The following is a 60,948-nucleotide window of genomic DNA, read 5'->3' on the forward strand; positions in this document are numbered from 1 at the left end:
ACCCGGATGGCGAGAGCTCTCCTGATGGCGAACACCACCAAGGTGACAATACTTATCCAGAAGATACTACAAGAAAAGAAAATGTTAATGGCAGTGTCACTGAAAGCAACAGACATGAGAAAAATACAAATGGTATTTTATTTTTATTAACTAAATTACTAAAGCTGAAATAAAGTTGGTATCATTTTAATGTAGCCGGTGTAGCATGGGAAACATTAGGTCCATTCTCGTCGTCCAGGAAAAGCTTGTCCGCTCAATATTACAAGAATGCCTTCACATTCATTCCTCAATTTTTATGGTGGCATTAGTACTGGACAGTTGGTAACCATCTATATTTTGAGATCACAGTGATCTTTGAATGCAAAAGCTATTCCGCGCAATAAATTGCGAACGCAATTACTCATGATTCTCAATCTATGTGCGGACATTGATACTAGGCAGTAGCTGTATCAGCCATACTGATACAAAGGCCAATGTCACAGACACCTTTGAACGAAAAATATTGTACGCTCAATATAATTGAGAATAGCTCTGCCACCACTTCCGAGCTTCAATCTTCGTCTTGAGATGTGAAACCAAAATTTGTAGTCCTGTTTGGCGCCATGTAACCTATACTGTGTTGGTGCGCCGTAAAACCCAAATAAAAAAAAAACAACTTGTCTATGTTTTGGAAATTTTAAGTTTACGAACTCATTTTATTGTTTGGGGTCACAGAAACCTTTTAACGAAACAACTGGTATTTTCAATAGCTTCTAAATGGCTGTACTTGAAATCCTCGAAGAGTGTGTTGGCAATGGCACTAGACAGTTATTTTGGGGGGTAAGTGTATCAAGGTCAAAGTCAAATAATCACGCGATAAATGAACTTGGCCATGATAAAGATGATCTGGTTTATACAGTGGATTTGTGTTTCTTTGAGAAATGTACATAGCACAATTGAGTCTATGCATGCATGCATAAAATCACTGCCAACACAACAACAGCGATGACTTGTTTGAAACCAGAAGAAGCAAGTGTCACTCAATTACCTTTGAAAGAAAAACAGTTTACCCCTACATTGTTTTAAATTTTAAGTTTATCTTAAGTTAGTACACTGCCCGCTGTCTCGAAACAAATCAGCATATTGTACAGTCAGTAGGTGTAAATGATAACAGGGATTTTGGATTTTGGAATTTGAACAAGTTCTTGCGCTGACTATTATCTATAACACTGCAGAGCAAACATAAATTTTATGAAGTTATCTTTTTTTTTGAAATTGGTGTGTGCTTCTCTATCTATGTTCACTTTGAAATGTTTCGCTCTGACCCCTTATTATGAAGACCATGCATGCAAGAGCTGCAGAAATGGTTTTATTTGCGGGTGGTCTTTAAATACCCCGAAGGTATGATGTACAGTTTGAGTTCTTTAACCTGCTGGCGGCAATTGATTCTGCCTTTGCGACCATGCAGGCTGATCATGGTCTGCACTGTTTGCTATTTAGTCAGTAAATGTTCAGTGAACACCCCTTTGAATGATAAGTGATACGGCCCAAATTGAATGATGGACCAGTCCGTTTTAGAAATTTAGCAGGGTAAAGGTTTAAATTTTCTGTTGTATTCACATGTTAGGATGTACATTATATAGGCTGTAAATTGTCGCATGGGTTTGTAAAAGCCAGCGTTTATAAGATATAAGAATTTATACTCGATGCGACTAATCTATGTATAAAGTACATTTGTATTTAATAAAACAGAAAACGTTATAAAATCTTACATGAGCAAAAAATATTTGAAATTGCAGTTTAAATTTGTTTGTGCACTAAAGATTATTTCCGTATTTCTAGATATGAGTTCAACCATAGAAACACTGGAGATGATGCTGGTCATTATTGGGATAGTGATCTTACTCCTAGTCGGCTTGTTTGTGTGCATTATGTGGAAAGGGTAAGACGCTTAAAAATTGTTTTGTATTGTTCTTGCTGCTGGTTATCTTGTTTGTCTGAATTTGTGGAGATTCTTGTGTGTAACTGAAAAAGGGTAAGATACTTCAGCAATTTCGTACTGTTCTCGCTCCAAGCCGTCGTATAAATATGTATTTTGTGAAAAGGGCAAGTCACCCCGACAGGCGTGCGTTTACTTTAACAGCTGTGTATCTCTGCGAAAAAAAAAGGAACTCTCACAAACCAGTACACTTTTACTGCCAGTAATGTCATGAGAATCAGTTGCAATGTTTGTTGTGACCTTGCTGCCTATTATGAAACATGTTCACGCTGCTTATATCGGGATTTCACTTTGCACTGGTCACGTTTTCCTATATATTTTTATTTTTGCTGATTTAGGACATTTCGTTATGTCGCGTTGGCGTGAGCGCGATTTATGTGCCACATTTCGTAGCGTAATTATGGCGCGCGCTCTAACGCGCCATAACGAAATTATGACGACAAAACGAAAATAACAACGCGACAGAACGAAAAATAGGACGCGACAGAACGAAAAATAGGACGCGACAGAACAAAACATTTAATTTTCTGTTGATGCGCGCTCTCTTTCAGTTAGAAATACAAGTACCTCTCATTAACTCCTGGATGGGTCTTCATCAAATATTGTTTGGAGCAACATTATAAGGTCATTTACCATGTTTGTTCAGGTGGGGGCAATTGACCCCTTTTAGGGGCCACTAGAGCTAAAAATAGAAATACCATAAAAGTTCTTCACAAAATTTCTTGTTAACGCGTACGCGCACGAAACAAAATTGTTGTCAATGGCGCGTGCGCCTGTACGAAATAAAATATTTCGTTCTGTCGAATCCAGTGTTTCGTTGTGGCGCGTTGATTTATTTATTTTGTCACGTTGACATGCGCACCAAGATGACACTATGAAATTTTCAAAATTTCATTATTGGATGTTGACGCACGCAACAAAATGTTTTTACATCAATCGAGCGCACGCCAATGTGACATATCAAAAAGCCACCATACTTTTTTTTGTTGATAATTTTACTTACAAGTTGAACGTTAATATTTCTTACATGTAAACTACGTGCTGAAGAATGAGCTGTTAGTTTTACATTTTATTTCAGGAAATCGCGCCATGGCAAGCTAAAATTTGGAAAGAATATTCGTGAATTCTTTGTTGCGGCAGCTCCAGTACAGTTCAAACAGACCGATCAATTTCAGTCGGCTCCAGTCGGAAAGTCTCACCCGTCAGACGAGTTCATCATATAAGATTTTGTTTATGTTTTATAAATTTTTAACATGGGGAAAATTGAACAATTAATATCTTAGAACGCATTGTTATTGCTCGGCTTAAACATTCTGCTGTTTTCTTTATTTCAGTTTTTACAGGCACAATACTATTTGTTTTTTGTTTTAATCGTATGTCATGTTATTAAAAGAAAGATTCATACTATACATATTTATTCAAATATTGTAAGTTTATGCCAATTTATTTTAGCTTAAGGGAGCTTATCTGAATCAATTTCGAGTGCTAGTGTCCCGTATGTGGAGGCACAATCTTGACCTCCATTGATTTCGAGCCAGGGAGTTCTGATCTATACGGCAAACGCTATAAGCACGTGCATTTCCGGATGCTCTAGATGCAGCTTTAACGATATCAATAGTTAATCAGATATGACATTCGGAACTAGTATGACCAAAACCCTAGTGCATGTGTCAACACGACATACCCATATATTTGTCTAATTACTAATCAGAAATGAAACATATATTGTTTTTACGTTATTGCAACTGTCAGAAAACATTGTATTGCAATATTTTATTTTGTAATTCGTACGCATTTGTTATTTAATTCGAGTATGTGAGAATGTTGCCATGTATGATACTCGTATGCTGTGTTTCATTCATTCTACTTACTGATGCACGTGATTACTTTTGGTTGAGATGGACACTATGCTTGATTTCTCGAAGGTTTCCATCTAATAAAGTAGGTCAGAATTATGTAACCGGTATTTCTTCCTTACTAACTCCGACCAAAATGAAAGAATATAGCTTCAACGTTGTCCGTCTGTCCGTCCATCCATGGTCCATATCTTCTCTTGACGGATATCTATGAAACTAGGTTAAAATCTTATCAAGACAGCGTGCAGAGCCCATGTTCTAACTGCTCAGATCCAAGATTAAAATCGCAACTGCTTGAACTCTGTATTTAGTTTCTAGTCTGGATTAATTAAGGGATATTTATGAAACTAGTAGTAAGAATATTTTACTCAAAACCCATGATTACATTTTGTCGGCACAATTCTGAATCTTATAATACTAGCTGACTTTTCTACTCATCAAGACGGCTTGCAGAATTCATGTAAAAACTGTGGCAATGTAAGCACAATGTCACAATTAATCAACTTAACATTAACGAATTTTCTTGTTTTCAACCGGAAAATTATTAAAATTGTTACCAACTGCTGTAAGGCAAGATTTTTTTAAAACTTGATTTCACATATGAGCCGCACCATGAGAAAACCAACATAGTGTTTTTGCGATCAGCATGGATCCAGACCAGCCTGTGCGTCAGGAACCATACTGTTCGCTTTCAAACCCCATTGCAATTAGAAAAAAACCGTTAGCGAACAGTATAGATCCTGACCAGACTGCGCGGGTGCGCATGCTGGTCTAGATCCATGCTGGTCGCAAATGCACTTTGTTGGTTTTCTCGTGGTGCGGTTCATTTACAAAATCAGTGTATGCCTTTTGATAGTGTATACAAGACATTCGCTAAAGACGGTCTGTAGGTTTGTCCAAAAAGTAGCCTCTACCGCTTTATTTCAAATGCAATTTACTATTTCTTCTGACAGATGTGAGATCAATTAAAGGTGACACAACGAAACAAGGCAATACCTTCATCTAACAGACAAAAACAGAATATCTAATATTTGCAATGTTGCTCTAGTTTGGAATGTCCAATGTCGTTCTTAGTTTGAATGTCCACTGTCCTTCTGGGTTTGAATGTCTAATGTCGTTTTGTTTCGAATGTCCAATGTCGAATACTGTACCTCTCGCCAATTTCACGCTTTGGATGTCCAAATGTCGTTCTCTATTCCAATGTCCAATGCCGGATGTCAAACTTCTCGCCAACTTCACACACTTATATAAAACCTAAATCTATATATAGACCTGGTATAGGCATGAACAAATTTAAAGCTAGAATAAAGACAAAACCAGTAAGGTGTCTGATAAAGGTATGACCAGTGTGATCACATTAAGGACTGGTGTCTGTTAAAGGCATGGACGAATACAGCGTGGGGGGGGGGGGGGGGGGGGGGGGGGGGGGGGACGAATTTCAAAGTTAATGGTGAAAACTTTTAAAGCTGCACTCTCACAAAGTTAATGGTGAAAACTTTTAAAGCTGCACTCTCACAGTTGAACAAACAGTGCAAAACCCATATTATAACTTGCTGCGGCACCGCGAATCTAAACATAACTTGCTGTGTATCGTAAATTCAATTTAAGGATATGACAATGACCTTGTCTAGAACGGTACATCCCTATATGTAACGGTGATTTAAAATGGCAATACATGATCTATATTGTATTTTTAATAACCCTTTAGAAGTCGAAGAGTAATTGGCAGGGGGCTTAAACTTACTGAAGGCCAATAATGAATTTTTCATGCTCGTTCATCCGTAACCCCACTATGCTCGTTTTCATATCATGTGAAAATATTTTAAATAATTATTAGATTTTTAATTTTCGAAGTGACGGATACATTTTTTGATAGGATTCAGATACTTGGCTTTTTTACTCTGAAACGCTCGAAATTCGCTCTCCTTTGACCCCGAGAAACAAAAATTTTCCGGGGAAGGCCGCTTATCCCCCACCAGCAGGAAGGGTATGCCCCCTCCCGCACCAACCCCCATCTTGACCCCGACCCCCGCTGGGAAAATTCCTGGATCCGCCTCTGAAAGGTATGACCAGTGTGATCACGTTAAGGGCTGGTGTCTGATAAAGGTATGACCAGTGTGATCACGTTAAGGACTGGTGTCTGTTTATGAACCTGTGATCAAAAGTAGCCCCGCCCTTGGATCACCAGTACATAGACTTGTCTGGAAAACAAACGTTTACAAAACATGACACTGAGTGTGTGTGTGTGTGGGGGGGGGGGGGGGGGGGGGGGGGGTCAGAGTTGGACCTACTTCCTGCAATACATAGATTTATACAGGAAGAACTTTAAAAGTCATCTTCCCTGAAAGCTGGAACTTAGACATTTGGTATTAACTAATGGATCGGTATCAATTCATTGCCCTTCAGGCAAGTACCAAGTGACCAGTTAAGATATATTTAGGCTAGAGAACCTTTTGTTTATACTTTACCGTATCTTATAACAGCTATACATAGAGAATATTAGGTTACTGTCTGATAAATTTCAATTTATTAGTGGAGTTGAAGAAAACATATTAGGCGAGGCTCTGCCTAGCCTTATATTTTTTTCGTAGACGAGCCTAATAAATTTTTGCTACTTCATATCTTTTTTGAATTATGACAAAACATTCGCGAAGAAAAGAAAGCGACAAGTACAGTATGCATGACCTTAATAAGTGTATGTGTGTGCGTCACGAAGACGCTTATTTTCGACCCTTGATGACGATATAACTTGTATAAAGTGATAAGAAAGTTCGCACCATTAAGGAAATTTTTTATCAATTTATTAAAATGAAATATTCTGACGTTAAATCAAATATATAAGAACATTCTTTGGTAGCACAGAACTCAAAAAGCAAAAGTAATATCAGATTCTTTCTGACCGAGAGGTAATGGAAAGTGCAAGTCCGCTCGCACCCCTAGCACCGGCTGAAATAACTACATTATAAAATGCATCATACAGAAGGACCATATAATATGACAGTATGAAGTCAAAGAACAGAGAGACATTAGCAGCACTTAAAGACTGCTGTTGTCATAGTAAATAAAACGTGTAAGAAAATTCTTTTGAAGCGTAGACCGGCAACAAATTTTTAAAAATTTTCACTGCCCGAAATGATTTAAGAAGGCATAGCTGTCAGAATGAACATAAAAGCAACGTTACGTTTCTTTTTTAATTGTTTAATATGCAAGTAGCCATTACCTATCTCCGCGTTTTATGTCTATGAATGTGTGCTTGTCTTGTGCAAGTCCGCGTGCTGCGGGTTTGGCCTTTAAGAGGCCGCGTTTTTGAAAAGTGGATTTAGCTGTTGGATATTCATCCTCGTTTTTTTCAATTAGAAAGTGTGAACTTTCAAACAAAGAGTGCGAACAATGTTGTTCGTGTGGAGGCTCGACCACATGGTAAAGATATGGATCAAAACACCGAAACTGAGCAGGTGTCGAGGCTTACGCACTGACATGTCAAATCTGTGAGGTCAAAATAATCACGATAACCTGACAGATGACAACGAAATTGCCCTACTTCTTTCCTTTAAATAAGCAAATCACAGCGGCCCAATCATTGTCTGGGATTGAATACACATGATGGCATATCTACAAATCTTCGTTCTGGCTGTAGTGACAGGTAGGTTTTTGGAGTTTACTTGCTTTTCATAATGCTAATGCATGAATGCTTGAATTGTTTGGTTTAACGTCGCACCGACACAATTATAGGTCAAATGGCGACTTTCTAGCTTTGATAGTGGAGGAAGACCCCAGGTGCCCCTCCGTTCATCATTTCATCACGAGCGGGCACTAGGGCAGAACCACCGACCTTCTGTAAGCCAGCCGGATATTCATTGTTAGGTTTATCATTTCAAAACATTTGGGACAATTTCACTGAATTTTCATTCAGTGTTACATCAAAGAATTAATTTCAGGCAAATATTGTAGATTTTTTTGAAGTATAAAATACCAAATATCCCTGAATGCAATTTTTCGTTTTTCCACTAAAGAATGTCGGAACTTATTTTAGTTGCGTAATTCATTTTTTTTTTTTTTTTTTTTTTTTTTTGCTCATCAATTTAAGGTGCTAGAGGGTACTGACAGTATATGACTTAATATATATATCACCAGTTGCCAATGGTGTTCTACAGTAACTGATTTATTTCCCGGTATTATTTGACGGCAATGTCATGATTACAGATGTATTTCCACAGTAAAAAAAGATTGCATTGACTTTGGCAGTAGGTGCAGATAGGAATAGTCGGTTCCAAGGGAACTGTTTAGGTAGTAAAAAGGCTCTGTCGAAATACAGAGTAAATAGATAAATAAAATCAATCGAATGGCTTTTTACAGCTGTATTTACTTATAATAGCGCATTTAAACAAAGAGCAGGAAAACCACTGTGGAACTTTTGACCCTGCCCCCAACCCCGAGCCCAAACTACTACGTTCCTGTATAACCTTTTTTCATCATCATTGTATATCTCTATGGACAGATAGATTGTTAGAACAGATGTTGTTTGGAGCACTGGGACATTGATGCAAATACACCGGAATGAAGATATATTTTAACTGTTGTAACGGTTAACCCCATATTTTGAGAAAAAAATCTAACAACACCAAATCATAGAAAGAAAGGGTTGTTTTATATGAAAATTGAACAGCATATAAAACATGTATATTACTCTACAAAGCAATTGTCAGTATACTGATATATACTTTGAGTTCCGGAATAGGACTGCATAAAGGGGTCACACTTTCGGACAATTCAACGCCTTTAAAAACTCATTTTCAAAGAACTGTTATATATCTTCAGTTTATACAGTAAAGATTTTTATATAACCGCTGAACAAAATTCTTTGTTTTCAGTTGCTGTTTTGGCACAAGATTGTGACCCGGCCAACTGCCCATCATGTCCCAATGGAGAAGCCTTTTGTGATCATCATGGAGGCTGTCACTGCCACCATCACGTAGGTATGTTAATGTTTGAATGCAGTTTATCGACTCTGATATTCTTAATTATATAATAACGAACTGTTGATAAAATGTCCATTGATGCTGCGAAAATTATTTGACTAACTGATTCCACATCGGCGTTGTTTATCGTTTTAATTTCAAATACACATAATGACAAAACCATCCGCTACTTGCATTTGAACAACGAACTGTCTTACGTGTTCTTAACGCACGTGCTTTCAAATCCTATGGCGATGTTACGTATGCATAGACCTTTCTTTCTTTTTCTGTGTCAATATAAAAGTTTAATTGTTGCTATAGTATACTCTTATTGAAATACCAAAACTATTTGCCCAAGTTCCGAAGGACCGTAAACCGACATGCCATTCATTAAGTGTCTTATTACATGACATAAAAAACTAATTTCCAAGCTCCTTGCGTATTGACTTTAACACGGAAAACTTGTGTTGAGCTATAGACCGGTCCATAGAATTCACACGCAATATAAAGAGTCATTTTATAAATTATAATTTTATTATTCAGATGATTTCACATTGACCTTATAGTTTTTGTCCGAGGATGGTTGTCTTTGCCCCAATAAAGATGACCTATCAAAACGCTTAATTCCGTATTGGCCCTGATTTGTTTAAATTGGCTCAGCTGAGTTCCGTATTGGATCAATCTATTTTATATGATATGCACAACTGATCTGAGATTGTGCCTGATATTGTACAGTTAAATAATAAAGAGATGCTTTTTAAATTTGAATATTTGTTAGTGAACCATTTTGCAGAAAATTATTTGAAACGAAACAAAGTTGCATTTTTACTGTGTTATGATCTTCTGATTGAAAGTAGTACCACATGCATATATAATATTATGGATTATATATACAGGCATAATTATTGTAGTTCTAGAATAAACACGAAATGAGAATTTTGGAAATGACAACGATTATTTATGTTTTTTTTTATATTGCGATTAATTAAAGGCGTACGCTAGAATTCCCTGTATATGAGATGGGCGAAAATTTTCCCAATAACAGAATTTCTTTAAACTTTGCATATTGAAGGACAATCATCTAAGAAACAAAAAAATGCAATAAAAATCATAGGTCACCGGATTCGAAAAAGAGTTATCTGCCCTTGAAAACGTCATTTTTGGGGGAAATGCCGTTTTCAAGGGCAGATAACTTTTTTCGATACCGGTGACCTATGATTTTTATTGCATTTTTTTGTTTCTTAGATGATTGTCCTTCAATATCCAAAGTTTGAAGAAAATCTGTTATTGAGAAAATTTTCGCACCAAATTCTAGCATACGTCCTTAAGTCAGTTTGAAATTTTTTCTTTATTAGCACGTGCTGCTTCACACTGCACTACAGACAGTGACTGCTCTGGGACAACGTGCGGACATGGTGAGAAAGCCATTTGTGAGACTCTACATGGGTCAGGTGGAGGCAGTGGAGAAAATGGTTGTAAATGTGTACACCACAAACGATTAGGTTAGTTATCCTTGATGGAGTAACTCGTGTTGGCCAGTTTATACTTTCTGACCCTCGTGTAGTCATCGCGGCGTGACATTTCGAGTCTGAACATATAAAATATTTTGTGTCTTGTTTTCTGAAATCTTTTATGAAAATTAAGAAAAAATGGTACTACTGAAAACGCATTTCATACAAGTTTAAATGATATAACATAAAAATAGGTGAGCGATCCAGGCCCTCTGGAAGTAATTTGTATTAATTAAGATTTCAAGTTAATTCTGGAATCAAAGTAAACATCAGTGTCCGTGTAATTTACATGGTGTTTCTGTTGTGTTTTGTTTTCATTGCAGGAATGTCCATGTCCTATATAAATAAAATGACTGTGATGTGATTTTGCTCAATTCCATTTAATCCAGATACTTAATTTTCACTGACTTTTCCCTTTTGCAGTTACTGTTACAGAAATCTGCACAACGGCCACAGATTGTTCTCAGTGGGGATCTAGTAACTGTGCAAAGAATGAAAAGGTTGCTTGTGAAATGGCACATGGCACAGGTGTTGGAGGCGGAGAAATGAACTGTGTCTGTAAATCATCACACAAAAGAGCCGCCACAGGTAATCATAGTGACCATTATGTTTTATGATTTACATAATTTTTTCAAACTAAGAAATTACTTCCATAGATTAGAAATCTTAAGTATCAGTTAAAACAATGAGATTTAGTACTAGATGGTGTTTATTCAAAGCCACCTGTGAGTCTCGTGAATGTGTGCACGTTAGTCACGGAAGGGATAAATATGATGTAAAATCGATGGGATTTTACAATAATGGCTACGATACGCTGGTTCCCGGACTTTGTAGAACAATAATTCTAGGGGAGATATCCAGAATAGACTACGTGAGTGTGCAAAAACATACGAGAACCCATTTTCAATGGTACGGGAATTTAACTAATTCCTTGTGTTAATTCCTTCCTTATATTGTAATAAGGTCATTACATGGAAATTAAATTCTCAATAGACTGTTATTACTTTTCATGCGAATAGTCATATATTAGACATTTGAGTTCTATAGATTTAAAGCCTTCGAAGTAAGCTGTTGAAAAGTATTGTTCATGGAATGATTATATCGCGAGTTTATACAGTAAAGATTAGTTTCTGCCTTTTTAAATTTTTGTTTTATTGCATTCGAAGATTGGACCGAATGCCCATCTGTCAATGAGAAGCTTTTGTGATCATCATGGAGGCTGTCACTGCCACATACGTAGGTTGTTAATGTTTGAATGCAGTTTATCGATCTGAATTTAATTATATAATAACGAACTGTTGATAAAAGCCCATTGATACTGCGAAAATTATTGACTAACGATTCCAATCGGCGTTGTTATCGTTTAATTTCAAAACACATAATGACAAAACAATCGTCTACTTGCATTTGAACAACGAACTTCTTACGTGTTCTACGCACGTGCTTCAAATCCTATGGATTTAGTATGCATAAACTTTTTCTTTTTTGTGTCATATAAATTTAATTGTTGCTATAGTATACTCTTATTGAAATACAAACTATTTGCCAAGTCCGAAGGACTAACCGACATGCCATTCATTAAGTGTCTTATTACATGACAAAAATACTAATTTCAAGCTCTTGTATTGATTTAACACGGAAAACTTGTGTTGAGCTATAGACGGTCTGAATTCACACGCAATATAAAGAGTCTTTTATAAATTATAATTTTATATTCAATGATTTCACATTGACTATATTTTTGTCCGAGGATGGTTGTCTTTGCCCCAATAAAGATGACCTATCAAAACGCTTAATCGTATTGCCTGATTTGTTTAAATTGGCTCAGTGAGTTCCGTATTGATCAATCTATTTTATATGATATGACACTGATCTGAGTTGTGCTGATATTGTCAGTTAAATAATAAAAGATGCTTTTAAATTTGAATATTGTTAGTGAACCATTTGCAGAAATATTTGAAACGAAACAAAGTCATTTTACTGTGTTATGACTTCTGATTGAAAGTAGTACCACATGCTATATAAATTCTTATATATCTGGATTATATATAGGACTAATTATTGTAGTTTAGAATAAACACGAATGAATTTGGAAATGACAACGATTATTATGTTTTTTTTTTATGCGATTAATTAAAGGCGTACGCTAGAATTCCGTAATGAAGGGCGAAATTTTCCCATAAGAATTCTTTAAACTTTGCATATTGAAGAACAATATCTAGAAACAAAAAATGCAAAAAATCATAGGTCAGGATTCAAAAGAGTATCTGCCCTTGAAAACGTCATTTTTGGGGGAAATGCCGTTTTCAAGGGCAGATAACTTTTTTCGATACCGTGAGCTATATTTTTATTGCATTTTTTGTTCTTGATGATTGTCTTCTATCAAATTTGAGAAAATCTGTTATTGAGAAAATTTTCGCACCAAATTCTAATACGTCTAAGTCATTTGAAATTTTTCTTTATTAGCACGTGCTGCTCACACTGCACTACAGACAGTGACTGCTCGGGACAAGTGCGGACATGGTGAAAAGCCATTTGTGAGACTTCTGGGTCAGGTGGAGCAGTGGAAAATGTTGTAAATGTGTACACCAAAACGATTAGGTTATTTATCCTTGATGAGAACTCGTGTTGGCAGTTTACTTTCTGACCTCGTGAGTCATCGCGGGCGTGACATTTCGAGTCTGAACATATAAAATATTTTGTGTCTTGTTTTCTGAATCTTTTATGAAAATTAAGATAAAATGGTACTACTGAAAACGCATTTCATACAAGTTTAAATGATTAACTAAATATAGTGTACGATCCAGGCCCTCTGGAAGTAATGTATAATTAAATTTCAGTTAATTCTGAAAAGTAAACATCAGTGTCGTGTAATTATAGGTGTTTCTGTGTGTTTTGTTTTCATTCAGGAATGTCATGCCTATATAAATAAATGACTGTGAGTGATTTTGCTCAATTCCATTAATCCAGATATTAATTTTCACTGACTTTTCTTTGCATTAGTTACAGAAATCTCAAACGGACACAGATGTCTCAGTGGTGATCTGTAACTTGCAAAGAATAAAAGGTTGCTTGTGAAATGCACATGGACACGGTGTGGAGGAGAAATGAACTGTGTCTGTAAATCAACACAAAGAGCCGCCACATAATAAGTGACCATATGTTTATGATAATATTTTTCAAACTAAGAATTACTTCCATAGATTAGAATCTTAAGTATAGTTAAAACAATGAGATTTAGTACTAGATGGTGTTTATTTCAAAACACCTGTGAAGTCTCGTGAATGTGTGCACGTTAGTCACGGAAGGGATAAATCATGATGTAAAACGATGGGATTTTACAATAATGTGCTATACGATACGCCTGGTTCCCGGCACTTTGTAGAACAAAATTCTAGGGGGAGATAATCCAGAATAAGACTACAGTGCAGTGTGACAAAAACACTACAAAACGCCATTTTCAAGGCTACTGGGAATTTAACTTAATTCCTTGTGTTAATTCCTTGCCGTTTATATTTTAATGTAATCCACATCCACACTTGCGAAATTTAATATTTTCTTCTAATGATCTGACTTTATTTAAAAACTTATTTCATGCACGAACTCACTTATCTAGACATTTCGGTATCTTGAAGACATTTTCAAGTCCGTCCCGATTAAAGGCGAATTCGGTTGTCCAAAAATATGTCCCATGGAATTCGAATATCGATCGCGAGTTCTTTCAGTACAGGTGCCAAAAGAAGGTTCTGCCTTTTTTAGCATTTTTCATGTTTATTCATTCTATATGATTATAATAAATATAATGCTATGCAAATAATGAATTATAAGAGATTATTAAATGACTCCTTGTATTATTCGCAGTTTTAGGAGAAGAATTCTATAAGACATAGTCGTAATACATGTTTATATAACTTTATGTATATTTATGTGGAATAAATATGTTTAAACTAATCGCCGTTGTATAGTTTGTGTTATAAGACTGGTTAACAGTCAACACCAAATTTCGCTCAATTACAGATTTTCAAGTTTTTGTGAGGATAGGCCGATTTTGACTTTCTGAATTTACCCCTTTGAAGGAAAAAATTTGAAATTTTCTTTCTGGTGTCATGTAATAAAACCTTGGAATCTCGGGCAATAGATTTGACTACTGACCGGCTGACTATTCTCTAACACGAGTATATAATGTAACTGATAATAATATTCTACAAAATAAGGAATGTGGAGATTAGCTTGATGTCGGGACAAGGTTTGTTTGCAGGATGTTGCAATGCAGATGACTGTGATGCTACATCGCTAGGCTGTGATCCCCACCACGAGGTTGCATCTTGTGTACTGGCACATGGTTCGGGAGGACAGTGTTCTGAAAACACATGTAAATGCAGTGCAAAACATGGCTAGAAAAACAGGTTGGTTAGATAACAAACTAAAAAGAGACATAGTTCATATAGGTCTGGTACAAATAATAGCATACACATTCAGTAATAGAAGTTTAATTATTACTTACTTATTTATTACATTAACAGTGAAACACAATTGATTCTTTCTAAATACGCCCCTAGAAAAAAGTGACTTATACCACAACCAATGTATTTTATACACGGATATTAACATTGCTTCTGCACTTTATCTACTGCGGAGGCACAGACGTGAATTTCTTGCATACCTGAGTGGGATTTCTGGTGTTGAAAACTCCATCTTACACCCCGGGTTGTAAGATGACTCTCGTGCTGTAAATGACGTATAACAAACTACATCTGTACTGTATAGTAGATTTGTGTAGTAATAATTATGTTTTACGTAAAATCAAATACCTGGATATTTTCTTTTTGTTTCTTATTACATCTTCCTCAATTCAGAAAACGTCATTTTACGGAAATTCTAGCATAAAACTGCTGTTCTTGTCACTTTTCGGGAGTGTTTTAACAGGAGAGAAAACGTGTGTTACCAGAGAGATTCTCGCGCTCACGTGCTGTTATAACACCTTTTTATATATGCGCGTTCCGTTGCAAAGCGTAAAGTCATTCGGCCCCAAAAACGGATAATTCAAATCGAAATAACGTTAAAGTAAAAAAAAACAACTCAGACATTCCCGCGCATTTCGTGGAAATTTAATGACGTTGAGTGACATTGTATTCATTTATCCGTTTTTACGCGTTTTATGCTAGAATAGCGTTAGCGCATGTTTATTTCGTGTTATAACATCTGCAGAATCCCTCGGGATACGTTGGTACCCTAGAATCTGCAGAATCCCTCGGGATACGTTGGTACCTTCGCCCTAACGGGCTCGGGCACCAACCAATCCCTCGGGATTCTGCAGATGTTATAACATGAAAAAACATGCGTTATCACTACAAAACATAACGTTTCATTGCAGATGAAAGCAAAACTGGAACTATTACGTTGTGTTTGTCTTTGTAACGCCATAGCGTACTTCCTGTTTTACTGACGTATAGTTCCCGCGCTTTATTAATGCGCTTTTGTAAGAAAAAGGTGCTATAAGAAAGTAATTTGTTTGAATTTATTTTTACTATAAATTGTTGACTATGACATGCAAGAAAAAGATTCAGTCACTGGGCTGTACGCGTGAAGACCTATGACCTCAAATTACTTTATACATATTTCATTCGCCAATGCGACTTCGACTGATATTTTCTTTTTCTTATTTCAGGTTGATTCACACATTGCAATTTCAAGTGATATACTGACTTCACACTGTAAACGTATTTGGCTAAATTAAAACACGAATTGTTGTTGTTGTTTTTTTCTAAATACTTACTGTAAACACATCCTTATACAAAAAGTATACGAAACTGAAGATTATAAAGTCAGTGATTAATCATTATTAGCATATTCGAGTTGAAGATGACTTTCAAAATGTACCAAAAAGTGATTGAATGGAGTCACATCGATACTCGTTTTTGCACTGCTATTCCGGAAATTCTATATGGTGGCTGATTTTTGCCATTTTATTGTTTTAGGCATTCGCTCTGAACAAACGAAAACGGAAAAGGTAGACTAATTTTTGTTGCCGTGTCTTCATAGAGTAAGACAAGAAGACGCGAAAAATAGCGGGTATTTGTTTGTTTCTGTGTAAGATTGAAATATCTTTTACGAGTGAACACAGGATGCCATCAGTGAAAATGGAAGATATTGTGTTCATGACATTCAAAACATACATTGGCGTAGGAGCAATTGCAATGTTGGGGGGGGGGGGGGGGGGGGGGGGGGGGGGGGGGGGGGGAGAGAGTGGAGGTGTGGGAGCGGAGGAGGAAGGTAAACCTTCCGTAGCTATCCCTGTTTTTGTCCGTAAGTTTTTAGACAACAAAAATAGCCGGCTTTCACTATCTATATTGTGTACATAGATATACCATTCTATCAAGAATAATTAAAGTTTTACCTAGCTGTACGCTAATTAATTACCTTTGGTTACTATTTTTCTGCGAAAGTAAATACTTGGAGTTCAACAGCAAAAACAATCAGTACATAAATTCTGTCATAGTGATTATTACAAATATTTACATTCACCCTATTCTTTTCCATTGAAAATTATGACGTTCATTTCATATGAACAGCAAAAGGAAAGGCGCGAAAGTTACGTCATTGCTGCTTAGTGATAACCGACAGCTGTTTTGCCGACGTCCGCGTATAGTCAGGGAGAACGTCCCTTAGATGACGTCGCAGTTGTTCCGTCTGGTAATTAATTACCTATATGAGACGAGAGATCCGCCGTGCCCAACCGGGAGGAGTCACCTTTGGCGGCGGCCTCCAGACTGGGCACAGTGGATACTCCTTTGCATTCCGTTGAAGGTGGTGGACTCATAACAATATCTGCGTATGTTTTATTCTTTTTTAAGTCGTTATCAAAGTATGGTGAGCTTAATACTCTCTTCTTAGAATTATTGGAAGACGGAGTATGAAGAGACATTTGAATACTGTTCTCACTCAATAGTATATATACATATATTTTGTATTTTTGTATGACACATTAGTTTGAAGTGTAATATACTGTTCCTTTCATTTAAGCACTGTGCACTGCGTATCAGTAAACAAGTTAATCCGTTAGATTCTTTCAGTAGATAAGTACTTTATTCAATAATAATAATAAAGTGACGGTCAGTTAACAATGATCAGATTTACATACATATAGCACTGATATTTCTGATCACAGGTAGACAGGTGAACGCAGGTGGCAAAGTATCTAAGTGTACACAAAGAAATATCCATTTTTGTCTTTTAAATCACATTTTTGAGAAAATCCATCACAAATTTGTTAACACCATCTTAAAGTTTTCCAGTGTTAGTAAGTTCACAAACTTTTACTTATTGAAACAACTACATTATGTCCATAAATAACTTGGAAAGCGTGAGCAAAGATAAACACGTCTAACCTTCACGATCGTCACCTTTATGTTCAATTTCGTTCTAGTTTCTAATGCCCAGTGTCGTTCTTGGTTTGAATGTCAAATGTCTTTCGAATGTCCAATGTCGAATGTTTAATCTTTCGCCTATTTCAAGCTCTGAATGTCTTAATGTCGTTCTCTATTCCAATCTCGCCAACTTCACACACTTAAGTGAAACCTAAATCTACATATAGACCTGCTACAGACATGAACAAATTTAAAGCTAAAACAACATAAAACTAGTAACTGCCTTCAAATCATACACACAAGACTGGAAATGTAACGTTAAATCCATTTTTTCCACTCCTTCTGCTTAAAATTCATTGCTTGGACAATGGACAACGCTGGAACTACCTGCTCCGATAAAGCTATAGGACCAGTGTGATCACGTTAAGGACCAGTATCTGTTTATGAACGTGGACCAAAAGTAGATCCGCCCGTGGACCACCAGTTTTACATAGACTTGTCTGGAAAACAGACATGTGTTTAATGTTTACAAAACATGATATTGGGGGTAAGGGTTGGACCAACTTTGAGTTTTACAAAGATTTATACAGGAAGAACTTTAAAAGTCATCTTCCCTGAAAGCTGGAACTTAGACATTTGGTATGAAGCATTACAGATCAAATCATAGCCCTTCAGGCAAGTACCAAGTGACCAGATAAAATATATTAAGGGTAGAAGCATGCCAGAGCCTCAGAACCTTTTGTTTATACTTTACTTTATAATTGCTATACATTTTGCTACTTCATATATTTTGTGAATTATGACAAAACATTTGACAATATTAAATCGTTATTCAGGAAGAAAAAAATACAAGACACTATGCATGACCATAATAAGTGCATGTGTGTTCGTCACGAAGACGCTTATTTTCTACCCTTGATGACGACATAAGGTGTTTAAAATGATAAGAAAGTTCGTATAGTTAACTTTTAGTCTGCTAGTGGTTCCGCCTATGCGACCAGTGCAGAACGAGTTAGACCAGTCTGCACGTTCATGCAGGCTGATCATGGTCTGCACTGTTCGCTATCCAGTCAGTAAATTTTAATTAACACTCCTTCCAATAATAAATACTATTGCCAAAGCTGAATGATTGACCAGTCCATTTTAGAAATTCAGCAAGGTACGGGCCATTTTTATCAATTCATTAAAATGAAATATCCTGACGTTATTTCAAATCTGTAAGAACATTCTTTGGTAGCATGGAACTGCTTAACCTTTACCCTGCTATATTTCTAAAATGGACTGGCCTATCATTCATTTTGGGCAGTACCACTTATAATTCAAAGGGGTATTCACTGAAAATTTATTGACTGAATAGCGAACAGTGCAGATCACGATTAGACTGCACAGATGTGCAGGCTGATCATGGCCTGAGTTGGTCGCAAAGGCAGAATAACTTGCCAACAGCAGGCTAAAGGTTAAATTCTGAGCGAGAGGCAATGGAAAGTGCAACACCGCTCGCACCCCTATCGGTTGAAATAACTATATGAGTCGCGCCATGGGGAAACCAACATAGTGCGTTTGCGACCAGCATTGATCCAGACCAGCCTGTGCATCCGCGCATTCTGGTCAGGATCCATGCTGTTCGCTTTCAAAGCCTATTGCAATGAGAGAAACAATTAGCGAACAGCATGGATCCTGACCTGGATCCATGCTGGTCGCAAAGCAACGATGTTGGTGAACTTAGAAATTGAGAGACTGTTGTTGTCATAGTAAATATAACCTATAAGAAAATTCTTTGGAGGTGTAGACCCGCAACCCTGCAAAATAATCAGATTTTGAAAAATCATTTCACTGCCTGATATGATTTATGAAGGTCTAGCGATCAGAATGAACATAAAAGCAACGTTGCGTTTCTTTTTAATTATTTAATATGCAAAGTATCCATTACCGATCCCCGCGTTGTATGTCTTCAAAATGTGACCTTTTATAGCAATTTTAGATGTTATCTTCATCTGGGTCAGATCAACAAACGCATGAAATTTGCATATCTGCATCGTTAAACTAGAGACAAGTTATCTATTTTAACTTAGCAAGTCAATAAAATGTGAGAATTTAAAATGTCGTTTCTACTTTGATTTGAAGGATCCACAATTTTACCTGGTTATCCCTTTACATCAAAGAAAAGAACCTGAAACTTTTCTTTCGAGATGAACAAGAATCTTTATCATTTCTGCAAGATTTTTTTCCTTTGTCGTATTAATCTAATTTTTTAAAATACATAACATACTATTGCTTTTATATATCTTCCATAAATAACATAAACAAAAATAACCCAGAAAACGCAAACTTTATTAAAACAATGGCATTGTCATTTAAGTGCGTATACTTCTACCTTTATAACGGTAATTTAACGTAAAATATGAACAGAACAGAACAGAACATAAATTTTATTAGATCAATATGAATTTAACATTTACACTACATATAGTATAACATCACGTGTGACTGTATGATAAATTATAATAAGAAGCAGTTTACATAGAGGATGATCATATTTTGCTAGACATTTATGATAGTATTTCTAATTTCCAAACTTTCTTTAACAAATTTTGCAATTTGTGTAATAGAGATCTGTTAGTAGTTTGCAATAGCTGAATAAATTTGAACATCGATGGTCGTACATAAAAGTATTTCTTTATATATTTCCTACGTAAATTACTGTAACAATGACAAATTAAAATGAAATGGTACTCATCTTCAATATCAAGGGTATTACAACACTGGCAATGTCTCTCATTTCGTGGCAGTCTATTTCTATTAAAACGACAAGTTTGTATTCTATGAGAATGAGCGGATAGTCTGAATCTAAAAATGAAAAATCTTAAGTTAATTGGTAAAATATCAACGGATAAATTTTATGTGACAAACTTGTTTTACATTGTAAGTATAAATATTATTAATATGAAGTGACGTACTGCGCCAGAAAGGGGATAACACAGTTTTTCTTTATACAATCTAAGTCTTCATGAATCTAAAACCGTGATTATAATGAATCCCTTCCCGCCACCTACAGTGCTGTTTTCCCGCCACCTACAGTGCTGTTTTGAACCATTATTAAGATTTTGCTACTGTTATTTGTGTAGAAATTTGAATGTTTTAATAAACTTCATTGCGACATCAAATAAATTATTCATTTTAAGAGAGATTTGAATTTAATACTTGCAATTTATTTACTATGTAATATTGGATAATGAACTCGTGATAATTTCCCCGTGCAAATCCCAAGACCAAAGTGGCCCTAATACGATTCCGTAGACATCGATATAGTATTACGTGCGTTACAGCACAATATGTGTACCATTTAACGAAGATAAACTTTTACACCACACCGCTATAAAGAGTACACGCAAAGTCACGTATACATTTTTGAAAAATATGCCAACACTTGGATACTGGAAAACGAAAGGGGTAAGTTTCATTCCGGACCTAGAATTATTTTTATCGCTGCGGGGACATGGGGACAAAAGTTGCACAGCTCAGAGCAAAAAGCATTAAAAGTATTTCAAGAGGCGTAGCCAGAGGGGGTGCGACTGGTGCAAGCGAACGCTCTTTTTAAGCAAATGTCACACATTTTATTACATTTACTTATTTTTATCGCCATATTAATATTCTTTTCTGTATTTTTTCGGCTCACTTCGCTCACCAACTTGCTTGCATATATTGATTATTTCATATACATGTACCTTGTCATCTATGCAAATTTAAGTTATTACTTTATACAGACCCGCTGTTTATTTTAAACTGCGACGCGCCACAGAAAAACTGTATTCTTTTGTATTTTCATGATGGTAATTATATACAATTTGCATAAAAAAATAATACACATATCTAGATCTACTAACAATTGACTGTGATATTATATTAGGCCAAGGCAATGTGTTTTATGTCTAAACATTTATTGAATGAATGTAGCATTATACACAGTATTTGATATATTAAGCTGAGTTTAGATCACACTTTTTTCTACAGTGTAAGGTAGATATCTATGTATGTTTTTAAACCTATACTGAAAAGAGATTGACTGAATAAGTTTGCAGATGAAGTTGTATAAGCACGTTTATTCAGGTCTTAAAACGGTTAACTATAATACAGTACAGGTCGGAAAATAAAAAAAAATCTAGTGCTCGTCTAAACAAATTGATATACTGCCATGGTTTGAATCATGTTAAGACATTCTGCCTGACTGATATGAATTTCACGGCTCGTATTCGCACCCTCTACCAGGATATCCTGACTACGCCTTTGATGTGCGGGAGGGGGTACCACTTCCTATATGTGAGATCAGGTGGGTATCCCCGTTGAAATTATTTGAAACATCAGTAAGAAATGGTGGGCACTGGTGCACTTTAGTTCTATGTTTTGAGAACACAAATTTTGTTAATCTGGACGCAGGGAGAGACCAACGCATATAATAATCTCACTACAGAAATCATTTTGGTAGAACCCAAAATGCTGTTCAACCTCTTGGGGCAAGGACGTGTGAAGGGGATTAGTGGTCTCCCCTGTGCATTAATTTTTTAAATATAGGTATAAAATGCTGGCCTCTGATGCATGTTTTTTGGTCTAAACTTTCAAAAACTTTTATGAGTACAGAGGACGTCACAGCCGGCTGAAGGAAGGACATGGGAGGGTTTTTTTGTGTGGAGGGACACGGTCTCCCTGGTCTCCACTGTATCAGATACTGATTTCTGTATTTGTAATAATTACATGACATTCTTTCCTCTGAAACTGCAATACATCTAAGCTGCCTAAATGCTTTATCATGTAAACTAAATACAATACTGGGTTACTGGTCAGTTTGAAAGATATTCATGATGTTGCTGATGCTGCGTAGTAATTTCTGTCATTTACATTGAATTAGTTAGCCCAGCCAATCCGGTTACTTCTTACGTATGCTGGGGAAGAATTTGAAGATGTACAGTACGAGCAGGGACCGCGTAAGTCACACATTATCACATTTACAGAGTTGTCGGTCTTTCACTTCCGCTCTCCATCAACGTCTAACCCAGATTAAGTTCAAGAAAATTTAAAAATATTAACACCTTAAAGATGTTGTCGAATAACATACTAATCTAATATATTAGACATTGCTTTAATATTATAGACCTCCAACTCTATTCTATGCTTAGCAACTGTGTAGCAGTTAAGGGGCAGGTAATCCAGACTATTCTATGTTGTCATTCGGCCTACTTCCGGTTAGACTTTTCTTAATCTTCAAACAGACGGACAGTAAAATATTGATATATTTGTAACATTTAGCATGAACCTAACCAGTCAAAGAATAGGAAGATGTTATTTTCTTTTCGTTCATTATATTTTACGCGACGTCATCCGCCGTAACCGTTCGGTGTTCTTGCGCGACAGGGGCGTACTACTTCGTTGACGTTGACAGAGATGAAAGTGACGCCAGGAACGACAACTCTGTGAAACAGTGATCGACAATATATTTTTTGTCATAATCATTTGTACTGCCTATCCGAAAGTGTACTCTTTGTCTAACTTTTTACTGTCTTGATTAAACATCGTCAATATATTGAGGTACGTTGGCATAGAGGCGGCCTGTGTACTTTTTATCTCGTGGGCACGACTTGTAAGGAGAGACCACGACTTACAATCTTGTGGCCACGACATACTATATTATGACCAAGAAAAAAAATCGCATATGTCGCCTTTATGCCGCTGTAAAAATGCTATTAAATTTCATAAATATACATTCTTCTAAAATGTTAACAGCATTTGTGTCAAGGCTTGTTTTCCATTCATTTTTTTCTAAACAAATTCGTATTGACAGAAAAAAATCATGTCTAAAACGCAAACTTAACATTAATACTGAATACCTAAGTACTTAACCTTTAGCCTGCTGGCGGCAAGTGATTCTGCCTTTGCGACCAGTGCAGACCAAGATCAGCCTGCACATGGTCTGCACTGTTCGCTATTCAGTCAGTAAATTATGGTATTGCCCATATTGAATGATGGACCAGTCCATTTTAGAAATTTAGCAGGGTAAGGGTTAAGATATCTTAAAGGTATGTATATCGTTTACTTATTTTGATATGTTTTCTAATACCTTTATTAAACAAATTTTTCTGCAACTTTAGCGCCGGATTTTAGTCGGGAATCGTGGTACAGTGTGAAGCCAAAGTTTGGCGAAATATTTTCATTTCCCAATGTGAGTACAATTTATTACATTGAATCTATATAGATATGCCAATATGAACTGAAGCATAGACAAATTAATTTAATGAGCATCACATTTTACTGTGTGAACAGACTCGGTCAAATCGAGCCTACTGTTACGTTGCTTGGTTGCAATCTATACCTCCAAAGGATCTTTTACAGATTTTTATAGTGTTGGTATTTTTTCTACGTGTCTTGTAGATTCTACACTTATTTTGTAGATATTGTCTACACATGATATAATAACTTCTTCCATACCTTTTATTATGCCCTCCTTCGTAGAAGCGGTGGAATATTGAGTTGCACCGGTCGGTCGCGTCGGTCAGCCGGTCGGTAGAGCGAACCACTAACCCCAGAACCAAAACTAATGCAGACACTGGATTGAAACTTTATAGATATTTAAACATTTAGGGTAAACGTTATATAACATTACACATTTCATTACCACTCATGAACAGACTCAATCAAACCAAGTCTGCTGTTGTGTTGCTTGGTTGTGTTTTCTTGCTTCCAAAGGATCTTTCCATATACTTGATTAACTATCAAAACAGCAGTCGTGTGACGGCTGTAAAATTTGCGCTTTCCATCCCACTTGGACTCAATGTTGTTAGATTTTATGGTCCTTTGTGATCATGTTTACATTCATTTTTACTTTAATAGTTTCTTAAGGGCGCTAAAGGGATATGAGGGTTGCATTTTTCATTACCCCTCACGAACAGACTCAGTCAAACCGAGACTGCTATTACCCTGCTTGGTTGTGTTCAATGCTTCTAAAGGATCTTTTCACATATTTTATAAAATATTTAAACAATGTCCATTTCAGTGCTCAAAATCAATATTTCTGACGAGTCGCGTCAAATATTACATACTTTTACATTATTATTATTGTTAATCATTATATGAGCCGCGCCATGTGAAAACCAACATAGTGGCTTTGCGACCAGCATGGATCCAGACCAGCCTGCGCATCCGCGCAGTCTGGTCAGGATCCATGCTGTTCGCTTTTAAAGCCTATTGGAATTGGTGAAACTGTTAGCGAACAGCATGGATCCTGACCAGACTGCGCGGATGCGCAGGCTGGTCTGGATCCATGCTGGTCGCAAACCCACTATGTTGGTTTTCTCATGGCGCGGCTCATATCTTCAAGGGATATTTGAAATGTTTTTCAGCTACCGTATTATATTTTTTTTTATAGATAGATAGATATTTTATTGAACAAAAGGTCATAGACCCGTGAGTCCACATTGTATATAAACAGTGCATAGTATATTATGTTCAGTGGTGGTACAATCATATAAAACATATTGAAATTACATAAGTTGATAATAACTATAAAATTTCATTAACAGTGTACATGATGAGGCAAAGCAAGATATAGCCTAAATGTGCCTAAACAAAATATGTCACGATATATAATTTAAAGCAAATTATACTTTCTAGTATAAGATTAATAAGAATGTGTATAAATTTCACATATAATATGACATGTTCATCTCTATTTTGGTAGACCGTGGTTTCTGTAGTGAATAATTAAAGTAGAAATCAACTTTAAAGAAAGCAAGAATATGTCTTTTCATAATTTTCAAGTACAGTGTAACATATTAAGCTGACTTGACCTAAAACTTTCTATAATTTATGAAAGGTTATTAAGGTAAACGGTTAACAGAAATGTGCATGTATGAATATATAAATGCCAATTTGTGATAGTTTTTAATGTAAAAATCAATATGTAGCATAATGCTCTATGTCTTGAGGAGAAAAGTGTTAGTTATAATATATAGGTCTACGGAGTTCAAATGCCTTGTATACAAATATTGACAGATTTTTCTGGATTTGGTAGTTTTCAGATGTTAACAACTCTATAAATTTTGGTATGTTTGGGCGTTTCCAATAATATTTCTTAATATGATTTTGTCTAAGATCTTTATATATCTGACATTCTAACAAGAAGTGGAACTCATCTTCAATAACATTGCATATAATACACTTTCTTTCATTTCTTGGTATTTTGTTTGGTTTATGCCATCTTCCTGTTTCTATAGATAATCGATGTGCTGATAGACGAAGTCTTGTTAATGCAATTCTGAATTTAGTAGTTTTTATTTTATCAAGATAGATTTTAAATTCGAAATCCGAAAAAAGTTTATAAGTTGATGCTCTTGTCGAGCTGTCCAAAGATTCATTCCAAAGCTGCATAAAATTGTCTTTTAATCGTTGTCTTAGATGTGATAAAAATATATCTTCGTTCCCTACACCTTGATTGAGCCAAACATGGTAAAAACCTAATCTTTCTAATACTGTCTGAACTGATTTCGCCCAACAATTTTTATACGGTCTAAGCTCCATATCATGTATCATCATATCATAAATATTTCTAATGTGTTTAGTATTGTTTGACCGTAGTATTTTGAACCAAAATTTAATTATCTGGAATATTCTTTGATTTATTAGTGGCACTCTTCCTAGTTCGCCATAGATAAAAGAATTCTGTGTTTGTAACCTTACGCCTAGAACGTTTTTGCAAAAATGTATGTGCATATTTTCTAGTTTCTTTGACTCATTGAAGCCCCAGACTTCACATCCATAGTTCAGAATTGGAACAATAAGTTTATCAAAAAGTTCTATCGTATGTGAAACGGAAAAAAAGCAGTAAAATTTTGAATATATTTTTTAAGTTTAAAAACCGCTTTAAGCGCTTGACCCGATAATGTTTCGTAAGTTTGTACAAAGGATCCGCCTGAGGTAAATACGATTCCCAGGTATGTAAACTTCTTAACTATTTCAATTTGGATGTTATCATATGTAAAACTTAAATCACTTCTGTTTCGCCCCCCTTTCTTAAAAATCATAATTTTGGTTTTATCTACATTCACTGTAAGTCTCCACTTGTCACAATATGCTTTTAATATATTCAGTCCCTTTTGTAATTCTTCTGCTGTTTCAGCTAATATAACAATATCATCGGCGTATAATAATAAAATAATTTGAGCATATCTAGATCGATTCCTTTAAAACCTTTAATGATAAAAGTCTCTTCTAGATCGTTCAAATACATGGAAAGAGAAAAAGGCGAAATACAATCACCCTGTCTGACCCCTAACGTGCATATAAAACTGCCACTTTAGTGTATTATTTAACTTAATTTTTGACTTAACACTAGCATACATAGATTTTAGAATGTTCAGTAGTTTTCCTCGTACACCTAATTTGATTAGTTTCAACCAAAGATTTTCTCTAATTACAAAATCGAAAGCTTTAGAATAGTCCACAAAAGAGACAAATAATTGCTTATTTTCGTTTAACATATGATTAATAACCCCGTGTAAAACAAAGACATTGTCTATTGTTCCCATCTGTGCTCTAAAGCCTGCCTGTGATTCAATATAGACATTATAATATTCAGCCCATTTATTGAGTCGCGTGTTAAGTATTCTTGAAAAAAGTTTACCAAGGGTACTTAATAGCGTTATCCCTCTATAGTTTTCTGGTAATTCTGGGTCGCCCTTTTTAAAAATAGGAACTATAAAACCTTCTGACCATTGTTCGGGGAAGTAGCCTGTGTCCATTAGTTTATTAAAAAGTTTGCAAAGATAGGGTCCTAAAAATGTTACTCCGTATTTGAAAAATTCGTTAAGAAAATGATCTGGTCCACCGGATCTTCCATTGCTTAAATCTTTACATGCACGTAAAACCTCTGCTTCGTTAATTTCGATATCTAATTCTTCAAACATACACTGAAATTCACCTTTTACAAATCTTTCATTAAAGTATATAGCGTCTTCGTCAGGTTGGAAGAAAACAGATTCGGGATTATTTATAGCTTTAAAATAGTTCGCAAACGTGTTACTCGAAACGGACTCTTTTTTAACTGTCTTACCCGTATTCTTAAGTAATTTCCAATAATCTCTGGCATTTTTGTGTCTCATTTTTTCAAGTTTTGTTGTTTGTAAATTGTCAAAGTTTATCTTTTTATTTCTTATTGTTGTCTTATATTCCGACCTACATTTTACCATTGTTTGTCTATTAATTGTGCTTTTGTCAGATCTATAATTATTTAATTTCTTATAAAATTCTTTTCGTTTTGTTTTGCATTCATTATCATACCAGGCATTTTCCTGGTACGATCCATTAAGTTTTGCTGACTTTGTATTTTTCCTGAAAAGGGGATCGCAAATTCCCTCTAAATATTTATTAAAACATTGCAAGTTATCCGAAATTTCCTGCTGATTTAAGATTGTACTTAAGTTAAGTATCAATGGCGTTAAAATTTGATCCGACTCTCTGTCGAGGGCGTCCATGAGAAAACCAACATAGTGGGTTTGCGACCAGCATGAAATTGCGTTTAAAAACACCTTATTAATTTTGTTCAATGGCGTAGCATTCAGTTGAAAGACCGTGGAAAAATTTGAAACGCCAATATCGCGTGTTTGAGATGCAACTGACGATTGTGAGTGGCCCTAGTTTATGTATTTATTTATACTATTTAGTATTTTTTATTGAATTTGAGCCGTACTCGGCGGACAACCATACTTTACTCTACGTTTACGTACCGATTCTTTGTGCCGCATTTTTATCTACCAGGGACTTTCAGCAGGAAATCACTCGTTTCCTGATAGATATTTCATGAACGGGAAGGGCTAGAGACTTGGGGTCGGTTTCATTTTGTAGCAAATGATAGGAAGTTTGATTAATTGTCTAAAGAATTTATTTCACAACGGCCCGGAAAGTGAACCCATTGCTCGCAGGCTCGATTCTCAAGATTCTGGCCTTCAGTAGACATATGTATCATTTGTAGGGGGGTCATATTTCATTACATATTTTTCATTTTGAACTCATTTAGGATGAAAAACAAGGCCATATTCTTTGTGCCAGGTCCGATACTGGTGCCTGTGCATCTTCTCAGTAAAATATTTCTATGTGAGTTAATATGTTACAAGTATTTTATCATTTTATGTGACACTAGATGGCGACACGGACAAAGAAAAGGCGATTGTTGATATGATCATTGACGAAGCCATGGACCTAAGACTTGGCGTTATAAAAATTACTTACACCAGTGTGGAAAACTACGTGAGTGCAAACAAGTTAAAATATGTAAATTACTATTCTTGCATAAAAAAACTACTTTTTTCAGTGGATCCGCCCATGTATTAACAGGAGAAAAATCGTGTGCAATCAAGGCAATCCACGTGCTGTTAATACAGTGTATATGATTTTTATTTTTGAAATGCTTTCACAGGGACGTATATGTATTTCTGCGCAGATTGACATCTGTCATCTACATCTTGTTTCTTCCATAATAACCTCTTTATGTAGCATAAAAGATGCAATCTAATCCTTAGAATGTTTTGCTGTATCAGTTACCAACGCGTAATGCACTGTCCCCAACAATGTTCGTCCTCGCTTCTCCCCTTTTAGAAGTCCACGTCGATTCAGCTTTTGTAGATAAACGTGAATGTTTAAGAATCGCGTGCAACTTGTGCAATTGTTTGTTTTTAGGAATCATATTAATGATTTTGATATCAGTTGGTATCAGTCGGTATGTTTTTATCTAATTTCTCGAAAAAAAAAAGCTTTTAATGTAGATCCATGAAAGATCTTAAGTGCCTCTAATGTTGTCAATACCTCCGCAACAGCATTTGTGCGTAGTTAATACTGTCGACTTTCTTTCACTCGAACATGGATAATTCAAACACCACCATTCGCTTGAACTCAACTTCAAGTTCTGGCAAAATCCCTATACAATGTTTATAGTTCGATGGCTCGAACTACAGATAACTGGAACAAATTTTGGCGGTCGACTAATTTTTTTCTTTTTTCCCCCTGTATATATGTGGTATTTAAAAAAAAGAAGCAATGAAAGCTGAAAGTATTGAAATTTCCTATGAAGTGATTTTGTTACTAAAACAGTGTATCATAAAAGATACATCTTTGAAAACCACTTTTTTAAGCCAGGCCGGGTTTCATTAAGGGCCGAGGGGTAGGGACTTACCCTACTATAGTGGTCTGAAGCCTCGGCTACTTTTCGTGTAGCAAATAAAGTTCTAAACGGGAGGATCCATTCTACCAAACTCCTGAAAGAGCCTGAGACGATGGTGTGACCAGCTGAAGTTTGTGGGGACCACCGAGTTTTAAAAGTTGGTGGTCCTTTGGGCCACTAGGAAAAAAGTTAGTGTTGACTCCTGTTCGAGTGGACGAATTTCGAATGTGTTTTATTTTCTTGTTTACAGGAGAAATGGAAACCAGATTACTTCAAAACTGTCCCCACAAAACTAGCGCAGTTCGAGCGACATCTCGGAGAGAACGACTGGTTCGCTGGCGAGAAAGTAAGTCAGCCATTTGTTGTTTTTGTTTGGAATTTTAGTAGTTTGAGTCACTGTAGGTCTTCTGAGTTTAGTGGCATACTACTGTGAGGCTAAATAATTGATTATACGTTTCACACGCAGCATCAGCTAAGAAAAAATACATTCTAAATTGATATAACTACTAATAATACGACCTTTTACGCTGTATCTCAGACGGACGGCTTTTAAATAATCTCGCTTCAGACACGAAATTGTTGAAATTTTCATTTTTTGGTTTGAAGTCATTTCTTTTGTTTACATAAATGCCAGGTCCTAGACACATCTATTTGCTGTCAACGTACCAGAGTAAAATTTAGGCCACATTCTTCAATTATCTAGAACCTTGGTACGAGAGGGGATATGATATAAAATCGTGTTTAAGTGTATAAATTTAAGGAATGCAGAGCGAAAAGAATATTAACTTACCTCCCTTGGCAAAGCGAGCTGGAGAATATAACCGTTAAAATAATACGTCAGAAGGTACTACTATTTTCTTTTAAAAATAACAATATATAAGCTAGTTTCATCAGCATTTCCTACTTTCACTTTACCCATTTTTTTTCATTTCTACTAAACTTTGAATATATCGTAGCTTAAAATCAGCTACAGTTATTCATCGTTACATTCAAGCGTCAGTAAAGCTTATATTTGGCATGAAAATGGCTTTTACCAGGCGGGAAATGGCACTATGTACTCATGTGGAATACATTCGAGTTGACCACTCTGGCATATCAAGCGAATTACTACAAAGAAATCCCTATGAAAGGTCCAAAACCAACAAACATTTCGGGCTGAATATTGAGACATAAACGCCAGACTTGCTCACACGTACACAGCATGCCTACGATTCGCAGGGTTGACCACCAAGGCATATCCGGCGAATTACTATAAAGAAATCCCTATGAAAGGTCCAAAACCAACAAACATTTCGGTCTGAACATTGAGACATAACGCCAAAATTGCTTCCACATATACAATATGTCTAAGATTCGCCTTCATAATATCTCTAATTTTAATTTTTCATTTTAGATTACAGCCGCTGACTTTTCAATGTATGAAATTTTGATACAGCATAGACGGATGCAGTCAGATTCTCTAGACGCTTTTCCCAAACTGCGAGCTTTCCTAGACAGGTTCGAGTGTCTGCCGAGAGTCAAGGAATACCTTTCCCTGGACAAAGTAAAAAACCTGCCGACAAGTAGCAAGATAGCAGTACCAATTTGAAATAAACAAGACTCAAAATGTTAATCATATCAGAGCCGCGTCAAGTTAAAATGATTTTTTAATGCTTAAGGTGATTTTTTGACATTTTGAGCTTTTGGTATAATGTTTCTCTGCAATAAATCCTCTTTCCAAAACAGTATATACTAGTATATTGTTATACCTAACAAGAAGCAATCGTTAATTTAATTAAGTTGTCAAGAAATAAGATGAAAAGCACTATAGTGTTAATTTAACATTATGTGCATTTTATTTTAATTTATGACAATTTATTAAGATGTTCGTGTTTATATAGAGACATTGAAACGATTGCAACAATACCGCCACGGGTAGTTATGTTATACTAGAAGTAAAATGCCCAGGCGAGCACACATGCCTTCTTGTTTGTAGAAGTTCTTGAACGTTACAGTTGATATAGTTCAAACATCTATTTTGTCCAGTGACAAGCGAAAGATTTTCAAAAAAGTAACCAAATTATTTTCATATTATTTTATAACGGATAAAAATGAGTCACTTAATCACGAAGTGATTCAAAACGAAACAACTGCCGAATACAGGAACTTCAATTAAAATTAAAAATGACCTTGTAATAAACACGTACTCCTCGATCATGAGTGAAATCCAAGAGACTGAAGAAGGCGCGGTTAAGTTTACTTCAAACTGCTTTCAATAAAATGAAAGGGGACGCTTTAACTATAAGTCGGTTATAGATCATTTATTGGCATTCTATTTCGGCAAACTTAATTGCACTAGAATGTCAATAAATGATCTATAACCTTTACTAGTAATATGTCATTTTGTTTGTTTTGTGCCATGTGCCAAGGTCAAACTTTCAGTCAAGTTGTTATCCAGCATGGATATAGAAATAGCATTTTCCTAAGCATTTCCTAGTACATGTATACTAATATGGGCGGCGGTAACCGCCAAAATTAGTAAATATACAATCCATTCATAAACAAGTCAGTCAGTGCAGTGCATTTCAAATGCAAATATATTGGACGGGATGGCGTTTTAGCCTAGATGGCGTTGAAATGCACTGCGCTGACTGACTTGTTTATGAATGGATTGTATATTTACTAATTTTGGCGGTAACCGCCGCCCATAAGTATATACTCTCAGCATTCAGCAGTACGTGTATTCTGGTAGTCTTTATTCATCAGTCACTAGAGTTATGTATATAACCCCAACAATGTGTAACAAGAGGGCCATAATGGCCCTATATCGCTCACCTGTTATCATTGCACTTAAGGACAAGAAGGTCAAAAAATCACAATCAAGATCAATCAAAGAATTATGAGAAAATATAGTTGAAATTTTCTAGATATGTCAAAATACACCTAAAAATTGGATGTACCATCCATGTTGTACCACAGAAAAGTGGTCTGGGTTTTTCCCTACGGCCAATAACAAAGGAGTTACTAAATAAGCTATTTATAGTAACATAAAAGGGAAGTAATTAAAAAAAATATTGTAAGGAATCGAGACCTTATGGTGATACAAGTTGTGTGCAAGTTTGGTTAAAATCAAATCATAAATGAAGCTGCTATTATGCAGACAAGGTCAAAATAGGTAATTTTGGCCCTTTCAGGGGCCATAACTCTGGAACCCATTATGGGATCTGGCCGGTTCAAGAAAGGAGACGAGATCTTATGGTGACACAAGTTTTGTGCAAGTTTGATTAAGTTCAAATCATAAATGAAGCTGCTATTGTGCAGATATGGTTAAAATAGCTAATTCTGGCCATATCAGGGGTCATAACTCTGGAACCCATAAGGAATCTGGCCAGTTCAAGAAAGGAACAAATAGCTTGTGGTGATACAAGTTTTGTGCAAGTTTGGTTAAAATCAAATCATAAATGAAGCTGCTATTGTGCAGACAAGGTCAAAATGGCTAATTCTGGCCGTTTCAGGGGCCATAACTCTGGAACCCATTAAGGGATCTGGCTGTTTCAAGAAAGAAACTGAGATCTTATGGTGACACAAGTTTTGTGCAAGTTTGATTAAATTCAAATCATAAATGAAGCTGCTATTGTGCAGACAAGGTCAAACTAGCTAATTTTGGCCCTTTCTGGGGCCATAACTCTGGAACCCGTAATGGAACCTGGCCAGTTTAAGAAAGGAAGCAAGATCGTATGGTGATACAAGTTGTGTGCAAGTTTGGTTAAAATAAAATCGTAAATGAAGCTGCTATTGTGCTGACAAGGTCAAAATAGCTAATTCTGGCCCTTTCAGGGGCCATAACTCTGGAACCCATAATGGAATCTGGCCAGTTCAAGAAAGGAACCAAGATCTTATGGTGATACAAGTTGTGTGCAAGTTTGGTAAAAATCAAATCATAAATAAAGCTGCTATTATGCAGACAAGGTCAAAATAGCTAATTTTGGCCCTTTCAGGGGCCATAACTCTGGAACCCTTAACGGGATCTGGCCAGTTTTCGAAAGGAATCGAGATATCATGCCAATACAAGTTTTGTACAAGTTTGATCAAAATTGCTTGCAAAATGTGGTCTCTACCGTGTTCAAAAGAAATTGTGGACGGACGAACGAAGGGCGATCACAAAAGCACACCCTGTCACTATGTGACAGGTGAGCTAATAAAAGAGGTCACGTGTAAGGAACGTATTTTCTGCCACGTGATGCGTCTAGTGTCGATACCATGTTATGCCAGCATTAAAGTATTAGACTAGCTCCTAGACTATGATATATATTTTTACATTTTTATAATTCAATGTAAAGAACTGATCCAGTCTATATCCTATGTCCAATATCATAATGATAATTTTAACATCATTCTTCTGTGAAAATCTCTAAAATAGGCTGACTTTTGTCTCTATGAAATAGAATTAGACAAAAAAAGGTTGGGGTGGGGTGGGGGCGGGGGAATTAGAAATATATTTATTACCAGTCTAGTGGCTAGTCTATCATAGTATGTACGCATGTCTTTTTAATATGAACAGACATTGTTATATTGTGTACAAACTTTGCTGTTAAAACACTTGATTTTGATAATGGCGTACAACAATCTATATACTGAGCTAACAATTCTTTCATGTATTTACATCTGTTTCGTAACGGAAATCAGTTACTGGAACATAATAAAATGATACAAAATAGACATAAAAGGCTAACGGAGTGTTCAATATTTGTAGGGGTATTGAATAACTCTGTCTCAGGCTCCGTGAAATTGATCTTACGGTCTCCTCGTGTTTGTTCTATCTGTTTTTCGTTGTTCCCCTTTCCGAATTAACCTTTAGCCTGCTAAATTTCTAAAATGGACTGGTCCATCATTCAGTTTGGGCAATACCATTTATTATTAGAAGGGTGTTTACTGAAAATTCACTGACTGAATAGCGAAGAGTGCAGCCATGATCAGCCTGATCTTGATCTGCAATGGTCGCAAATAGTGGTTAATCTTTTTTAACAAGAGGGCCATGATGGCCCTATATCGCTCACCTGTTATCATTGCACTTGAGGACAAGATGGTCCTCAGAAAAATATCTAAGTCCAAAGGACAGGAACAACTACGGGAAGAAATTAAACCAGAAAGAAAAAAAATCTTACAAAGTAAAGATATGTCAAAATACACCTAAAAATTGGAGGTACCATCCATGTTATATCACAGAAAAGTGGTCTCGGGTTTTCCCTACGGCCAATAATAAAAAAGTTACTAAAAACAAGCTATTTATAGTAACGTAAAAGGGAATTAATTATAAAAAAAATGATTGTAAGTTAACAAAAGAAGGATCTGCCAAATAAATCTATTGACATAAATGAAATTTCAGATCAGTATCTTCATTAGTTACGGAGATATACCCATTTTAATTTTAAATAAAGGGAGGTAATTTGACATAAAATCAGTACAAATTTATCTACCCTCATTGGCTCAGTCCAACTAATGACAATAATGAAATTTCAAATAAGTCCTATAAGTACTTACTGATATAAATTCTGTTTGATTACAATCAGGGGAGGTAATCAGATATAAAATAACTCTGGAACCTACGAATGGATCTGATTTGTCATGGAATCCAAGATTTATTGTTGTTGAAGATATTTTGGAAGATTGTATCAAATAAAACCATAAATGACGTCTCTATATGGCTGCAAAAGCCAAAATAGCCAATTTAGCCAAAATAGCTAATTTTGGCCCTTTCAGGGGCCATAACTCTGGAATCCATTATGGGATCTGGCCGGTTCAAGAAAGGAACCGAGATTTTATGGTGACACAAGTTTTGTGCAAGTTTGATTAAATTCAAATTATAAATGAAGCTGCTATTGTGCAGACAAGGTCAAAATAGCTAATTCTGGCCCTTTCAGGGGCCATCACTCTGGATCCCATAAAGGAATCTGGCCAATTCAAGAAAGGAACCAGGATCATATGGTGACACAAGTTGTGTGCAACTTTGGTTAAAATAAAATCATAAATGAAGCTGCTATTATGCAGACAAGGTCAAAATAGCTAATTCTGGCCCTTTCAGGGGCCATAACTCTGGAACCCATCATGGAATCTGATCAGTTCAAGAAAGGAACCAAGATCTTTTGGAGATACAAGTTGTGTGCCAGTTTGGTAAAAATCAAATTATAAATAAAGCTGCTATTGTGCAGACAAGGTCAAAAAAGCTAATATTGGCCCTTTCAGGGGCCATAACTCTGGAACCTGTAACGGGATCTGGCCAGTTCAAGAAAGGAACCGAGCTCTTATGGTGATACAAGTTGTGTGCAAGTTTGGTTAAAATAAAATCATAAATGAAACCACTATCGTGCAGACAAGAAATTGTTGACGCACGGACGACGGGTGATCACAAAAGCTCACCTTGTCACTATGTGACAGGTGAGCTAAAAAGGATAATTTCGCTTCTAGTTAAACTGATATTTATGCAGTCCAGACCAAACTGGAAGAAATAATATTATGTTCAACACAACTACTATAACAGACTTAAAACCGTTTATTTTCATTTCATACCCTACAACATTCTGATATCTGATCTGATATCTGATATTCACCGCTCAATATTGAATTATAGGGTACAAACCGCTAAAGAAATAGTCATCTTTATTCTTTATATAAACTGAACGAAGTTCTAAGGGTTGCATTTCCAATCTGGGCCATTGTCTTAAAAGAAACACTCAACAAATACTTTTCTGATTCACGGTAAAATTGGCTACAATTGTAATTGTGGTGTCCTATGGTAAATATTGATTTGCAATGTCTTCAAATTATACTGACATTAAAAGGTCTATCTCATATCCCTCATGTGGTTCCCACATATATAACTATGGTGTCGAGCTAGAAACTATTTTAACTTATTATTTAGCGAGTGCTTGATCCTTTAAGTGATACTTGGTTATTTTGTGTCTGTACGCCTGTAAACACATATTGTGTCGAAATGTCTATCTGAAACTGGCAACCTTGTTGTTGATCGGCATATTTTTAACACTGTCCTTCGTCAGATATTCTTTCACATTTGGTAATTTCTGGAATCGTTGTAGGAATGCTGTAAGTTTCGGGTATGCATCGAGCGAATCAGGTTTCATCCTGGTGTGCTGCTCCAGTAACTCGTACATCGGGAAGTCAACAACAGTTATCTAAAAGTAAAACGAAATATTTAAGGCTTTTGCTATCAAGAGAGCGTTATACAGTTGAATACTGTGAAGGCAGCTTACCAAACTGTGTTGCGATTTTTACTAATAGACCAAAATTCTGCATTGCAACCAATAGCCTCAGTAATATTATATGAGCCGTGCCATGAGAAAACCAACATAGTGGGTTTGCGACCAGCATGGGTCCAGACCAGCCTGCGCATCCGCGCAGTCTGGTCAGGATCCATGCTGTTCGCTAACAGTTTCTCCAATTCCAATAGGCTTTAAAAGCGAACAGCATGGAGCCTGACCAGACTGCGCGGATGCGCAGGCTGGTCTGGATCCATGCTGGTCGCAAACCCACTATGTTGATTTTCTCATGGCACGGCTCATATCAATGATCAGTCGTTTCTATCACTGTGTATTCAAATGTTTAAACTTTACTCCACACATTGTGAATAAAACCACATCTCTCACCAAATTAATTACTTAATAATATGACCACATACTTTTGACAAATGTTTACTATCTAACTTCACATATTTCTACTAACTATTACAACAGAAGCTCGATCTGGGATTTTGTATTCGGCTCTCGTGGATTTTGCAACGGCGGATCACACTCGGCGCTTCGTGAGACCCTTCTAGCAAAATTCACTCGAGCCGAATACAGCATCCCAGATAGTTTGTTTGTTTGTTTTTGGTTTAACGCCATTTTCAACAGTATTTCAGTTCTGTAACGGCGGGCAGTTAACAGTGTTCCTGGACTGTACCAGTACAAACTTGTTCTCTGCAAGTAACTGGCAACTTCCACACATGAACCAGAGGTGGAGGACGAATGATATCAGACACAATGTCGTTTATCAAATAGTCACGGAGAACATACGCCCCGCCCAAGGGATCGAACTCACGACCCCGAGATCCGTAGATGTGTGCTCTCCCCCATTGAGGCTAACCGGCGGGCTGCATCCAAGATCATGCTACTATCATAATAACCCTATTATACACCATGCTCTATTCTGCTGTCCAAGCTGCGACGTCTAGCGATGCGTTGCACTGCACTGCAAACTTGTTTGTTTCATCGTATAAGCTGACTCCCTTCTATCATATTTCTCATTAACAGTGGAAGTTACTCTAGTAGGTTGTTTCCATACTGACATTTTATTGCCCCTGGCCCGAACATAGGGACTGGTAAAAGTTGGCTTCCAGTGTCTCACAATTTGTGAAACAAATTCCCATTATTATCTTTCAGTGATGATCAGCTGAATCATTTTATTACACAGCTAATATACCAATTTATGGCCTGCACTCACAAAGGGATTCCGATAGTGCCATAACAAATATAAGTGGTCATATCCATGGCACAGAGTTGTATGATTTTAACGCCCAAAAAAGGTCAAGTAATGATATACAAATGTAGGCTTTTGCAGACGTGTCTAGATTCCTATTAAATTTTAAGATCGAATCTAACTTATGTTCGTAGGACTGTAAAAAATTTCGTTAGTACAGTATTGTTAGACAATATTTACTACAAAAGCTTGTGACATTACACTGAGGAAACCATTTTATTGCCATAACAAAGAATCAACTTTTAACTTGTCTCCAATATACAGATAATTCAACAAGTGAGCCAGTTTCCAGTCCTACAGCAATATTATATGACTAAAATATTACACAGAAATCGACATAACCAACACATTATTTGCTGCATTAAAATATCTTGTTAAGAAAAATGTATTTTACCTTTTCACCAACAAACCAACTATTATTTCCCAGTTTCTTTTCAAATGCTGCCAGTTGAGCTTGAACATTTTTAAAATAATCAGCTTTCAATTTATCCTGAAATATAATCAGAAATATGTACCATGCATACCAAATATACAGGTCACGTACAGAAAACGCTGTCTTAAAAAGTTAAGCTGTTTTGTTTCATATTATTATATTATACAGACAAATCCAGCTGTATTCAACAATGCTCGGTTGCTCAGTATCTTTGGTAAAGGTAAATCGAGTCAAAAATTCCATTTTTTAAATGAGTGGTAAGATTTTCACAGGCGGATAATTAGTGATCATAAAAATTTCCCCTTTTTTAGAATAAATAATTTCATGCTTTATCAGCAAAGTCAGTGTTTAACTACAGCTGCAATTATTCAAGAGATGATCTTCTGACCCTTGTCTAGAGGTCTTGGATTTAAACCACATCTGCGGCAGAGTGCAATATCATTGTTTCTATAATCCGTCGCCCTGACGCGGGAACTGGTCACAGAGGCAGTATGCGATTGCTGTTTCAATAACCCATTCCTATGACGTCAGTTCTGGTTACAGCGGCAGAATGTGACCGCTAGTTTCATTATTCGTCGCTATGATGCGAGGGTTGGTCACAGCAGCAGAATGCGATCGCTGTTTCCATTATTCGTCGCTATGACGCGAGGGTTGGTCACAGCAGCAGAACGCAATCGCTGTTTCCATATTTTGTCGCTATGATGTGCGCACTGGTCACAACTCCAAAGAAGCAGCTATCAAGTGTGGTTAAATTATGGAAATAGAGAAAAACAAACACACTAAAACTAAAGTGTTAAACTTACATAATCTTTATTGTAGCATAGTCTCACAACCCCATTCCTCAGATCCATAGCTTGGTCAAGCAGCATATCTACTATAGCCTTGTCTCGGATAGTCTCACCATCTAGACCAGAAATATATGTTAATGAATATATTTGAGGGAAGCGATCACCCATTTTTAGCTTGTTCAACAACAAAAAGATATAAGGTGTAAGGTATTTTTGGGAAGCTAAGCCCGACAGATCAGCTTTTTAAAAGAAACGCCTACACCGAACACTTTTTAAATCAAAATGAGACCATTCGGACCTTAGGCTTATAGGCCACAGACAGAAATAATTTTACAACCTTTCTACTGTATTAGATGTATTAAATAAACAGAATTTTGGACGATTTGTTTGATTTATGTACACGTACGTTAGAAAGAAGAACTAAAGATATATCTAAATTATATTTTTTTCTTATAAATCGTTCATTGTGAGTAAATGTCCTTCACACTTTATGTCGGTATACACAGAATAAGTGTTTTTTCCTTGTTTCACACAGTATCGCACCATAAAGAAACTCTTCAAAAGTCAATCTAATGTAAATACCACTGAACTTTGCCCTCTAAATTCTTCACTATCTTTCGTCAAAGATATAATACTCGCTTTACAATGATGTAAAATCAATATTGTACTCTATATACACCCTTACAGAAGCAAGCCTCTGTGGCGTACATGCTGCGTATTTGCTGTGTATATGCCGCGAACACAGTAGTACGCCAGAGGAGTACATTTTACATACACCGCATGCCGCGTACATGCCGCGTACTATTTCGACGAGTACACAGCATGTACGCAGGAGGTCACTAGTACACTTCAAGTACGCAGCACAGACTCTGAAAATTTAAGGAGTACACTGTATGTACACAGGAGGGACTTGTACAAGAAAATAGTACACTGCATGTACACCGCAGATACTTTGAAATTTGTGCAGTACACTTCATATACGCGGGAAAGACTTGTACAATTTCTTTTGGCATTTATACTTAGTTTTTTTTTATAAGTTAAAGTCTGAAGTAAACTTCATATACGCGGGAGGGACTTGTTCATTTTCTTTTGGTGTTAATACTTTGATCTTTTTTAGATAAAAGTCTGAAGTACACTTCATGCAGGAAGGATTTGTACATTTTTTTTTTTTTGGACGCAAGAACTTGATTTCTGAGTAACTTTTATCTTAATAGCATAGAATAGTTCAGATTACCGGTATTCTGAACAATGAAAATTTGCCAAACTATTTGCAATGTTCAAATTTTGTGAAGCTTACATCTTAGTGATTTCTGAGCTGCACCTTGCATGCAGTGTAAAAATATATTCTTTTTCATTTTGAATTAATCCTGGAGCTTTCTAACTTGGATAATTGAACTTCGTTGCATTACATTTTGTAATACATGAAATAATTACCAAGATAATGCCTCAGCAGTGCCCGAATGAGAATAATTAATAGCTCTCACTGTTATTTGAATACTCTTAAGCAAAACACCATTCTATCATGTTTTATAAAGGCTTTAATGCTCATTATGTTAACTAATTAGGGCCTCACCAAATTAAAAAGTGGTTCATCGGATTTGCCGTTCGTATATTTTCAGAACGTTTTTGGCTAATTGCGCTTGCCCCACTGGAAAAAAAATCAGTCCAAAATTTTTTGGTGCGCTACTTTTTTCGGACGTAAAAGTGTATAAATGCTTATATAATTCCAGTCCTAGATTGTTCTCAGATGGATTTTAATCAAAATAAATACATACTACACACACATAGTCTATAATAAATCATAACACTTATATTTAGTTGCATTAAAGTTGTTTCCTCTTGATGCAGTTACGCCATTTTCTTCAAATGTTTACCAAATTACATGCTACAAAAATTGATTTATTTCATTGAAAAGTGGATGAAGAAAAGCATACTCATTTATTTGATAACATCAATCTACATTATTTTGGTAAGGGTAAATACTTATTGATGCATGTCACTTATCTTTTTTCTGTTTTTTTTTCTGTCCAAATGATCAGCATTTGCATACGAAAGTTGGTGGGGTAAGGAATTTACATTATCACAGCAGTTTCGCCACAAGAGTACACAGCATGTATGCAGCAGGAGTACACAGCATGTACGCCGCAGGACTCGGGCCAGGAGTACACAGCATGTACGCCGCAGGAGTACACAGCATGTACGCCGCAGGGGTAGTACACCGCAGGCTCATTTGCATGTGAAAAGTGTATGTGCCGCGTATATGCTGCGTACTATTTCTCGCATACTAAATTCCTCCAGCGTACATCCTGTGTACTATGTAGTCCACAGCATGTACGCAGCAAGTAGTACGCGGCAGAGCTCATTTGCATGTCAAAAGTGTACTACAAACGTACTATCGGTGTATGTGCGGTGTATACCCTGCGTACTATTTAAAGCCCTTGATTTCAGTACGCATCATATCCTATACGCTGTATGTACACAGCAAGAGTACGCAGCAGGTCTTTTTCTTCTGTAAGGGCAATATTTTCTAAGACAATGTTTGGATTACAAATTTGCATATATACAAAAATCTACAGTTGTTGATTGCTTAAAGTATACATAGATCAATTCCAATTTTGATAACATTTTATTTTAAAATTGGTTGGAAAATGAGAAAAAAGGAATGTTATTATGCAGAAAATACACCAACACTTTTTCTTATATTAAAAGATTTTACAGACTGGGCAAGAAGTGATCAATGCTTACTTTTGATCTTCAAATGTGACCTTGGCCTTTTAAGCTAGGGGTTGGGTATTGCGCATAACACAATGTCTTATTATTCGGCACATTTGTGTCATTCCTTCATGGATAACAGAGTTATGGACCAGAAAGCAAAACAAACCTATTGGCCTTCAACCTCCAACTGTGACCTTGACCTTAGAGTTGGAGTTGGGGATATGGGTGTTGCTTAAGGGTATGTTCTGGATTTGCACAGGACATATCTGATTATGGAGAACATTTATACTAAATAATATTGTAATCCCTTGACAGATGACAGAGTTCTGGACCGGACACGAAAAAGCCCCTGCTCAAGCAATGTTAACATTTGACAGCATAGTGTGACCTTGACCTTTAAGTTAGGGGTCTGAAAATTGAGCATTACACATTGTTTTATTATGGGGTACATTTCTGCAAAGTAATATTATAATCCATTCATGCGTTATTGAGTGACAGACCAGACAGAAAACAAGAGGACCATGATGGTCCTGAATCGCTCACCTCTTCCCATATGGCCCAGTTTTGAGTATGACGTCGTTTTTTCTATTATTTGACATAGTGACCTAGTTTTTGAGCTCATGTGACCCAGTTCTGAACTTGACCTAGATATCTTCAAGATAAAAATTCTGACCAATTTTTCATGAAGATGCATTGAAAAATATGGTCTCTAGAGAGGTCACAAAGTTTTTCTATTATTTGACCTATTGACCTAGTTTTCGAAGGTACGTGACCCTGTTTTGAACTTTACCTAGATATCATCAAGGTGAACATTCTCACTAATTTTCATGAAGATCTCATGAAAAATATGGCCTCTAGAATGGTCACAAGGTTTTTCTATTTTTATACCTACTGGCCTAGTTTTTGACCGCACGTGACCCAGTTTCGAAACTGACCTAGATATCATCAAGGTGAACATTCAGATCAATTTTCATGAAGATCCATTGAAAAATATGGCCTCTAGAGAGGTCAAAAGATTTTAATAATTTTAGACCTACTGACCTAGTTTTTGACCGCAGTTTACCCAGTTTCAAACTTGACCTAGATATCATCAAGATGAACATTCAGACCAACTTTCATACAGATCCCATGAAAAGTATGGCCTCTAGAGAGGTCACAAGGTTTTTTTTATTATTTGACCTACTGACCTAGTTTTTAAGGCACGTGACCCAGTTTCAAACTTGACCTAGATAGTATCAAGGTGAACATTCTGACCAATTTTCATGAAGATCCATTCAAGGGTATGGCCTCTAGAAAGGTCACAACGTTTTCTCATTATTTGAAGGCACGTGACCCACTTTCGAACTTGACCTAGATATCATCAAGAGAAACATTCTGATTAATTTTTATGGAGATCCATTCACAAGTATGGCCTCTAGAGAGGTCACAAAGTTTTTCTATTTTTAGACCTACTGTCCTAGTTTTTGACCGCACATGACCCTGTTTCGAACTTGACCTAGATATCATCAAGATGAACATTCAGACCAACTTTCATACAGATCCCATGAAAAATATGGCCATTAGAGAGGTCACAAGGTTTTTCTATTATTTGACCTACTGACCTAGTTTTTGAAGGCACGTGGCCCAGTTTCCAACTGGACCTAGATATCATCAAGGTGAACGTTCTGACCAATTTTCATGAAAATCTTATGAAATATGTGGCCTCTAGAGAGGTCACAAGGTTTTTCTATTTTTGGACCTACTGATTTAGTTTTTAAAGGCACGTGACCCAGTTTCGACCTTGACCTAGATATCATCAAGGTGAACATTCTGACCAATTTTCATGAAGATCTTATGAAATATATGGCCTCTAGAGAGGTCACAAGGTATTTCTATTTTTAGACCTACTGACCTAGTTTTTGACGGCACGTGGCCCAGTTTCGAACTTGACCTAGATATCATCAAGATGAACATTCTGACCAACTTTCATAAAGATCCCACAAAAAAGTGACCTCTAGAGTGGTCACAAGCAAAAGTTTACGGACGGACGGACGCACGCACGGACGGACGACGCATCACCTTGTCACTATGTGACAGGTGAGCTAAAAAAACTATTGAGCTCAAAGTGTGGCTAGGGATCCGGGTTTTGCGCATGACACATCATCTCATCATGGGGAACATTTATGCCAAGTAATATCAAAATCCCTTAATGAAATGAGTTATGTTATGAAAGGGACACGAAATTGTGGACGGACGGACAGACCAAAAAGTCCTATATATAGTCCCTGAAAACTGGTTTTTAACCAGTAGTTGACTAGTTACATACATAGCTATCTCAGACAGGCCACCATGGTTGGGAAAGAGTTCATCTCTTGTATAATAAAAATAAACTCGCACATTGCTGAACAGGACATGTAGCCTAGTTCGTGAGCCATTTTATTTTTCAAATCACTATCCATAAGCTTACAATTAAGTGTTGGTGTCTTACCCATGTTATGTTTTCTGGCGATATGTTTAAGAATGGCATTGCTTTGTGTAATTTTCACATCCCCATCTATATAATACGGCAGCTGAAAACAGAATCAGAAAGACATTTGAGTCTTGTAGTAACAACAAAAGTCACGACATAACCCTTGACCTCCAAAGACATCTTAAAAATTCTGACCTGTCTATGAAATTAATTTCATGTTTATTTATCAAATGAAAACAATTGTTCCAAAGTTTCCCGTCCAGTCACTGTGTCCAGCAAAAGTTTATGTATTAAAGTGTTTCACTCCCTTTTGTGTTCGTTCAGGCATTACACCAGTATAGAAATATGGCAGGCGGGAGAAGAGTGCAGATGGACGATTGGTTGGAGGTTGGAGTCATTACCGAAACAATAGATGGACGATTATTGAGTTTACCCAAAATTTCTTTCGTTTTTTTTTAATCTGCATGTAATTCATGAAAACAAAATTAACACGTTTGTGAGTATTACCAGTACTATATATTAGGTTTAAAGCAGTTCTCAATACCTGTAAAGGTCAGAACAATAAAATTGGTACATGTACTATCACTACAAAAAGTTTTGTTAATGATTGACAGCTGACATGCAATTATGAAGGAAGCTCTTCCTCTACAATTAAATTACATATCTAGTAGTCAAGTTACATACATATGGCGAAGATTTGAAGTAAATGTCTTAAGTAAGAGTGTGCATATGTATCTTTAATTAAACAGCTTTAACATGACTACAGCTCTAGGGAGAACACCCACGAAATACCCTATGCCCAAAACAAGGATGAAAGAAAACCTTACCAATTACTGGCATATACATACATTTGGAAAGTCAAGCTGTTCTGCAAACTTAGGCTTTACACTAGTCCAAGCTTCTCTGCTGTAATCGGGTGCTGTAAATATTTAATGTATGTTCGATAACATTTTTAGTCTCTAATAATGTAACTATGTATGATTCCTCTTTCAAAATCAGCTTTTTGTCTGGTACCCGGCAGTATCTGATTCTCACCTACCATCTATTCATTTCCATATATTTGTTCTTGACATGTAAATGTTTGTAAGACAGTAAACCCCCAATATATTTTAATAGACAATTTTGTGATTGAAAAAGAATAGTTTCTTGTGCATACATGTAAGATTATTGAAGTAAAATGTCGCATCCATGTTATTTTACTGAGGTATTTTAAATGTCACTTATTTACTTTCCTAAGAATGGTCTAAATATTTTTTATTAATAATCAAAATGACTGTATTCCTTTTACAATTCCCGGAAACGGGTCATCAAAGCAGACAGATTTTATTCAGGCAACAAAGAGGTATTTGAAGTGCAAAATTTGTTGCTGTGGAAAAGTTATAAACGTTTCAAAGAAAACAGCCTTAAATTTCACATTGACACGCATACCAACAGCTCACACCCTAGGTCACCTAATAATGAAAAGGTTAGAATACAACTAGAATACGAATGTAACCACTTTCTACCCATTAAGTTAAAATGTGAGCCTGTGTTTTTTTTCTTTTATAAAACAAGTGACCGAGTATTTTAGTGGCACCACAGAAGTCCACTACCGATATTGAATAGTCTTAAGAGCTTTGAAACAAAAACTATTTTAACTTAAATTGACCTACAAGCATAGATCATGTACACGACACATTGTCTCATCATGGGGAACATGTTTGTGAAGTATTAAGATAATCTATCAATGCACATAAAAGTTATGGAGCGGAAACAAATTTTTACGTGACCTTCAACAGTGACCTTGAACTTTGACCGACAACCATGGGTCATGTGCGCGACAAATTGTCTAATCATGGGAATCATTTCTGTATGATAATAAAAATCTTTCAATGCATTTAGAAGTTATGGGACAGAAAGCTGAACATCAAAGTTTTACTTGACTTTTAACAGTGACCTTGACAGTTAATCAACAAGCATAAATCATGTGTTGACACACTGTCTCATCATTGGGAACGTTTGTGTGTACCACGAAGATAATCCATCAATGCATATAAAAGTTATGTAGTAGAATCAATTTTTACATGACCTTTAAAAGTGACACTGACTGACCTACAAGTATAAATCATGCTCTGCATTATCTACAAATTGCCCTCTATACACATACCAAGTTTTATGAAGCTAGCTTGAATACTTTTCGAGTAATTGCAATATCCAGATTTTAAGACGGACAGACGGAAGGATGGCATTCCTATAGTCCCCTCCGGTGTTCCACCGGTAGGGGACTAGTAAATGGACAAGAGGGCCATGAAGGCCCTGTATCGCTCACCTGACCTATTGACCTAATGATCCACAAGATTAACATTCTGACCAAGTTTCATTAAGATATGGTCAGAAGTGTGGCCTCTGAAGTGTTAAATAGCTTTTCCTTCGATTTGACCCAGTGACCTAGTTTTTGACCAGACATGACCAAGATTCAAACTTGACCTAAAGATCACCAAGATTAACATTCTGACTAAGTTGCGTGAAGATAGTCATAAATGTGGCCTCTAGAGTGTTTTCCTTTGATTTGACCTAGTGTCCTAGTGTTTGATCCCACCTGACCCAGATTTGAACTTGACTTATAGATCATCAAGATTAACATTCTGACCAAGTTTCATTAAGATATGGTCATAAATGTGGCCTCTACAGTGTAAACTAGCTTTTCCTTTGATTTGACCTGGTGTCCTAGTTTTTGAGCCTACATGACCCAGATTCAAATTGAACATTGAGATCATCAAGATTAAGATTCTGACCAAGTTTCATGAAGATATAGTCATAAATCTGGCCTCTACAGTGTTAACAAGCTTTTCCTTTGATTTGACCTAGTGACCTGGTTTTTGACCCCCAGATGACCCAATATCGAACACGTCCAAGACTTTATTGAGGGTAACATTCTGACCAAGTTTCAATAAGATTGGACAAAAATTGTGACCTCTAGATTGTTAACAAGCTTTTCCTTTGATCTGACCTGGTGACCTAGTTTTTGACCCCAGATGACCTAATATCGAACTCGTCCAAGGTTTTATTAAGGGTAACATTCTGACCAAGTTTCATTAAGATTGGGCCCAATTTTTGAACCCAGATGACCCAATATCGAACACGTCCAAGACTTTATTAAGGATAAAACATTCTGACCAAGATTGGGCCCAAATTGTGACCTCTAGAGTGTTAACAAGCTTTTCCTTTGATTTGACCTGGTGACCTGGTTTTTGATCCCAGATGACCCAATATCAAACTCGTCCAAGATTTTATTGAAGGTAACATTCTGATCAAGTTTCATTAAGATTGGGCCCAAATTGTGACCTCTAGAGTGTTAACAAGCTTTTCCTTCGGTTTGACCTGGTGACCTAGTTTTTAACCTCAGATGACCCAATATCGAACTCGTCCAAGATTTTATTGAGGGTAACATTCTGACCAAGTTTCATTAAGATTGGACAAAAATTGTGACCTCTAGAGTGTTAACAAGCTTTTCCTTTGATTTGACCTGGTGACCTAATTTTTGACCCCAGATGACCCTATATCGAACTCGTCCAAGGTTTTATTAAGGGTAACAATCTGACCAAGTTTCATTAAGTTTGGGCCAAAATTGTGACCTCTAGAGTGTTAACAGTCAAATTGTTGACGACGGACGACGACGGACGATGGACACAGGGCGATCACTAAAGCTCACCTTTGAGCACTTCGTGTTCAGGTGAGCTAAAAATAAGATAGTGCACATAGGTGTGGGTTATAGAGCAGAAATAATGCAAAATTTATTGTCTATGTACTAAATTTAAAGAAATGAAATATTATACTATTTATACTGAAGGATGTTTAAAAATGTTAGAAATTCATAAATTGCGTATGTAATACATATCTATAAACCATACTTGATTAACCAGTCCCATACAAATGGTGTGAGGTACAGTAAAACTTTTGATAACATGTCACTTGTTGACAATAAAGAACATTATGAACTATTATGAGGATAGTAACGCTTCATGCATTAAATTTTTTGAATGGGACGATTAAGAATCGCAACACCGCAGCTGTAATTTGTCTTACATAATTCAGTTACCTTTATATTTCATTGATACGTTTTATACTTGTTTGAAACTTGCATCAAAGATATGCTCCATCGAAAACGCTCAAAGGATTCAAAATTTTCACTACATATATGACTGGTGTAAATATGAGGTAAAAGAACATATGTTGACATATATAAACGACTCGAGGTAAAGAAAACTGTATAGTTGTTACATGACTAGACTGAAAATAAATGCTTGTCAAATATATTCCGTTTAGACTAGAGAAATTAGTATTTTGATTGCATTTCAATTAACCAGGGTAAGCGCGGATAGGAACAACTTTTAATATTACCCTTGTTCTGAATCGTGTATAAAACAAGTTTTCATGACTTATAAAGTATAGAAAGGTGCAATTTATAAAAGCAGTTTATTATTCAACTGTGCATCATATGATACAGTATTAGATAAATAGCGCATATCATATTAAACAGACTGTGTCAATACGAAACAACTCATCCGTGCCAGTATGAGAAAATCCAGGCTTATACGAAAAACATCAGGGCCAGTATGAGAAAACAAAAAAACCAAACTGTTGGGCCAATACGAAGCAAAAACCTAAAATGATCGATAATCAAGTGTTTGGCAGTTGTATATGCCCCGGCCTTCGGTAAATACGGCCACCCTCAAACAAACAAGGCCAGAATGAAATCATCTGTTTATTAATACTTATTCTAATATTTGCTAACCGGTTATAAATGTAAATTTCAAATGCATATTCAAAATATATTACCGTCTCCTTGTTCGTACATAGTGTCTTGAAATTCCTCCTCGACATATGTAAGCAGCAATCTGATTGGCTGAGCAAGCTGAAAAATATTTTGGCGAATTATCAGTAGAAAACATGAATAAATTGCATACAATTATCATTCAATTCAGTAGTTGTTATGTTTGTTAACTGACTCAGCTTCAGTCTTTTTGATATATACATTTATGAAGCAGCGTCAAGCACTTGCAAGCGCTAACTTTCTACATTTAAAAGTGTCTAATTTATATATTTTGCAGTTTTAGTTTACTTAGAATGACATTCAGATGACCCAATACACAGTAAGTCATGCAAAGTGACCTAGATACAATGTGAAACACGAAATCTCGAACTCGCTTATCTCAAAATCTCTGCTATCACGAAGACATTTTCAAGTCCCGTCCTGAAATATCATTTGAGCCGCGCCATGAGAAAACCAACATAGTGGGTTTGCGACCAGCATGGAGCCAGACCAACCTGCGCATCCGCGCAGTCTGGCCAGGATCCATGCTGTTTGCTTTTAAAGCCTATTGGAATTGGAGAAACTGTTAGCGAACAGCATGGATCCTGGCCAGACTGCACGGATGCGCAGGCTGGTCTGGATCCATGCTGGTCGCAAACCCACTATGTTGGTTTTCCCATGGCACGGCTCATTTTAAGTCGAATTTTGTCAATCTCGAAGCAAACCAGTCAATCCCATGTTATTCAAGATACCGAGTTTCAACTGTATTTATTTCTCAAGGCAATGTACGCAGTACAACTTCACAAAGGGTGATACTCTTATTCAACTATGTGTTACATATTTTACATATATGCGTTCGTCCCTTGACCATGAAATCTTTACTAATTTATAAATCGCTATTGTTTGATGAGGTTACCGCTTGTTCAGATATGTTTTTACAGAAACAAAATTAATCTCTGTGTGCAGGAAGTATTTAAATCAATTCACATTTCATGACTCTATGCGTCCAAAAGAATTTCTGACAGACTTTATAGCCTGTTGGCATTTCAGAGCTTTAAATTAAAATTTATAATTATAGGATGCTTTTTTCCTCATTCTTTGGCCTTTATAAGAAACTACCATATGAGCCGTGCCATGAGAAAACCAACATAGTGGGTATGCGACCAGCAAGGATCCAGACCAGCCTGCGCATCCGCGCAGTCTGGTCAGGATCCATGCTGTTCGCTTTCAAAGCCTATTACAATTAGAGAAACCGTTAGCGAACAGCATGGATCCTGACCAGACTGCGCGGATGTGCAGGCTGGTCTGGATCCTTGCTGGTCGCATACCCACTATGTTGGTTCTCTCATGGCGCGGCTCATATACTTATGGATTTATCAATTCTGTCATGCTTACTACATTTATAAACCATACAAGAAAATTACCGACATCACCTCTGATAAAACAAGCTCAGTTAGGAGTTACAACACCATGTACAATTTATATAAATTAATGTGAAGTTATTAAAGTATACTGTATTTGTTTCCATAGGTTGTTGTATCTTGAGGTGACTTGGTCGGCAAATTAATATTATGTAAACGCTGGGTATAAAGATAATGATGTTAGAAACCCTTATATAGGATTACCCAGACAAATACCATTCGAACTCAAACCTGTAATCGAATGGCAGAGCTTTTCTCTCCTATAAATTTACTTCCCAACCAAAGCAAAACAAGAGTTTTGAAAAGGTGTTTCAGTCATAACTGGTATGTAATATCTTGGTAAATGTTTGGTCAAGGTTTTTATAACGAACTGGCCAGGGAAATACCCTAATGATCTCTTGAACATCCAACTGTGACCTTGTCATCTGAGTTAAGGATCCAGTTGTTGTGCATGACATATTGTCTCATAATTGGGAACATTTGTGTAAAGAAATATTAAAACCCCTTGATGGATGACAGAAATATGGGCCGGACAAGAAGATAAAACACTATTGACCTTTGCACTATGTCTGTGACCTTGATCTTTGGGTTTTGCGCATTACACATGGTCTCATAATGAAATGTGTTCCCTTCAAAGATGTCTGTTATGGACCGGACAGGATAAAAACATTACTGACGTCTGACCTCAAAGTGTGCCCTTGACGTTTGAGCAAGGGGTATGGGAGTTGCGCACAACACATTATCTCAGTATGGAATACATTTATGCCAAGTAATATCAAAATCGCTTCAACGATGAAAGGACGGAAGGCCACTTCATATATGTATCATGTCATTTTTTCCAATTTCGACAATTTACGGAGATATTTTCTGAATTCAACCGGTGTTGTTGGCATGCCCGAAATGATGAAAAAAAGGCCCGACTGGTATGTGTCGAAGTACTTCTTCAAGTTCATGCACGAAATTTAAATCTTTTCATTCGACTTTATTTTGGTCAGGCGTTCGGGCTTTGTTGTTTTTTTTTTAATGGTAAACTTTGTACATTAACAACGACGGAAGGTGTCGTTTGTTACATGACATACACAACAAGAAATATCTTTAAAAATGATAGTCGGCGAATTGTAATAAGGAAAGAAGTTTATGAATTTTTCATCTAACATTCATCTTTCATCTAACATTTTTCAAATTGCAAAACTAAACACCGTACTTTAACAATTTAAATGTTTCTCTTTTAATTTTTCGCAAAGGTTTCGTAGGGTTGCAATTTTGTTTCTTTTTCCTAAGACGAATAATTACAGCAGAAGTTTGATGAAGATTCATGAAGCGGTTCGTGAGAAGAGGTCATTAAACGTGTTTATATTTTTAGCTAAATTGGTCCCTATTCCCATTTGTAACAAAATAGCAATTAAAGGATTTTTTTATTTATTATTTTTATTTACAAATGTATTTCTAAAATAGGCCAACTGATCCCACTTTAACAATTGCTTATTCGCTATTCATGAATCTTTCGACAATGACGTCACACCTGTAAAAAAAGTGAAGGTCAAGCAAAACATACAATTGTAATTATTTCAATATCTCAGTTTCATAAGCAAAGTTTGACCGTAGTTATATCACATAGATAAACTGTATGCAGCGTACCTTCATTTTAGTGTAATGAGATTCAGTCATTATATAGCATATATATAATGAAACAGATTTCAACTGAGTTCAATAGTTGCATACCATACTAAAGAAAAATATTCATATATAATAAATCAGTTAAATAATTTATAACAAATATATCAAAGCAAACAAGTACTCATTTTAATATGCAATCCTAATAAGTCATAAAAGCAAAAAACCTTTTCATATACAGACGACAATTGTAACAAGGAAAATCTTTTAAAAAGCTCTTCTCTACATAAAAGACTCTAATCACACCCCTATTCATGTGATACGCAGACCGTATTCAGCTCTTTCTTTAATTTGATATATGTTGGTATTTGAACAGGTTTTTATCATATTTATTAAACTTACTTATCATTTTGAGATATATTAATACTCTTGCTAAATATACTGAGCCAAAGTTAGCTTTAAAACTGTGAACAGCGTCGTTTAGGATAAACGCTTTGTCTACATTTCACTCAACGTAGCACAATCAACAGAGTGAAAGAAATTGACACTCTCGTCCAATCAGGCAGGGTGTTGCATAAATGTTCCATTTTGATAAATTATCTATAATGCGTTATCAAGCAGTTTGATTTGCAAACTGAAGTCACGTGGCATAGGTAACGAAAACGAATTTAGACGGCATCGCTGAAAAATGCGAGTCTGATTTAATTCATAGTGCTTATCATTCGTTATCAAATTTGGATTAAATTGAACTAACCTTGAAAGTCCTTCAGGCAGTTTTGACATGTTTGAGATACGGGTGCAGATAATGAACTTGAGAAATTTAGTAACAAAGGAATGCCTTATTTGTCAACGTTTATCTACATATTACCCAAGTCATTCCATATAGTACATGCAGGAATATACTATTGTAGTGGTTACACCTGAATTCGCCATATAACAGCAAACGTTGTACTTTTTCGGCGAACGCCGTTTAAGAACGAATTCGTTACCTATGCCACGTGACTTCAGTTTGCAAATCAAACTACTTGCTAACGCATTATAGATAATTTATCAAAATGGAAGATTTATGCAACACTGCCTGATTGGACGAGAGTGTCAATTTCTTTCACTCTGTTGATTGTGCTACGCTGAGTGAAATGTAGACAAAGCGTTTATCCTAAACAACGCTGTTCACAGTTTTAAAGCTAACTTTGGCTCAGTTTATTTAGCAAGAATATTGATATACATGTGTATCTTAAAATGATAAGTAAGTTTAATAAATATGATAAAAACCTGTTCAAATACCAACATATATCAAATTAAAGAAAGAGCTGAATACAGTCTGCGTATCACATGAATAAGGGTGTGATAAGAGTCTTTTATGTAGAGAAGTGCTTTTTAAAAGATTTTCCTTGTTACAATTGTCGTCTGTATATGAAAAGGTTTCTTGCTTTTGTGACTTATTCAGATTGCATATTAAAATGAGTGCTTGTTTGCTTTGATATATTTGTTATAAATTATTTAACTGATTTATTATATATGAATATTTTTCTTTAGTATGGTATGCAAATATTGAACTCAGTTGAAATCTGTTTTATTATGTATATGCTATATATTGACTGAATCTCATTACACTGAAATGAAGGTACGCTGCATACAGTTTATCTATGTGATATGACTACGGTCAAACTTTGTTTATGAAACAGAAATATTGAAATAATTACAATTGTATGTTTTGCTTGACCTTCACTTTTTTATAGGTGTGACGTCATTGTCGAAAGATTCATGAATAGCGAATATGCATTTGTTTAAGCGGGATCAGTTTTTTTCTCATGTATTCTAATCAAACTTGATTTGTAGCATCTTTATTAGGCCCGCAGCCAACTTTGTTCAGCTGGGACATTTGACCCCTTTTAGGGGCTGCTAGAGCTAAAACTATAAATGCCTTTATACAGCGTCTCATGAACAGCTTGGTGGATCTTTGTCATACTTGGTCTGGAGCATCATTATAAGGTCCTCTTCCAAATTTATTTATATAGGAACTTGGGCCCTATTAGGGACCACTATAGCTAAAAGTAGATATGCCTTTCTTCGCATTAACCACTAAAATGTAATGGATTTTTATCAAACTCGATGTGTAACAATATCGTAAGGTCTCCTGCTATTTTGTTACAAATGGGGATAGGGACCAATTTAGCTAAAAATATAAACACGTTTAATAACCTCTTCTCATGAACCGCTTCATGAATCTTCATCAAACTACTGCTGTAATTATTCGTCTAAGGATAAACGAAACAAAATTGCAACCCTACGAAACCTTTGCGAAAAATTAAAAGAGAACCATTTAAATTGTTAAAGTGCGGTGTTTAGTTTTGCAATTTGAAAAATGTTAGATGAAAGATGAATGTTAGATGAAAATTTCATAAACCTCTTTCCTTATTACAATTCGCCGACCATCATTTTTAAAGATATTTCTTGTTAAAAAATAAAACAAATACCAAATAAATTAATATTGCCACTCTTTGAATTTAGTATTAACTATTTGTAATTATATATTTGGCAGTGGCGGTAATCATGTATATGTGCGCACGAGAGAAACGTCATAAACATTGTGAAGTAACAATGACTTTATCACCATCTTATAATTTCATCTTGTCAATGATCTTTTCTTTAGAAAAGGTGGCTTCTGCCATTTTTGTACTTAACCATTCGTCTTCAGTACAATTTTGTTCGTAATTGCCAGCGAGTTAGTAATCGTATTAAAATGAAACTTGACACTGGCTGTTCCAAGCAAATGTCACAGGTTCCATAACTCTCGCTATCATACTGATGAAGCTATGTCTCTTCTTACAACAGTATGCTTTACGACTGATCTAATTTTATTGCTGGTAAAAAACTAGAAGTATTTAGATTCTGAAAAGAAGTTACAAACATGTGAAATTCCTTAAACTTCATTTAAATCAGTTAATGAATAGTTAAGAATTTTCGAACCTTACTCAAGACAGGTCGTTGATTCTATACACCATTACAAAGGGGCTTATATTGTAATATGTATTTTTCATTCCGGCTTGTTTTTCGGTGTCTTTATCAATGTTATCATGTTGGGTTTTTTATCCGAAGTTCAATAAGCGTGCCTGTGCGTAAATCCACTACACTGATACAGCTTTGGCACGGGGCCTCCTTGGCCGAGTGGTTAAGGTCACTGATGTGGGTTCGAGCCTCACTCGGGGCTGATGAAATAATGCACGGAGGAGCACCTGGGGTCTTCCTACACCATCAAAGCTGGAAAACTCGCCATATGATCTGAACTCTGTAGGTGCGACGTTAAACCAAACCAACCAAACAAACAAAATAGCTTTGACACAGACTAGTAACGCAAAAGCTGGCATGTTCAAATCTCTGACCTAGCCTGGCCTAGCCACGTGAGCTTAATTCTTGACAAGGCTGGGCCAGATTTTCTTTTAAAATGAACATATACAGATATCCATATTTAATTCCCCGAAAAGAATATGTACTGTGACAGTAAACTGCTCATACTCTAGACATTTCAAGCTGAAGCTGCAACATGTTTATTTGCATTTAAGTCGGACAAATTCCTGGCCGCCAATGCCTCTGGAGAATCGAAAGTTACAGAAGTATCAACATTCATCAAATTTCAGTGATTGCAGGTATCACTGGCAAAAGATGTAAATGAAATACTGTTGAAAAGTACCAAAACCTTTGCTTTATCTGTAAATGAATTATAAACTGATGGCTTATCTTTATTAAACCTACTTTTAATGTAACAGTTGAAAGTTGGTAGTGACGTCCTGCTGATTCATAAATCAAATTTATGAATGGACATGGAGACAGAAAAACATTGCATCTGTTAATTCTACAGTGTATTATATAGAAGATGAATTTGTAAAAACATTGATCTACACGGCGTCATTGTTTGTTAGTAGCCTTAAATCAACATGGCGACTTTCCAGCTTCTTCACATGAAGAATTTCAACGCCCCGAATGTGGCTCGAACCCACATTGGTGAGGGGCAAGTGATTTGTGACCTTAACCACTCGGTCACGGAGGCCTTAAGATAAAAACGGCATGAAAATTCGCCAGTGTTCAGGTCAACCAACGAATATGGCACGCAATAGCTGCCTACTAATTATACGTTTTAAACGGTGATTAGTGATGTGCAATTCCAATCTCGTGCAGCAGATAATTCATTTCACATTTCATGTTGTACATTTACTATGTCGTGCAACAGATAAGTCAGTTCGTGATATGCATGATATGCATTTCACATTTCGTGATGTGCATTTATTATGTCGTGAAGCAGGTAAGTCAGTTCGTGATGTGCATTTCACATTTCGTGATGTGCATTTACTATGTCGTGCAGCAGATACGTCAGTTGGTGATGTGCATTTCACATTTCGTGATGTGCATTTACTATGTCGTGCAGCAGATAAGTCAGTTGGTAATGTGCATTTCACATTTCGTGATGTGCATTTCCCATTTCGTGCAGTAGATAAGTCAGTTCGTGATATGCATTTCACATTTCGTGATGTGCATTTACTATGTCGTGCAGCAGGTATGTCAGTTCGTGATATGCATTTCTCATTTCGTGATGTGCATTTCCCATTTCATAAGTCAGTTGGTGATGTGCATTTCACATTTCGTGATGTGCATTTACTATGTCGTGCAGCAGGTAAGTCTGTTGGTAATGTGCATTTCACATATCGTGATAGATAGATAGATAGATAGATAGATAGATAGATTAGGTAGGTAGGTAGGTAAGGTAGGTAAGGTAGGTAGGAAGGTAGGTAGGTAGGTAGGGTAGGTAGGTAGGTAGGTAGGTAAGGTAGGTAGGTAGGTAAGGTAGGTAGGTAAAGTTGGTAGGTAGGTAGGTAGGTAGGTAGATTTCTGTGTACAATGTACATATTCATGGCAATATACACAACAACATACAGATAACAATGAACAAGTATGTATGTTAAATAAAGCCATGGCATATACATTATAACACAAAGGATGACACAAAAAAGAGATAGAAATCATCTCTTTTTTCCATTGTGGTCCTTGTGTAGTATTGATGCAATATGGTATGAGACGAGTAGACATATCACAGAAAAAAACGAAAGACTTAGGTTATCACAATTCATTATAAAAGACTAACACTATCACAATAAGTGGATAAAAAAGTATTATAATATCATCTAATCTATTTTTCTATATAACTGATATTGCTAAATTATCTGGTAAAATAAGGTTACAAGTACGTTGCCTGGGCAGTCCAAGCGCGCAGTACTGTACCTTATGCAATACTTAAAGTTAAGATATGAAACTTACTATGGTAAAATCCTGCCATGAAACATCTGACAAAAATGACTAGCAGAGAATAAATCTATCGAAACAAAATCGTACTGGAACCTTAAAAATGATTAAAACAATTTGATGTGCATTTCACATCTCGTGCAGTAGATAAGACAGTTGGTGATGTGCATTTCACATTTCGTGATGTGCATTTCACATTCCGTGCATTAGAATAGTCAGTTCGTGATGTGCATTTCACATTTCGTCCTGTTCAAACAAAGAAATACATGAGCTCAGTCCGAGAGATATTAGAATTACTTCCATTATGATGATGATGATGCTTATTATTAATATTATTACAATTTTCCTGTCGACAGATTTATCCGATGACAAGTTGCAAAATTTAAATGACTAAAATGAAACATTGTAAATCTACATCATAAAAAGGGAACTGCAAATGAGGAACTAGCGTAACTACTGGCGTAACTACCGTGCAATATTTTAAATGCACATCACAAACTGGCGTAACTACTGCACGACATAGTAAATGCACATCACGAACTGACATATCTACTGCACGAAATGTGAAATGGACATCATAAAATGTGAAATGCACATCACGAACTGACTTATCTACTGCACGACATTGAAAATGCACATCAAGAAATGTGAAACGCACATGACTATATCACCGTTTAAAGAGTATAAGTATAAGGCAGCTATGGCGTGCCATACACGAATATAACGTTTATAAATATGGTTTTCCCAGCATAACCATAGCAAAACAGTTTCTCCGCCCCATCAGTTTTCTGAAAGCTTTGATTATTTGTGGGGGATGTATTACCAAACCAATGGTGCAGCTCTTAGTAACACTGAATTTAATGACCTACCACGACCTAGTGACCTACTGTTTCCTCCCACATGAACTTGGTGCAAATCATTCTGATAGTACTGTTACAATACAGCTATTCTACAAGGTGACAGGTGGACAATTTAGGCCCTCCTTGAATTAATGTGTTTTCAAAACTTCATCTGCAAACTTATTCAGTCATTCTCTTCTCAGTATAGTTTTATAAACATTGAAAACTTATCTTACACTATAGAAACAAAGTTAGGTCTAAACTCACCTTAATACATCAAGTACTATGCATACTACTACATTAATTTAATAATATATTTAGACATTAACCTTATATATGTCTCTAGTCAATCTGTAACTCGATACTTGTCATTTCTCATTTTCTTCATGCAAAGCATGTACAGTACTTTAGGGTCGATCTATAGCGGATAGATAACAAACTTTTCCTGCATTACAGTTCTAGGAAAAATAAGATAGTGTTTTTTTCCTGTATTTCAAAAAGGAAAATGTCGTATTATTTTCAAAACATTAAGTGTTTTATAAAAAAAAATCATGAGTTTCTTTTCTCCATGGCATTGTTTACATACGCACTGATTTAGTGTTTACAGGACAGCTTTGGTCATTTTTCTGTTATTGATTATTAAAACCACATCTAAATGTACTTCCCAATATTTTTTCTATATATATATCAGAATAATAACGTGTACTCTTTTCAAAAACATTCAACATTTTAAATTTCTATCAAATACTTTTCATTCACTGATGTTTTTATATACACACTGATTTAGTCAGTAACGGACAGCTTTGATTTTTGTATGATGACTTGTGAAAAATAATACAACAAGCACGCATTTGAAATGTATGTCAATTGTCAGTCTGCATGAGATCGAAATGTATACACTAATCTATGTCTAAATGCAAAAATTATTAACCTATCCTCTATACCCTAAAATCCGCTATACCCTAAAGCACTGTATAATTACCATCATGGAAATACAAAAGAATACAGGCCCGGTTCCAGAAATATTTGACGGGTGGGGAGGGGGGGGGGGGGGGCACCAGTCTAGAACGAAGATGTCACCGCCGAGGCGCATAGCGCCGAGAGCTGGCAGGTATGGGAGGGACCTCTGCCCATGTTTTCAGGGGGATCTTCCCCTGGACATTGTTGAAATACAGTTATGAAATGGTGGCCTTTATCAGGTGCATTTACTGGTGGGGGTACTCATCTCATTTTAGGGGGGTGAGGGGGCTCTCCCCCTGGAATTATTTTATATACAGGCATGAAATGGTGGCCTCTGGTGCATTTTAGGTCTTAATTTTGAGGTAATGGAGGAGGTAATGGAGGAGTTACTCCGCTCTTGATGGGGAAGGGGGGTCAGGGGATGTCCCCTGGACAATTTTGAAATACATGTATGAAATTGTGGCCTTTGGTGCGTTTCTTGGTCTAAATTTTGAGAAAATATTATTCCTTTGCCAAAATAGTAGGGTGCATACAGTTATTTTGTGGTGCGTCTTTAAGTTTAAGTCTAGACATCTAGAATAATAATGTAACCGAAAGTAGGTCAATAACGAGAACGAACAGCAAATTATGCAGATGCTATGTCTGATTCTCAGCTAGACAATCAATTTATGCTCAACAGGTTAACCAAATCTTTAAAATTTAAAGTAAAATTTAACTTACCCCTCGAATTTTCCAATATCCTAACTCCGGCATGGTGATTTTAACGTGTGCAGTGTAACCCACAGTGTAGAAACGATTGAACAACCAAAACGGAAATAGCGATGTGATTTCAATCATTTGTTGAAATATGATAAACGTGGTATACTTTTTCGATTGATATTTGGATAATTGTCAAATAAAGGTATGTTTATTCCTTGAGATGTGTTTCGAAAGGCATGTTTCAAGACTTTCCCAGTCAATATAAGTCCAGAATGACTTACATGAGCGGTAGGTAAGGTGAAATCAGTTGATTACACGGTGAATATTTAGATGATGCATACCAACATTGAATGAGTTTTATCAAAAATAAAGCAAATTTTCTGAATGCATGTCACATTATAAGAATTTAGTGTATTTTCTTTTTCATTGATAACGATTTCAACCATTTCTTTTTAAACACAAATTTTCGGTGTTTTGTATTGTATTGTATTGTACGCCTTATTGAAATGATAATGAACGACTTATTTCGATTTTACACACAGATTGTACTACTTATTGCAAAT

General features: G+C 36.1%; 4 protein-coding genes across 4 annotated transcripts in view; 3 read left to right on the top strand and 1 right to left on the bottom strand.

The window, feature by feature from the left end:
* LOC123528725 (integumentary mucin A.1-like) overlaps positions 1-3,938 on the top strand; it is a 21,558-nt gene extending 17,620 nt beyond the window's left edge. The window contains exons 2-4 of the mRNA XM_045308675.2: positions 1-132; positions 1,822-1,921; positions 3,057-3,938. The exon at positions 1-132 is cut by the window's left edge and continues 858 nt beyond it. Coding sequence (XP_045164610.2) covers positions 1-132; positions 1,822-1,921; positions 3,057-3,201 — 377 coding nt within the window. The 3' untranslated portion in view covers positions 3,202-3,938. The remainder of the gene's footprint in view (positions 133-1,821; positions 1,922-3,056) is intronic.
* Positions 3,939-7,342: 3,404 nt separating this feature from the next.
* Positions 7,343-16,053, top strand: LOC123529670 (uncharacterized). The gene is made up of 6 exons (XM_045310105.2): positions 7,343-7,477; positions 8,706-8,810; positions 10,148-10,294; positions 10,727-10,891; positions 14,562-14,709; positions 15,972-16,053. The coding sequence occupies exons 1-5, from the start codon at positions 7,435-7,437 to the stop codon at positions 14,699-14,701; spliced, it is 600 nt and encodes a 199-aa protein (XP_045166040.1). The 5' UTR covers positions 7,343-7,434; the 3' UTR covers positions 14,702-14,709; positions 15,972-16,053.
* A 4,983-nt stretch (positions 16,054-21,036) lies between these two features.
* Positions 21,037-31,596, top strand: LOC123529904 (glutathione S-transferase Mu 1-like). The gene is made up of 8 exons (XM_053520969.1): positions 21,037-21,120; positions 22,574-22,649; positions 23,811-23,881; positions 25,059-25,064; positions 27,658-27,719; positions 28,827-28,959; positions 30,120-30,215; positions 31,263-31,596. The coding sequence occupies exons 1-8, from the start codon at positions 21,088-21,090 to the stop codon at positions 31,455-31,457; spliced, it is 672 nt and encodes a 223-aa protein (XP_053376944.1). The 5' UTR covers positions 21,037-21,087; the 3' UTR covers positions 31,458-31,596.
* A 4,786-nt stretch (positions 31,597-36,382) lies between these two features.
* Positions 36,383-60,490, bottom strand: LOC123529042 (glutathione S-transferase Mu 3-like). Its single transcript, XM_045309226.2, has 7 exons — positions 60,407-60,490; positions 49,584-49,659; positions 45,614-45,684; positions 44,784-44,865; positions 39,617-39,717; positions 38,775-38,870; positions 36,383-37,038 (listed from the first exon to the last, which is right to left on the bottom strand). The coding sequence occupies exons 1-7, from the start codon at positions 60,437-60,439 to the stop codon at positions 36,844-36,846; spliced, it is 654 nt and encodes a 217-aa protein (XP_045165161.2). The 5' UTR covers positions 60,440-60,490; the 3' UTR covers positions 36,383-36,843.
* Between the last annotated feature and the right edge of the window lie 458 nt (positions 60,491-60,948).

The sequence above is a fragment of the Mercenaria mercenaria genome, chromosome 13 (genome assembly GCF_021730395.1).
Source record: "Mercenaria mercenaria strain notata chromosome 13, MADL_Memer_1, whole genome shotgun sequence".
NCBI classification, from domain to species: Eukaryota; Metazoa; Mollusca; class Bivalvia; order Venerida; family Veneridae; genus Mercenaria; species Mercenaria mercenaria.

Coding starts and splice junctions, on each gene's coding strand:
- LOC123529670 (XM_045310105.2), top strand. CDS start 7,435: ATGATGGCATATCTACAAATCTTCGTTCTGGCTGTAGTGACAG. Junction 7,478..8,705: donor CGTTCTGGCTGTAGTGACAG/GTAGGTTTTTGG, acceptor CTTTGTTTTCAG/TTGCTGTTTTGGCACAAGAT. Junction 10,295..10,726: donor TGTACACCACAAACGATTAG/GTTAGTTATCCT, acceptor TCCCTTTTGCAG/TTACTGTTACAGAAATCTGC.
- LOC123529904 (XM_053520969.1), top strand. CDS start 21,088: ATGCCAACACTTGGATACTGGAAAACGAAAGGG. Junction 22,650..23,810: donor ACAGTACGAGCAGGGACCGC/GTAAGTCACACA, acceptor CTGCAACTTTAG/CGCCGGATTTTAGTCGGGAA. Junction 27,720..28,826: donor TTATTTATAGCTTTAAAATA/GTTCGCAAACGT, acceptor ATATGTTACAAG/TATTTTATCATTTTATGTGA.
- LOC123529042 (XM_045309226.2), bottom strand. CDS start 60,439: ATGCCGGAGTTAGGATATTGGAAAATTCGAGGG. Junction 39,718..44,783: donor CGCCAGAAAACATAACATGG/GTAAGACACCAA, acceptor TTTCTGGTCTAG/ATGGTGAGACTATCCGAGAC. Junction 38,871..39,616: donor TATGCTACAATAAAGATTAT/GTAAGTTTAACA, acceptor ATTATATTTCAG/GATAAATTGAAAGCTGATTA.